This window comes from Pleurodeles waltl, chromosome 3_1 (genome assembly GCF_031143425.1).
Source record: "Pleurodeles waltl isolate 20211129_DDA chromosome 3_1, aPleWal1.hap1.20221129, whole genome shotgun sequence".
In the NCBI taxonomy this organism is placed as follows: Eukaryota; Metazoa; Chordata; class Amphibia; order Caudata; family Salamandridae; genus Pleurodeles; species Pleurodeles waltl.
The window spans coordinates 961498091-961570179 of record NC_090440.1 but is presented as its reverse complement, the minus strand read 5'-3'; the positions used below and the strand labels follow the sequence as shown (position 1 = coordinate 961570179).

General features: G+C 44.8%; 1 protein-coding gene across 1 annotated transcript; it reads left to right on the top strand.

Moving 5' to 3' along the window:
- The first annotated feature begins 21722 nt into the window (after window positions 1-21722).
- On the top strand, window positions 21723-53035 carry C3_1H1orf232 (chromosome 3_1 C1orf232 homolog). The gene is made up of 4 exons (XM_069221315.1): window positions 21723-22754; window positions 36312-36395; window positions 41222-41319; window positions 52156-53035. Exons 1-4 carry the CDS (start codon window positions 22671-22673, stop codon window positions 52442-52444), a joined length of 555 nt encoding a protein of 184 aa, XP_069077416.1. The 5' UTR covers window positions 21723-22670; the 3' UTR covers window positions 52445-53035.
- The last annotated feature ends 19054 nt before the right edge of the window (window positions 53036-72089 follow it).

Below are 72089 nucleotides of genomic sequence, written 5' to 3'. Positions count from 1 at the left end.
ATATGAGTCTGCAAAGAAGGGGTAAATCCTAATTTCCTCTCACTTGCCATGGTGAATTTCCTTACTGTTCAGGCTTTGGGTCAGCTGGCAACCAGGGAACTATACTAACCTTGGACTTTTCTAAAACCTAGAGACGCAAGTGAATATATGATAGTGTTGCTTGCATGGATCTATCTGTTTTCTTACCTGGAATACCCTGCTAACATCAAACTTTGGCTAAAATCACTCATTTTCCCCGTTTCTGAGGTGCAACGGTCTGATATCTGCAGAGATCCACAAAAGTCCTACCAACTTTCACTCCCACACCTCTCCCAATAAAAATGGTACCCCATCCCTGAAAGCTGGGAAGATGGTGATCTTAGTACACAAAACCTTCTTTGATAACAATTTTAGAAAAAAGAACATATGCTTTCTTGCACTGCACTTTCCCCCCCCAATTAAAAAAAATAATTAAAAAACAAAATCTTGTCTGGAAAACTTGTCTTGAAAAAATTTATGAAGGTGTGAGTGCCTCAAACATCAAAAAGAATGCTCAGCACTTTTGGTGGATGTTGGGTTGTTTTGGGGGTGCGTAAGGGGCCAACAGCTATTGTGTTAATCCAGGCTTTGAACCTTTGGGGGGAATTAAGCTGACAAGGTGTCCCTTGATAGGTTAAGGGCAACTTGGTCACAGGCTACAACTCGTGTACTTGGAGAGTGAGAGAGTATTAGCTGATTCATGAACTGGAAGACCAATGGGTGAGTGTCCTGACAGTCAAGGTAATCTTTGACGTGTTTGCAGATTTCATTCATCCATATGAACATTTTTTGTGTTATATCGCCCTATTGATCACTTGCAGCCTGTAAACGTCAGTCTCCGACGAAAAGTCGCTGTTCTTTGGCTCCTTGTTCTCTGATATATAGGATATGTTATGGACCTCAGGCCAACGGGAACCAGTGCACTCTCGGGCACAGACCACCTGCCTGACAGAGGCATCCCTCAGCACATACCTGCCAAGTGCCTCTCACCGAGACTCGTGTGACACTTTCACCCAGTCCTGGCTTTTTAACCAAAAGCATGATGCATGCTGGAATTTTTCAGCCAGTACTTATAATGCTAATGCAAAACCACATTCCTCAGGCTGCAGTGTTCTTTCGTATAATAAGTGAAGACTGACTGACTGTGTGGTACATGGCAGGAGGCCACTTGGCAACGATGACTGCGCTGCTGTTACCTTTCATAGTGATAATATATATTTCATAGTGTGAACTCACTCAAGTCCCAAAAACAGCGCATAACAGATTTTATCTTTATCCAGCTCAACAGTACTTATTTTATCAATTCCAGCTGGTGAAAGTCTAAGGGCCCAGTAGCGCAACATAAGCCCCCGCAGAGCCCGTGCTCCATGGGCCCCCCTCTGCAAAAGCAGTAGGTGGTGGGCTGGAGAGGGGTGCCCCTTCCATGTACTTTGCAGGTGGGGCCCCCAAGTTTTGTTACGCCACTGCAAGGGCCTGATTTAGTTAGATATTGGTGGATGAGTTACTCAGTCACAACGGTGAGAGATATCCTGTTCGCCGAATTCTAAATCCTGTAGGGAATAATAGGATTTAGATTGTGGCGGATGGGATAGCCATCACCATTGTGATGGAGTAACCCATACGCCAATATCTAAATCAGGCTCTAAGTCACTTCCTACTCAGCGCGAATCTGGGGCCTATCGATTAACCACATTGTGCTGCAACAAGTGATTCGAAGTTGTGCTCTACCTTACGTGTCTGCAAGTGAGTGGGTAGATTTGAGCAGCCCAAACACACTGAAATGACTCATTGCAATTTAGAAGAATAATCTAGGATATTTTCTAAAGCATTTATTTCTGTTTTTATTAGGGTTGTTCCAAGCTCTTGCAACTTCGGCCATGATTTAATGTGACCAGTAGCTAGGCACAACTTTTGGCAAACATTTGTTTTTGGGCTAAGTACCTTAGATGCATCAGAAATCAAAGATGACAGCAGGGGAGGTGAGGCACTGGAACGAAAGTGATTCGTTGGGTTCCTTACTGCCAGGGGAGGTGATGCATTGGTTCCTTACTGTCGCAAGGAGGTGATGCATCAGTTCCTTACAGTCAGGGGAGGTGATGCGTCGGTTTCTGGACATGCAGCCTCGGTTCCTTACTGTGGTGCGGTGTTGATGAAGAAACTGGGGCCCAGGGACAATGCGTCAAAAATCCACATACGCTGTGTTGGTATACAGTGGGAAAGCAGGTGCTGTGTTGATTCTGTAGCAGCAGTGCATAGTTTTACAGCAGCGCTGTGAGTCGGTGCGTGGATTTTTTCCTTAAGATCACCAGAACTCACTTCCAAGGGCCCAATGCACTAGATGTGGCACCACTTGGCAAGTGAGGACTCTCAGCAACAGAGCCCTGGGTCTGGCAGGTGAAGTCTTTGATGGCTTTGAGACCTCTTAACAGGGGACAAGCTCAACTCAAGCCCTTTGAGAACCTTTGAAGCAGGATGTAGAAAGCAAAGTCCAGTCCTTTTACTCCCAGAACATAAACAGCAAGCAGCGGGCCAACACAACAAAGCAATAGGCAGAGTGGCAGTCCCCTTTACAGCATCCAGTTCTTCTTCCTCAGTCCGGAAGTGCTCTACCTATGTGGTGTCATAGGTCTAGTACTTATACTTATTTCTATCTTTGAAGTAGGCAAACTTCAAGGAGAAGTCTTTGAAGTACACAAGGCCCTGCCTTTCCCTGCCCTGGTCCTAGACACACTCAAGGGGGTTGAAGACTGTTTTGTGTGAGGACAGGCACAGTCCTATTCAGGTGCAAGTGTCAGCTGCTCCCACCACTCTAGCACAGGAGGACCCATCAGCCTGGTGATAGGCCATCAGGAAATGCAGGATACACCTCAGCTCCCTTTGTGTGACCGTCTAGAGTGAATGCACAAACAACCCAACTGTCATCCTGACCTAGATGTGTATTTGGCAGACAGACAGAGGCAGAAAGAATGGTTAAGCAAGAAAATGGCCACTTTCTAAAAGTGGCATTTTCAAACTTACAATTCAAAAGCCAACTTCACCAAAAGATGCATTTTTAAATTGTGAGTTCAGAGACCCAAAACTTTATATCTCTATCTGCTCCCAATGGGAAATTACACTTAAAAGATATTTCAAGGCAATCGCCTTGTTACATTATGGGAGAGGTAGGTCTTGCAATAGTAAAAAACAAAATTAGTAGTATTTCACTAACAGGGCATTTAAAACACACTAGTACATGTCCCACCTTTTAAATACACTGCACTCTGCCCATGGGGCTGCCCTGGGCCTACCTTATGCATGGCGTACAGGTAATAAAAGGGAAGGTTTGAGCCTGGCAAGTGGGTGCACGTGCCAGGTCGACATGACAGTTTAAAACTGCACACACAGACACTTCAATGGCTGCCCTGAGACATGTTTGCAGGGCTATTCATGTGGGTGGCACAATCACTGCTGTAGTCCCACAAGTAGCCCTTGATTTACAGGTCCTAGGGACACCTTATGCACTATACTAGGGACTTACTAGTAAATCAAATATGCCAATCATGGATAAAACAATCACCAATACAATTTAGACAGAGAGCATATGCACTTTTAGCACTGGTTAGTAGTGGTAAATGTCCCAGAAATCTAAAGCCAACAAAAAAGGTAAAAATAATAGGAGAAAGAAGGCAAAAAGTTTGGGGATAATCATGAAAAAGGGCCAGGTCCAACAAAATGATAACAGGTTCCATGTAAAAAAAAGTATACACCTGTGATTTTGTGTGTCGTATTTGCACCTACTAATATTTTAATTTATTTTTCATTTATAAAATGCAAATAATCAACTAAAGGTATCTTGGTGCAAAAACCTCCCAGAAACAAAGTGTCAGTAACCAAACAAGATTATTTAGAAAAAGCCAAGTTTTCAGGGATTTTCATGAAACACATCAAGGAAACTTGGTAAGGAATTGATAATGGTAAAGTGTTAAAATGCTATTCAGCTGCTTCAGAATATGAGCATCCCCCACTGGAGGACAGTTGAAATTTTGGTAGCACATTTTTAGAACCGAGCGTATGTCTGGAGAAATGGCACATAAAATTCTGCATCTGATCAAGACTTCTAGGTGCGGATTCCTTCCCTTAGAATTTTCCCCATGTCTCACACTGGATCTGGATATTTTTCATGATCAGTACTCCTGCACGCTGGGAGGGTTTGTCATTTGGCTCTGCGTATTGTTGTCTGTGCTGGAAGTGACATGCCCAGTGCCCATATAGGCACCATCTCAGCATGCTGACATCAGTTCTTATCTTTCTGCACCTGTCAGCGCAGATCTGGCAAACTACCCGTCACTATTTGACTGACCTTTTTTCAACCCTTTTGTGGAAGATTTTTGAAACTTTGGTCTTCATTTAAACACTGGCGGTAATTGCCGGCGATGGCCGCCAAAAGGTCGTCGCTGCGGCTAACATCCATCCACCATAATATGACCACAGCTAGATTTCCACCACAAGAAGGGTGGAAATCCGACTATGGCCATGCTGGCAGATGGTGTTAAGGTGGCGCTGCTACCACCAGCATTTTATGAAAAATAATATGGCCTGGTGGTGTTCTGCTGGTGGGCGCTGCTGGTGGTAGCAGCACCCCGTCCCATTGCCTGCCGGATGAACCCCTGGATTCAAGTAAGTCTGGTTTCCGACAGGGGTGGGGGATGAGCAGTGTTGTGGGGGTGTGTGCATGAATGTGAGTGTGAGCATGCATGCACATAAGTATGTAGTGTTGCTTGCGTGTGTGTGTGCATGTGTGAGAATGCGTGAATGAATGTTAATGTGAATGCATGTCTGCGTGTAAGTTTGGATGTGTGCGTGAATTAATGGATGCATGCGTGTATGAATGCGTGTATGCCTGAGTGATTGTGTGAATGTGTGGTGTGTGCCTGCAAGTGTGTGTGTATGGAAGGGATTGGAAGGGGGGAGCGTGGATGGAGGGGGGTGGAGGTTGTCTGGGGAGTGTTGGGGGTGTGGGGGTGTCCCCTACGAGTGACAGGGAAGGAGTTCCCTGTCATTAGTAGGGCCTACCGCCATGGTTTTTGTGGTGTTATGAACGCCACGAAAACCATGGCAGTAGGCAGGGTCATAATACCGCCAGCAGGACAGTAGCGGCCACTGGGTTTGAGATTGTTATCTCCAGCCCGGCGGCTGCTACTGCCATGGTTGTCGGTATGGTACATTGGCAGGTTGGCTTCAGCCAACCCGCCAGTGTCATAATGTGGCGGAGTGTACCGCCAGCCTGTTGGCGGTACTACTGCCACATTTACACCGTCCGCCGGGATCATAATGACCCCCTTTGTCTCTTGGTGTGGAAGGGATATCCACATGGACAGCTGGTTTTCAGCCCTGTGATGCCTGTCACTGGCAAAGTCTAGAGACGGATCCACATCTTGCCTGTCTTTAGTGCCTTGAGTGTGACAATGACTTGTACACTCCATGCCATGTACCCCAAGGCCATGAGGTAGCAGTCCCTCAAGCACCTTAATGCTCAACGTGTAATTTCATGACGGTCTCGATCCCAGTCAGGAGGAAGGACCTGGGATGAGTTGCAGAGCCACTCCAAGCACTTCTTGTTGCAGTCAAAGTCGTTCGGGTAAATCCCACCAACGGAACAAGAGGAAGAAGTTGAAGAGATCTTTTTCTTCGTCCCATCTGCCAAAGTCCTCCGATGAGACGAGGGAGCATTGGCGTTCGAGGCCTGGCTCTGCAGTTGAGCCTGCACCTGGGCTGTCTCCCCGAGTTTCCAGAAGCTTGCACCCCACGCAACTTTGTGATTTTTGATGCTATGCACCTCATATTTGGGTGGCCTTTCACAGCTGAAGCGCGCTTCAGGCCAGCAGGCTCGGGACGGCCCCCTACTGATCTTCCGCCGGCGGGTTCTCCCACGGTGCCTGTCGGGCCCCTTAGATCCATGGATACCTGCAACACTGATTAAGCCACCTTGGCCTTCCCTGGCTCCACTGTTGACATCCCTGGTGCCATCTGCCTGAGCAGTCCCCTTACTCATCCCAGACAATGATACGGAGTCGGATGGGCGTTGTCCAGTGCTGGTTCTGGTGCCGACAGGGGGGGGCGGCAGCCACCCAGGTCAGAGCTTGTGCCCCATTCCTTTGGGCTAGGACTTGGGGATGATTAGGAGGGGCCACTGGACCTTGATGAATATCAGGATACTTCCCTAGATATTGACTTTGTTTCTCCTCCTACCGTGGCTACAGAGGAAGGAGCCTGATTCGCCTTGGTGGTGAGGAGGGCGGTGAGGTCCTAGATATTCAGCTACCCACTGTGGCTGTTAAAACGTATGTCTTGACAGAGGTGCTACAGCCATGAGTCACCAGGTCTTAATCGTTTCTTTAAGCGAAGCCCTCACCGATATCCTACTTAGGGCCACGTCCAAGCCCAGCACATGAGCTCCTGTGACTAGGTTGATTGCCTGCCTTCATTGCCCCACTCCAGGGGATCCCAGTTTCCTCACCACACACCCCGCCCAGGAGAGCTTGGTGGTCCAAGCTTCTACTTCCAAAGTAAATTCTGTCACATTCCCTACCACTCTCATGGACAGGGAATCTAAGAGGATGGACACCTTGGGGAAGAAGATGTTCTCTTCCATCAGCCGGCACTGTTGTCAATGAACACTGCATGCCTTTTGGGCTGATACTCCCACTCACTCTGGGACTATGTTGCACTGGTGCTGCCTATGGTCTTTGAGGAGGCTCAACCCATTCTTGCTCAAGCGACTGCTGACGAGAGAGATGCAGCTAAGTTCGCCATGCACTCTGGGGTCGATACAACTGACTCGCTAGGTAAAGCAGTTTCAACCTCCATGGCATTATGGCACCACGCCTGGCTGAGGATAACTGTAGGAAAGTCCAGGCCTCACTCATTGACATGCCTTTTGATGACTCCCATCTCTTCGGAGGCAGAGCGGACTCAGCGCTGGAGCACTAAAAGGGCAGCAAGGATACAGCCAGGTCCTTGGGCATTTCTATGGCCCCTTTCCAGCTACTGTCTGCCTTCTGCTCCTTTTGTGGCTACGGAAGGAGTTCCAGTTGAATCTCTAACTAACCAGCCATCATGGCTAGCGGTCTTCTCAGTTCTTGCATGGCCAAGGGTGAGGCACCCACAGGCCTCATGGGTCAGGTAGCCAGGAAGTGCAGGTTCTCTTGGCCAAGGGAGCTGTAGAGAGGATTCCGGCATCAGAAGTAGGTCATGGTTATTACTCTTGCTGCCTTCTGGTCCCCCAAAAAGGACAGAGACCTTCGTCCTATCCTAGATATGCGCTTTCTTAATTTCTTCCTGAAAAAGGAGGAATTCAAAATGCTCATGCTTGCCTAACTACTGTCTGCCCTGGACCAGGGAGACTGGATGGTAGTGATGGACTTGCAGGATGCATAATTCCACATTTCCGTCCTTCCTGTCCACAGACATTACCTGCAGTTCATGGTGGGCCACGAGCACTTTAAATTTGCTGTGCTCACTTTTGGCCTTACCAGCGCCCTTCAAGTGTTCGCCAAGGTGATGGTGGTGGCAGCCCGTCTGCCGAGATCAGGACTGCCAATCGTCCTCTAACTTGATGACTGGCTGTTGAAGGTGGGCATCTCCCAATTCTGGACTACGGCAGACCTCCTGCACTCGTTGAGTTTCACTATTAACGTGTTAAAGCCACACCTGATGTCTTCTCAGATGCTCCCTTTCATCTGAGCTGTTCTGGAAGCAGTGCAGTTTTAGACTTATCCTCCAGAACCGTTGGTCCAGGATATTCAGACTATGATACCAATGTTTCAGCCTCTGTCCTGGATTTCACTGAGACTGACTTTGATGTTGCTGGGCCTCATGGCCTCCTGAATTCTGCTTGTGATACATGCCCATTAGCATATGTGGGCTCTGTAGTGGGACCTGGAGGTCCATTAGGTGCAGCATCAGGGAATCTCTCAAGTATGGTACAGAGATTGGCGTGCACTGCAAAAGATCTGCAGTGGTGGCTAACGAACTGCGATTGGGTCAGCAGCAGACCCCTCTTCCTTCCCCAACCAGATCTGACAGACAGATGCGCCACTCCTGGGCTGGGGCTGCAATCTGGGAGAGGGGGAGATCAGAGGACTCTGGTCTCTGCCAGAATCCAGACTCCACATCAACCTGTTGGAGTTCTGAGTGATCTGGCAGGCATTGAAAGCCTTTCTCCCCTCCATCAAGAGAAGGCTAGTGCAGATGTTCTCAGACAACACCACCTCCATGTGGTTCTGCAACAAACAATGCAGGGTGGGGTCATAGCACCTCTGTTAAGAGGCCCTGCAACTCTGGACAGGCTGGAATGTCGGTGTAGACAGGGCTCTTCGACCGCGTCTTGTGATTCCCTCAACTGGCACCGTTCGCGCGTCTCTCTCGACTCGTTTCCGCGTTCCCATGTTACCATGGGAACGCCACCGGACGCTTCGGGCTCGGATTTCCGGGACCCACAAAGAAAAGAAATGACGGACTTTAAGGAGGAGGAGTTTCGGGCGAAGCCGAAGGAGACGGAGGAGGAAAAGATGCTGAACGCCGAGGAGGAGGATAAGACGTTGAATGCCGAGAAGGAGATTTTCACCCCTGAAGCGACTCCGGAGACCCGCGAGGCAGTTTCTACTCGAACCGGAGACCTAATGGCCTACAAATCCCGCCACGACCCTAGAGGGTCATGGCTACACAAGGTACGGTCCTTCTTAGGACAGCGAGCTCATAAAAGAACTAAAAATGGACAGGGAAGGGGAGCCGGGGAAAAGAGGGGAGGGTCGGAGGTGGACCTGGGGAAAGGGAACACCAGGGCACATCTTGGGAGCACTCTGGGGCATAGCTCTGAGTGGTAAGAGTGAGAGCGTGCCGTAAAGTACCTGAAACCCACACCCCACGGCTGAGCACTTTCTTTTCTATCCCTTCACCTGTAAACCCCGAGAACCTTCCCTCCTTGCATGCCAACCCCTAAACAACACGCAAAGTACCCCACAACTGACTTACCTTTGGTATCCCCTGTATTTTTTTTCCCGGTACCCGAGGGAGACCAGATGAGTCAACGTCCACCAAGCCTAATGGAAGAGAAAAGACAAGACGGTTAAATGATAAAAGAAGACTCAACAAGGCATACGGACAGTGCAATACCTCTACATCCTTTGAACTGCACTATATTTAAATTAAATATAAATCACTCACCATACCTAAGGCTCCGACTCCTCTGTACCGCCAGTAGCCTATCACAGTCGGGCATTTCCCAGGTGGTTCAACACCTGGTGGGCTCTCTGAACTCCAGAGCAGACAAACTCAGCGGAATATGCCTAGTAGATCACAAGTGGCATATCCAAATTGAGGGTGGTGCAAGGTCTCTTTCAGCAGTGGGGAGAACCTTGGTTAGGTCTGTTTGCCACCGCTGAGAATGGGCAATTCATTAGTTCTGCACATTGGAGTTTCCAATCTGGCTTTTTCTCAGAGTCTTTTTTATCTTGAGCGGCGCTCCAGCGTCCCATATGCCTTTCTGCGAATTCCATTCCAGCCCTGTGTTTTCTAGAATATCAGGAGCAGTCCAGCCCAAGACATCCTGGTGGCTCTGGACTGGGCTCAGAGAGTCTGGTAGCTTGAGCTGTTGAGCATGTCCATCGGCCCTCCGATCAGGCTGCCCCTTTAGGAAGATATTCTATTGATAGATTATTTATCTGCTATCTATGCCTTTCTGAGGCTTCCAGATCAGCCCTGGCTTTTCATATCCCCTATTGTAAACAGGTTACTTAAAGATCTTCAGCACATTTTCCTCCAGCTCCCTTCGTTATGCCTCAGTGGGACCTCAATTTGGTTATTTCTTTTCTTAAATGCACTCCCTTTGAGCCACCTCATAACTGCCCTCTTAGGCTCCTCACAATCATGACGGCCTTTCTGGTGGCAATTACATCTGCCCAGAGAGTTCAGTGTGCTGCATGCACTGCCTTCTGAGCCTCAGCACATGTCTTTTTACTCAAACTGGTCCCTCGACTCTGGCATTCTTATTGCCAAAGGTAGTCACCCCGTTCCATGTAGGCCATTCCATGCCTACCTTTTACGCTCCACCTCATCCTTATAAGGAAGAGGCAAGACTCCACCTGCTGGACCCAAAATGAGAGTTGTTATATCTTGACTGCACACAACCATTCTGTGTGGACGATCATCTCTTTGTACGGTATGCCGTAGCCACAAACTGAAAGACCACACAGAAACAAACCATCTGCCGATAGATTGTGCTCTGCATTAAGATATGCTACGTGGTGACCAAGAAGCAACTCCTGGAGTGCTTGCGTGTTCATTCCACCAGAGCAAAGGCTGTGAACACTGCGTTAGCCTGTGGAGTTCCAGCCTTGGACAGCTGCCAGACTGCAATGTGGGCTTTACTGCACACATTCACCAAGCACTACTGCCTGGACAGTCAGGTCCGTATGGGTGTTTTGCCCATTCAGTCTTGCAGGACTTTCTACTCCAAATCGGGTTTGCAGGCCCACCTCCGGGGAGCTAGTGCTTAGGTATCTATTTTAAGGTGAGGAACCTGCGGCTAGAAGTCTCTATCAGATAAACAAGTTACTTAGCTTCAGTAACGCCTTATCTGGCTGAGACTATCTAGCCGCAAATTCCTTACCAGTCTTCACCACTCTTCAAACTTTTTTAGGTACAGGGCAGTTCTTTTTTCAGAGCCCTAGTTTCACAAACGGTGGTCCTTGTTCTTTGTATTTCCGCAATCCTGGTGTGAAAGCCGCAAAAAGAATCTGACACTAGTGCTTAGGTGACACCTAAATAGGCACCTCACATGCCACTTTCGGTGCAGACAGTGCCACGCGGAGGTGAACGAATCCACCTACCGGCTCCCAGGGGTACTGCTCATGAAAAAGGAGACTCTAAATATGGTGCACTGCAATTTTCCAGTCTAGCTGCAATAAAAGTGTTTAAAATGTTGACCTATGTGAAAAGGTAAATAGGTACATAATATGCTTCTGTTACAACAGAAAAGTCCTGTGGATAGTGATGAGCGTACACCCCTACCCTGAGTGCCCCAACTGATATCTGGATCCCTAGTACTGATTGGTTCATGAGCGAACTTAGACCAATCATGTCTGCCATGACCTACACTTGTCTCAGAGTAATATGGTCTGCTCAGACCAGGAAGGATGCACCAAGCTCTACCCTCAAAAAGTTAGAGGGCTACTACCCTTACATGGAGTTAAGTGACATGAGCACTGTGGTGCAGGTTACCTGTTATTGTGTTCAGTTGAATGAGCAAAATGAACAGGCCTTTTTCTGTGTCACTGGAGTGGGGCTTACTGGCCAACCCACATAAAGTATTGTGGCTGTGTACCTAACTCACCGTTGGCCTGCATGGAACACATGAAGCGCCGGGCAGCACATGATACTTCCCTTTGTATGCTGGGTTCCATATGTGGGCCTGTGGATGCTACTGGGCTTGGAGAGACTGGTGAGGTGAGGACTGCAACCCCCAGATAGGAATTGTGAATTGTTGAGATGGCTAGAATCTGCAGGGGTGAAGAATATAGCGTGGAGGAGGAGAGGTGGAAGTCAAAGGCTCTGCACCGGGAGCTCTGCATTGACAAGCGTCAGAGCAATAGTATTGAACAGACTACTTGTGTTGAGTATTGAGGATGCTCTGTTTAGCATCTGTGATAAATAAATACTGCTTTTTATGCTAAAGATCAGTTTTGGACTGGGCAGTCATCTTAGGTCATTGGGAGTAGTTTGAGTTATGAGTTGTCTCATATCTTGCAACTACCTCCCCCTGAAGAGCCATTTGACTGCTTGACCTGCGCTATCGCTGAGAGCCAGGTGCCGAAGGGATAGTACTTGACCTAGTTGCTTAGGACCCAAAGTAGTTTGGGCCCTGGAACATCAGGAGTAAAACCTCCACAGTTGGGCCCAGTAATTACTGCTTGCCCTGTGGCCCTATGTAAAGGGATTCTGACAGCTTCAATGTATGCACCTGATACAGAATTAACCTGTTTTTGTAGCGTAAGATTAGTATCAAGCTTAACCCCTAGATGTTTTACACATTTTACTGGTGTTTATTTCTGAGGTAATTAGGCCAAAAAGGCAGACCCATATCACAGAAGCTCCAAACAGAACTAGTATGTCCATTTTACTACCATTCAACTTTAAATTATTTCTCTGCATCCAAGCACTGTGATTTTTAAAACAGTCATGCATAAGAGGTACTTTTGAATAGGACTTCCATTGATTTAAAAAAAATATTCAGTGTCATCTATGTACATTAATACACATGGACCAAAAGACTGAATGAAGAACGCAAGAGACATCTTGTGGTATACAAAAAATGTAAAGTTGACAGCACCAACGGTTGAGAGACCCCACAAAATAAAAAAATCCTGTTGTGTAAAAATGATGTAAAAACATCTGTTGGACAAGAAAGGGTTGGCTTCTAGTATGTGAGTTTTAGATGATGGTTGATGAATACTGGTAGAGGTAATGCAAAGTTTATTAAAAGAGCCTAGGAAACCAGCGTAGCTTCTGTGTTTGCCAGTTTAGTGTCCCTTAACAGCTGACTACGTTTACCTGATTGCAGCCTGAGTGACTCCCAGGGACCAGTAGAAAGAGAGGGTTGGACAGCCTGCAAGTGGATTTTCAGAGATGATAGAGGGTCCTGCAGCAGCTCCTCTACCAGCTTTCTGAGCCAGCCCATTCCACTGCATGCAATATATAATGTTGAAGATGGGAGGACCTCTGAGTAGGACACTTTCCCGCCTTCTCAATAGCACACACCATCAGATTCCTAAGTAGCAGCCTCTTCCCTTATGGCGCCAGTAATCTTCATCGTCTTTCACAAATCAGTAAACAACCCAATTGCCCTTTCAGTGTTTTCTGCTGCAATCTTTTTTGCAACTCTTCAATCTGGTCACAACTGCCAACAGCCCTTCCATGTGCACATCCATCAAATTTGACTGCCCACCATAAAAAGCAGAGGAGTTTCTACAGTTCTTCACCCCAAAGTTCAATCGCTTCTATGTCATGACGTCCAACCTCCCCCTACCCGGTGTGCAAATCCAAAGAAGCTTGGCAACTAACTAATACCATTACAGAGGAAGATTTACTCACAATTATCATGAAAACCAAACCCTCAAACCACTTTGTAGACCCAATCCCAGGTGACACTGCCAAAGACCTTTATACTCTCATACTTAATTACTGGACACAACTGGTGAATCTCTTTCAGCCAAGAAATATTTCTTGATTGCCTCAGAATTGAAGAAGTCACCCGTGCCCTTAAAAAATCCCTCTGTAGATACTAATGCCTTAAAAACTATTGCCCAATGTCCAAGCAGCCTTTCCTCGTAAAAATAATTGAAAGATCTGTAGCACAGCAGCTCACAAGGACTTCCTAGAAGTATACCAATCTAGATTCAATTATGGTTACAACACAGAAACCGCACTACTACACATTGTCAATGATGCTCTTCGAATCCTAGACTCAGACAACTCCTGCTTCCTGATTCTTCTCCTTCTACTATCAACCTTCAACATAGTCAATCACCACACAGTCCTAAACATATTCAGAACTCAAATGAGCATTGATGTTGTGGTTCTTGAATGGTTTGCTTACTTTCTCATGAGCAGGTCGCAGAGAATAAAAATTGATGACTATCTCTTTACACTGATGGTTAAACAAGGGGTCCCCCAGGGGACTATCCTTACCCCAACACTATGAAACCTATATGTCAAGCCACTTGGAGTCGTGGTTAGGAAAGCAGAGATCTTCTATCATTAAAATGCAGATGACACAACTACATCTAAAGGTCTCCTCCTAAAGCAACATCTCAAACTTTGTCTTCACCCTAAGCTCTGGTCACAACTGGATAACCTCTTAGCCCTTTAAACGTAACCGTTCTAAAACTGAATTTCTCCTTATGTCCCCTGCGAAATCAACACTTGTGTTGTAATCCCAGATGGATACACACAAAATCCATAAAGGAAAACCCACTATTGTTGAAAGATGCCAAATCTCTAGGAGTCATCCTAGATGAAAGGCTCAACCTACATTCTCAAATCAGCACCATGGCCAGAAACGTGTTCTATCAACTATTTCTTCTGTGCAAAATCCTCTGTTACATGCCAGAGCAAGGTCTAAAATCTCTTGCTAATGCGTGCTAGTGCTCTCCAGAATAGACTATTGTAACTCTCTCGACTGGTCTTCCCATAACCCATCTCAGCACCCTGAAATCGATCCTACACTCAGCAGTACAGTTCGTCTATGGGGCCAAAAGGAATGGCCACACTACTCCTTTACTGGTCTCTCTCCAGTGGTTACCAACTGAAACAGGGACTAGTTACAGGACTGCTTGCATCACCCTTAAAGCTCTGCTCATATAAACTCCCCATTACCTGGCAAATAAACACAAGCTATCAGGAGGCTCCAGGCCATGGTGACACAACGAAGCAATGCTGCTACAACCCCCTTCTTTTAAGAAGGAACAACTCATGGTTCAATTTTTCTCAGGTAGCACAACTAGAATTTGGAACTCATTACCTCCAAATCTGCGCACAACCACCTTATTGGTGAAAATCAAAAAGGACCTGCAAGCCCTTTTCCTCCAACAATATTTTAGCTAAGACATTGCAATTAATCATGGCACAGACATCAACACTACCACACTCTTACCAGGTGCTTACAACCCTTTCACTGCTGTATATACCTCTTGTACCTTTTGTTTTTCTGTAATGATCTACCAAATTGTGGTTCTCAGCCGTTCTATCTATTTTTGGCAGTATTCAGTAACTTTAAACCATCTGCAATTTCCATATAACGAATTATTTCCACTGTAGAGCGCTCCAGCACCTTTGGGTAATGTCAGGACTATATAAATAAATAAACAGCTGAGAGGCTGCAGAGCGCAGCCTCTGACAGTCTACAAAGGGACCCGTCCTTGGCCAGGTTAGTCTGTTGTGCATGACCCAGCGGGAATTTTGTACAGGACGTTCCGCCTTTCCTATCATGAGGCAGCTCCTGAGTGCTAGGGAGCGGCTAAAAGTGCTGCGTGCAAAGAAGTGAGCTTCACTGGTCCTCAATCTGCAGTATGCGGGGCTTTCTCCTCATTCCACACACGCACTGCTCCTCAGCAAAGAAGAGAGGGAGGCAAGAGAATGCCCATCTCCCTTACTCTATCACGCAGCTTTTAAAGGACCTGCCTTGGAATTAATAAAGTCCTGCCTTTCTCACCTCTGTGGTCATTCCTTGAGTGCCAAGAAGTGGGTTAAAACTAGGGCCACTGGAATTTTGCAGTGTTTATTGCATAGTTAAAAAAAATGCCGCATTAGCCGCATAATCAATCTGCAGATTTTAACAAACAAAATAGTTTCTAGCTCACATTGTTCAAAGGTTACAAAATATGCAATGACACCTGTTGCCGCGCAGTAGAAGGTTGAGGGGGTCACCTTCCTCTTTTTTATTGCTATTTTTGGGTGCTATACTGGGATTAATTAGGTGTAACCAAAACACAGTGTTAATAAGTGTAAACATGACAAAACAATGAAGTAATACTATCGCAAAATGTACTACATTATATGCCGTTTCTTGCTGCATAATTTACTCAAACTTGTCACATAATTTGGCCATCCCTTGCCGCATAATTCCAGTGGCAATTCACTGGTCCTGAAGCCAGAACTGCAGCGGTACTGTCTTCTACACTTAAGCCTCATCTCTAGGAAGGAGCCATGAGAGCAACAGAATACCCTCTTCCTCGTTACCCGCCTCGTAGCGCATCAGCCAGAGAACAACAAAGGAGCAGCCGCGTGCCCGTGGCATCCTATTACAGGCCAGGCACCTGAATTAATAATGCAGAGCTGGGGGAGGAGAAATGTACACACCGTACACATACAAATCGGTCTCCTTTCAATGCTCTCTAATTTCTCTATCGTGACCAGCAAGCAGCACTGAGAGTTTTACCTCATTTTATGGAAAATATGTATGTAGCGCAGACTGGGCTGTAGAGGGCAGTGGAGATCTTTACACTGAAAACCGAAAACGTGACCTGCACTTATCGCAGAGGACATGGGGGCCCTGTAAGATCTGTCTGTAGGTGAAATGATGGAATGGCGTGGAACTAAACGGAATAGGTGCAGGGAATCTAAATTAGATACCTACATAACTTAAAATACAGAGTTCGGGTCACACAATTAAGATCAAATATGTCAAGGGAAGTTCACCGCCACTGGACTTGATTTCTCATGCTACCTGCAAAGGAGACACTCTTACGCCGTGTGCCCTGCGAAAGTGCTAACAGGCATCAGTGTTCCTAATATAGTCTGTCTGATGAAGACTGGTTTATCCATTGCTGTCTTTGTACCGCATACTGTGGCCAAAACCAAAAACATGCAATTCTGATTCTTTGGATAAAGGATCACACTCTCAATTTGATTATAGACAAAAGACATCCACAGCTTGGCCCCAGCAAAAGGAGCATCCCCAGACAGCCGCCCCAACCTAGAATACATGCAAATATGCCTGTTTCTCAGCCTCCCTTTGCATCAAGTACTGGAGGGATGGTGGGGTGGGAGGGTGTTCTAGATGCATCTTAGATCACGTTTCCATATACTTTCTGGAGTTACACACTTATGCGACATGTCCAGATAATGCAGACGGGACTCAGTATACCAGCCCAATGCAGGCGGTGCGTGGTGATTTGAGAGCCTTGAAAATGTACTTTTAGGCAGTCTCGTGCAGATTTCATCATAAAAGTATATGTCTGACACAGCACTGCTCAAATGTCGTTTAAGGCTCATACCATACTCAGCTATGCCACTGCAGTTCCGTGCCCAGCAGGAGTGATCTTAGAAGCTTGCGTTCTTCTGCCGCAGCCTGCATGCCCCCATAGTCCTGCTTCTTACAAAGCAGCTGCAACTGGTTTTCCTGCTCCCCAGCCAGTGTATTTGGGATGGAGTAAGTAACTCCCAAAATGAGGGTGGGATTGTAAGGGTCAGCCTGTCGTTCTTGACAGCATTCAGCAGCAGAAAGAGCTGACTGGCTCCAGTTTTTCACTCACTAGCTGTAATTTGCATTTGGCAAAGTAAGGTGGAACCATAATCATTACATTAGATTTAGAAGAATGAATGACCAATCTGAATGACCAGTCGCTTCTCCGTGCAGCAGTTCTGATTACAGCCAGTGAGGCATGCAGTGCATCTTCTCTCTGGGCTAACAGGGTTGCATATGTGAACAGCAGAGCAGTTACCGGTTAATGGCTCGCCATGCACACCATGGGTGTGACGCAAAAGATATTCTGTCTGGGAGATCTTTAAGAAATATTTTGAAAAAAGGTGAGACCTTCTGCGGTGGCATAAGTTCTTTGGATGAGCGGTTAAGGACGAAGTAATGTGGGTTGGAAATTTCAGTGAAATCATTCTATATGGCGATACCTACCCCTGATAATAAAGAAGTTACGTACTGTGTAATAGAGGCCATATATATTTCAAAACAAAATGAGTCATAGCTAAGCATGTTTACAATTCTCTACCCACTTCCTGCTCCAAGTATTTCACAACCAAAGCAGTTAGACACTACTGTGGCAGTAGCATTTGTCCCCGGCACTGAACTGGAATTTCTGATAGTCTGGCACTGCTAAATAGCCAGTGTAGGAAAACAGGCATTTTACAAGGTTCCTCTCACTTTGTGCCCCCATTTCGACTACTAGCTGCTGGTTTTTGACTATGACAGTGCACTGTAGCTTGCTAATCAGGCCCCAGTGCCTGTGCTCTCTCCCTAAAATTGATATGTGTGAATTGGTATCCCCAATTGGCATGGACTTCAACCCCCTTATAAGTCCCAAGTATATGTACCAGTGGTACCCAGGGCATGGGAGATAAGGGGTCACTAGGACCTGAAGCACTATTTGTGCCACCCTGAGTTACCCAAGTAAACCAATGACAGCAGGCCTGCCATTGCAGACTGCAGGAGGACTGCAAACTTCTCTAATTCAACTTTGCGCTCACCATGTGTGGCAGGGTCAAAACATTGCTTTTAATATATGTCAGTGATCCCTAACATAGGCTTCCTGAGCCCAGGAGGCAGGGTGCATTATATCGAGAGTGTGGACATAAAAGTGCAAACATATGTCCCTATAGTGGTCTTTTCCATTAAAGACTACTATAAGTGATCAACAGGAAATAGGCTAAAATGCAATGGCACCTGGGCATCCTGAGGTCACCAACTCCGTTATGGTCCAGCTGAATTATGTCATGTTTGGTACCAAACAACTTGTCTCATTAAACCTTACTCGAGTCCAAAGTCAGATTTATTGTGACGTGCACCCAGGAAGCTACTTTAGAGGTTGCCCACCTTGTTGCCCCAGCATTTCATGTGCCCATGTTAATGGCCTGCAGCTGCTGCCACAAGACAGGGTTTTGACCCCCTGCAGGGAAGCGTGAACACTCCCAGGAATCAGAAACAAAGGCCTGCCTGGGCAGGAGGTGTCACCTCCCTTCCTGGCAGGATGGTTAGTGAAGTGGCACATTAAGGTGGAAGCTTCAAAGGGCACACTGCCTCTGATGTGCAAATAGTGAGCCCTCCAAAGGAGGACAAAGCTGTCCCACTACCCCCCAGGCACATTTGCACCCAAGCAGGTCACGTACACCCCCAGAAGGCTAGTCACACCTTTAGGGTGGGCTGCATGGTCTTCGTAGCCGTGGATGGGTTTTGCCATTTTGAGTTCTGGGTAGAAAAGGTGACACAAGCCCCCATATGGGTGGATTAGCCGCTGGGCTAGTAGTTCATCCACACTTCTAATACCCCTAAATCTAGGATTTAAGTGGCACCCCTGACACCTGAACCTCAAATCGGATTTGACTTCCATCCAAGGACAAAAAAGAGTCTCGAGCCTGCGACTTCAGGAACAGCACAAAGAAAAACAGCAAAACTCTGCACCTGTGGCAGCCACCATGCAGCTGTACGACTGCGACTCTTCCTTGACCAGAGACTGGTTCCAAAGTCGAGAATAATTTCTCTAAGCATCAAAAGCAACTCCAGAACTCCTTAGGACTAGAGGAGTTAGTTCCCCTCAGGCCGTAGGAACCAGCATGCTCCCGGAAACAAAGAGCCACTGGCCATCGAGCCAGCCATGGGGGTCTCCCAAAAGTAAATGGTCTAGTTCATCGTGGGAAATGTAGTTCTGACCTCCAGAAAATTTGAGGATGCTACTGTTTTCCCCAGGACACCAGGATGTCAAAGTTACAACACACTGAGTTTGCCTCTTACAAGGTTTCTGGTGGCCAGCAAGGCTATCACCACCTATGTTCGATGCTGCACCCTGAGGGAACCACACAACACCTTCAACCACCCACCTCAGTGGCTCCGTTGTTGAGTTTTTGCATCTGTTTCCTCTCCAGCCCCATCTAAGTGGTAAAGGCACCCATTGCTCCTGCGATCAGGACCAAGGACAGCCAGACCACTCTTCACCCAGGCTGAACAAGTTAGGTAAAGTTGGACTGCCTGGTGAACCTTAGTCCAGGGACCTCAACCTGCAAATGACCAAGTGAGACAAATGTGTTTTTCTAGTGACTGCATCTCCCATTTTCAGCATCAAAGATAGCCAGGACAACTCTGCACCCATGCACTACGAGCCAGGTAAAACTGTACTGACTGCTAAACCTTGGTCCTGTGACCCACATCATCTTAACCCCCCCCCCCCATTGTTTCCACTTGATTCGACCTGCAAGTGGATGATTGCCACTAGCTGTTTTCTTCATTTGTCACAACTGCAAAATTTGACTGCTGACTACTGCACTGATTTAGTTTTCCTTTGAAAATCCATAACTCTGCTTACATGTATTGCTTCACTTCATTTTGGTGTCTAAAATTATATAATATAAGCTCTATTTTTATAAATTGGTGTTGAATTTCTTTAAATTACTTATCGTCCTTGTTTGTACTCTGAACTGCTTAACACATCTTCCTCTAGTATGCCTGACTGCTCTATGTCCCACTACCAGGACTGACCAAGGGGTATTGCGTATCAAAAGGACCCAGTTTGGGGCATTGTGAGAATATTGCATTGTGAGACCCAACCAGCCTCACTGTATAATACTAAACTTTCCAGCAGCCACCTTGAAAGGGCAAGTGTGGGTGTTTTCTTTTCGGTCCCATCACGGCCCACAGGAACAAAAAAATAGTGGCCACATATTGACCTTTTCACGCTGTCCCATTTGACAGTACCAGACTGTCCGAAATTCTAGTGCAACGCTGTGTGTTCCATGCCCAGCTGTTTGTCATTGACTCTCAAATATAAGCCCTAATGTTTGGATAAACCCTGTTGTTTTCAGTGGAAGCCGACAGTAGATTCCAAGGCTCCCTGCCTGGATTTTTGACAAAACCTGATGAAGCACAACAAGACTTCTCTGGGTCATGATCCATTTCAGGATACATCTTGTGAGTGAGATGATACTTGCTGCCCCCCCCCCCCCCCCCCTCATGGGTCCACCCCAGAAGGCCCTGTTAGACTATATGCATTCAGAGGCCCATGTGCAACTCCCTAGATAAACCTCAGCTAAAGAGGAGCAGCCTGGATTCCTAATTGACATGAGAAATACGCTTCTGATCTGTAGGTGTTGATTCACAAAAAATCCAGGTGTAGGGAAAACTACATCACATATTTGGTAACCAAGAATGCTATTATTGGGGTTCAAACCAAGATAGTGGCCAATAATATATTCTCTAGGAAGAGCGGGAGAAGGTGAAACGGTGGAAAAACAGGGTTTTCGGCTCTCTCTTCCCTTTCTGTTCATGCTGCTGAATTCATGACTCCTGAGACAAAAGGTAGACAGGGCAGTGAAAGTGTTGCCAAAGGTCAAATAAGGCTACCACAAGCTACCCCTAGTTACAGTGCTTAATATGTAAAACGTTAGTGCAGAAGTGCAAAATATTTCTTAAGAGTCTTGCACCAGCCCTGACAAATGTTGGAGACTGCCTAGTCCTGATTCCTCTTTGCGTCTCTTTATTCCACTACACTGTACTTTCTCTCTATCTCACTAGTGCAGGTTTTTTTTATCCCTTCTTTTTTAGTTTGTTACTGTTTTCTCATATTTTTATTCCTCATTTTTTCTCCCTCTCTGCCTATGTCTGTCTTGCTGTTGGTCGAAGTCTGATGATGAAGACTAAGTCCAGGTGCCCAAAATTGAGTGACACCTCGCACCACCTGCAGCAACCAGCACAAGTTAAGCACTGCCTCAATGTATTCAATGCCTTGCTGTCACTCCCAAGTCATACTTTCAATTAACCTAGGAGAAAATAGGGACAGGGAGTTTATTTGAGCTACAGGAAGGCAGCTAGACTGCCAATTAACTCACCAGGCTATGCAGGCAAAACGGCAACCTCCCCTGCCATGACAGTGGACACGGGTGCCCCAGAGACATACTGCAAGGCAAGCATCATCTATGAGGCCAGGGGCTTGGATGCCCTCTAAGGGTGATGTACATTCCCGCCTAGAGACACACACAGCTAGTAAACATTGTCAGCAGCGTACACCTGATACCTGGGACGCCAGTCTGGTTGAGCGCTCTGTGGGTGTGCCCTGGATCTTGTTACCTGCAGCTCAGTTCGGGGGGTGCTCCTTAATCTTTAATGAAGTCACTGGATCCATGTGGGCAGGTGGAGCGTGCAGGACACCCAAGCCTCTCTGTCTGTTCCTTTCTGGCAGTCAGCAGCAGTGGTTCATGAGGAAGCAGTGGACCTTCCAGGACAGAGAGGGGAAAGTGGCGTGGATGTGGACCTGCTGTTACCCCTAAAACAAGACTGATGAAGCTCAACTACACTTCATGCAAAAAGCAAACCAACCACTGGGACTCTGCGCGCGAGACCATAAGAAGCATAAAAATTTAAGAGGACTGGCTCACCGCCACAGCAGACTGCTCAGACTTACCGACCCCACAACAGGCAGTATTGACTGGCTCACCTCCACAACAGAGAGTGCTGAGTGTCGCCGTCCAAACCTACAACTTGGTATACAGATTGCCTGATTTTGACAACGTAGCGCTGGTTGACCTTCGCAGCAGAGGGTAAACACCAACTGTTCTCCACCACAAACTTTAAAGCCCAGCTGAACTCGTCAAAAGAGTGTAAAGATCAGCAGACTACTCCCACAACAAATTGTAATGTATAGCTGATCTCCACATAGGGCTTCAACAACTTGGGCGCTACATTTGTTTTGTCCATCTTCAGCGCATGGGCACTAATGGTGGGGCACTAATGGTGGCGTGCCCTATGGTGGAATCATCTGAAATCACCACACATGGATGAAAGAGCTGACTAGAAGGACAAATATCCCTGTTGACTACGGCAACAAGCAGATTTGCCACCTGCATAGCATGTTCAAGATCTCCAGCTTGTGACTGTCTTATACGACGTTTCAAGGCATGGCTTGTGAATGAGTAATCACCCTTGCTTGTGAACCTGCCTTGTGTGATTGTCCAAGACTTCCTGCTTCGACCTAGTGTTTCTTCCCGTGGATTTGCAAGGCTTGCAGATTGTGAGTCAGCTGTCTGTGGATGTGTACAGACTCCTACCTGTGACATTGCTGCTTCTCCCTCAGGGACGTGGATGTTTATTGGTGGAAGGTGGTTTCCACTGAGGAGCAGCCATGAGTCAAGCATTCTGGAAAGTTTACAAAGCCAAAGTGCTCCAGACCTTTGGCAGTGAGCAGGAAGAGGAATTACACGAAGAGGTAATGGGAGAGGGAAACCATTGGGGTGGTCTCTGGTTGTTAAATGTTTCTAAAATGTAGATGGGTAGGTGGAAGTTGCCTAAACGCAGGGGTCTCTGGGATTTGTGTAAACTGTGGTTGGGTTTGTGGGTGTTTAAAGGAATTTAAGCTGTGGGTGGGTCTGTGGGAGTGTCCAAGCTCGAGAATGGATCTTTCAGATATGTCAAAACCCTGAAATAATTCTGGCAGCCAGACACTGAATAGAATTTGAAATCTGAAACCTGACTAAGATGTGGTGGGTCTGTGGGAGTTGGTTTAGCTTTGGGTGAGTCTGTGGCCGTTGTGAGTTATCAAGAAATGACACTGTCTGTGGAAAGGCCTAAACTTTAAGATGGATCTACGATGGTGGAACTGTGTAAAGATCAAAGAGTGGTTCTGATCCTTTTCAAAGTTTCTTAGCTCTGGCGTGGGTCTTTGGGGACTCCCTGAAGCTTGAAATGGGTCCCTAAGTGTTAGAGGTTTCTAAATTGTGTGGTTATGTTGGTGGTGAATGTTAAAACTCTTTGGTGGGTCTCTGGATCCCTAATTACTTAAGTCATAGGTTGTGTGATTCTTTATTGGTGTTTTCTAAGCCCCGGGTGGGAATCTGTGGAGGGTTCTGAGGTCTGGAATGGGTTATTCTTGAGAGCTGTGTAAACCAAAGTATGCATCTGTGGTGTTTCTCTATGGACAAGTGTTGTTCTGTGGGCCGCCCTTAACCTCAGAGTTGTATCCGTGGGTGTTAGCAGAACCCAGAGGTGGTTACATTGAGGAGTCCAAGTCATGTGATCAGTCAGTAAGGTGTTTCTAGCCACTGGAGATGGTCTGTGGTCACAGCTCTGCAGTGTGTCTGTGGTTTAAGAGGTACGAAAGCTATTGGGAGGGTCCAAGTGCTGTTTGTCCCTTTAAAGGCATCTCAACTCTTTGGTGTGTCTGTGGTAGATGCTGGTCTCTGGAGAGAGTCTGTGACTTTGGAGAAATATAAACTAATGGAGGGGGTCTAAAATATGGATGGGTTCCTCCACCTGGAGTTATCTTATATTTAGGGGGAAGTTGCATTGTCAAAGTTTGGGTTGGGTCAGTGGGTTTGAAGATATGTAGGCTATTTAAAAGGTGTATCACTTCAGAAGGTATTTAAACTGGGGTTGGTTGGTGGCTACCACCTACGTTTTCTACAGCAAAGCTTAAAATATACAACCTTGTGATGAATCTGTAAGCAGTTGGCATTTATTGTCCATGCTCCCACCCTTGATGTTGTAGTAAGTAGTGTAAGACGTCAGTGTTTGCTCTCATGACTTTCGTCATTTAAGGTTTTAACCCTGTGTCTGAATGTCCTCCAAAGTGCATTCAGTACTGCAACAGAGGAGATGTAGAATTTCTAGCGCGAGAGAGGTTTGGAGAAAGGACGAGCACGCAGAAGTATGTTAGCTTTTTGGACTGAGAAGTTGAAGCAAGAATATAAATATGAAAGAAATAATACACTATGCCATGAAAGTGGTTTGTGCACAAAGTTAGCCAAGCTTCAAAAGTTGAAAAGGGAAATTTCATGTCAGGAGAATGGCAGGCTATTCACCCCTTTAATAAGAAGAAGAGAATTCAAATACACAAACAAATTCGAATTTCTACAAAAAAGTATGTTTAGTATTTACAATTCTGTTAGATTTTCCCGCCAAAAATCGTTTTCATCTAGCTCATTTGTTACTTTTTCTAAGCATGTTCTTTATTGTTGTGACCTGCCTCCTACGTCTGAAACAGGAAGTAACATTAGAGGTGGCCAGTAGGGGCATTCTAAAACCCCATCACAGTAGCGTTTGCACAAAGTAAAAAAGCTGCTTTTTCTTATTGGTGGAAAACAAATTTATGCAGACTGTTACTGTTACAGTGCAGCTTTGCGGATGTCATATAATTAAATATACACTGAAATAGTCCTCTTTAAATCATATACTTTAATCTATTTCTGAAATTAGTAACTCACAATTTATATTCATAGACGGCCAACTTGATTTCAGATGTTTCGCTCATGATTTCAGATGTTTCGCTCATGATTTCTTGAATTCTCAGTAGGAGGTTTTGGGCGTTTTTGCGAGATCTATCCTTTCTTCCCAGAGACGACCCTTCAAGTAAAATTGGACAAATAAATAGCTCAAAAGCAGATTCCTAAAACCTAAAAGTTATTCGTCATAATCAGCATAAGAAAATCATTGCTCGACATCTAAATAAAGCAAATACTATTGGTACAAGGACCAAAAGTCTTGTAAGGCAACCTGTTAATTGTTATCATGTTTATGATCATATAAAGTGCTTTTTTTAAATTTAATTAGATTATTCAGTTTCAACGCATACACTTGAATGATGAATGTGCCAGAAGGACAGTCATGTTGAACAGTCAGATTTGCAGAATCATTATTGCTTTGTTGTTGAAACTGAGTTAAAGCGAGGTTACATTGGTAAAATTTAGAATGTTGCATTTTGTAGTAGCATTTAGGGAAATTAATTGAAAAATGTGAAAACTTTTCCTCAGAGGTTAAAATGTATATAACTTAGAGGATCCGATGAGTGCTATGAGGCGGGCTTGGCCAGCCAGTTTGCGTACGGAGACAGGAGCGGTAGAAAACGCATCTCAGACTATGTCTTATGTTATATTCAATGCTAAATTTGCGCCTGTGGTTGCAGGTGGGGTGCACCAGCACTAATTTTTGTGAACTAGCACTTAATTTTCCTCAGCAGACTTTGACCTAGAGCAAGAGAGGGAAACACACACAGGTGGGGGAAGAATGAAGAAGAGAAGGAAAAAAAAACCATGACAAAGGGAGAAAGCAGGAACCTACAAGGATGAGAAGAAGGTACAGCAGGCCCTTTCAGAACAATACTAATCTCCTTGATATGTTCACTTACTATCAACTTCGAGCTGCAATTTGTGCATTATATGGCACATTTCCCGATGCCCCGCTTACGTTCCAGGTAGTCCAGACAATGCTGATTAATCCATCCCCTCGTAGGTTGATAACACTGCTTTACGCAGAAATGCAGACCACAGCAGCAATATGCACTCCGAAGAGTAAGATGGCGTGGGACTCAGATATAACACCAGCTCTCAAAAATTAACAATAGTGATATTGCTGTGCGCAAGCACGCATGCTCTCTCCCAACTACAGGTTCTGCCTTATCCATTTCAAATAAATACACCGGCTATACTACACCCCGTGTGCTTACTCCGCATGGGCCTGGTTGCTGATGTGTACTGCCCACATTGCTCCTATCACACTGCAAATTTTCTACATCTTGCTTGGAATTGCCTAAAAATCTTTGATTACTGGACCAAACTATTTTCCAGAATTCAAGACATTACGGGACACTGACTTAAGCACGCCTCTGTGGTGGCACTGTTGGGATATGTTAAAGATGTTCCCAACGAATGTCACCAACTAATTTTGATTCTTTTATTGCAAGCTAAGCGCAGAGTGGCGATGCGATGGGGCACACATCCTGTGCCGCTTGTAGCAGATTGGCGAGCTGATGCAGCACACTTCATGTTGTACTCTGTTGTATTTGCTGTAACAGGAAATTAAAAAAAATATATATATATTTATTATCATCATCACATCTGGACACCACTACCCTTAACAAGTATAGGGTCCCCTGCAAATGTCTTTAGGAGGTGCTAGAATCCTTCAAAATGCATCTAGAGTCCTTTGGGTTGATTCTAATAGTAGGCAGATCCCCTAAAACTCAGAAATGTATTAACAGCCACACTCCGTCTATATTTCCAATTTTAGCTGCTCCTGACAAGACTGCTTACTTTCATCAATCCTCTACACAATGTTACTGCAACCGTACTTAAGGCAATCCTAATGACAACTCTTTCCAGTTTCTAATTTGGATATTCCTTCCTCTTTAGTGGTATACTCCAATTTCATTCTTCACACACACACATTAACACTAACCTTGGATATTATTGAGCAAATGGCAGAAGAATTAGTCAAGTTGTCGAGGTATAAACTCAATGCCAGCAAAACAAAAATCTTGTTACCAGAGGGAACAGAAGAAGAAAACCCTAAGGCACTCGATCCATGATCTCTAAGAGCTGTGGTGCCTTCAGAGTAGAACTTTCACTTAAACCTAATTCAAACTTACTACAGCTAACCAAAGTACAACTAGAACAATGACACCAATATGCCAATCTCTCTAGTATGCCATATTATTCTAATCAAAGTCAACGTTCTTCCTAAAATTCTGTATTTACTTTAATCATTTCTCCGCTATATACTAGGCATTTATTTTAAGAAATTAGACTCTATTATGTCTAGGATCATTTGGGAAGGTATTCCCAAATTAGAATTAGATTCATTTAAAACCCATATGCTGAATCCTTGGCAAGAGAGTGAATTTCAATTACACTGTAATTCGTTTTTTTTTAAAACGAATGTTTACAGATTAGAAACTTTTAAAACTAGATTTATTCCCACCATACACCAATAAAGTTATTTTTTAGCCTAATATCCTATAATAACTCTCCATCTATCACTGATCTAAATGTTTGCTCGATTGAAACCACGCCAGATGGTAGGATACAGTAGGCTGAGAAATGGTCTACCTGGCTAGCTGAGCAATTACACACAATCAAATCATTATTATACTTATCAAAATTACAAAAATAATTTTGCCATCTAGACTACAAAGTAAATTTACGGCTTACATTTCACTGGGGAGACTAACCAAATGCACAACCAAAGTAAATCTTGCCCTCACAGCTGCTGATACAATTCAAATGTTAACCTCCCTAGCCTGAGTGCATTTTGGAACACCATTCTTCAAAAATTAAATGAATCACATCTAGGAGAGGGTTGTAATTCGGAACCACATATGCCATTACCATGCATGCTTTTACAATGAAAATTTGTTTGTAAAGTCATATGAGGGGTAAAAATGTAAGAGTGGTAAGTATAAGACACACACACACATGTACATACACACATACATACTCACACACAGATGCATATGTATGTGTGTGTGTGTGTTACCACCCAAAACCCCATACCCAACCTAAACCCTAAAAATACCCTTCCCTCCCCAAAACCCACACCCGCCTTAAACCCTAAAAATGCCTTTGCCACCCAAAAACCCACACCCAACGTATACCCAAAAAATGCCCTTGCCGCCCCTAAACCCATACCCACTCTAAACACTCAAAACTCCTTCCCTGCCAAAAATCCATACCCACCCTAAAATTAAAAAATGCCCTTGCCGCCCCTAAAACCACACGCACCCTAAATCTTAAAACTGTACTTGCACTCAAAAAATCACACCTACCCTAAAACCTAAAAATGACCTTGCCACCCAAAAACCGATAGACACCCTAAAACCTAAAAATACATTTGCCAATGAAAAACCCATACACACCATAAACCATAACAGTACCTTTGCCACCCAAATACCCATAACCGCCCTAAATCCTTAAAACGACCTTTCCCTATATATATATATATATATATATATATATATATATATATATATATATATATATATATATACACATTTTAAAAAAGGTAACAGGGATGTTATAGTTAGGCTTGAACGTACAAAACCATAGAAATTCACCTGTTATTGTTAGAGTTATCTCAAGTAACTATACCTCATGCCCTAAGGTGACTATAACTCGTGCCCCCTCCATACACCGTTTTTGCGTCAAAATGTTACATTTGTATTATCAGTGGTGTTATCAAAGGTGTCATGAGTGCCACAATTTGTGGGGTAGTTAGCAGTGCATGGCGAGGGTGTGAGTTCTAGTTACCTTATGGCACGACCTGGATCTGGGGGGTGGCGGTCCCCACGGCCATGATTGGCTCAAGGAGGAGGGCTATGAGGCCTCCCCCCTCTTATTTGCACAGCCCAGCCCTGGGGAGGTGGTGGTCCCCAGGGCCTTATACGGCTCGTGGTGCACATGGCCCCCCTTGCTTCTGTAAAATAGAAATTGGCCCCAGGGAGATGGTGGTCCCCAGGACTTCTTAAAGCCATAGGAGGGGGGTCCATGTGCCCCCACTCCTTTTTTTTAAATGGCCTTGTGGAGGTTGTGATCCCTGTGTCCTGAGGTTAGGGCTCCATGACCACTCCCCCATATTTTTGTGTGTGTAGCCCTGGGAAGGAGGAGGTCCCTGGGGTTTGGGGGAGGGGGAGAGGGGGTGTCCACGTGACCCCCTGGCATATTGTACAGGTTAGCCCCGGGAGGGTGGTTGTCCCGGGGGCACTGCTAAGCCTTAGGGGGGGGGCCCATGTGCCCCCTCCAATTTATTCATATTTACGCATGGCCCTGGCCCACCCAGGTGCTAAGATAATTTGAGCGCGGGAAACGTCACTTGGTGTTTTTTTTCAGCAGATCCTCTACGGATTTTGCTGAAAATTTAAAAAATAGCTTTTTTGCCCTGGCAGTGCCACAGGGGGATGCCAGCACCAAGACTAGTGAGTTATGCTATTCCTACCCTGCTCGCTTTTCTTTTTGTTTTATGTTTTCTTCTGGGACTCAACTGAAACTGAGTCCCAAAATGGCTACCAACCTTTCCTCGTTGAAGTGTTGGAAGCCAATTAGATCTCAGCATGAAATCGCGGAGATTCACGGAGCCACTGCGTCCCTAGATATGCAAATGTGGAATTCCTTTAATTTCTTGAAAACTAATCAACGGTTTTACACCAAATAACAAAACGTTCACTTTCTGAACGAAGAGCCACCTTTCTGCCAAATTTGGTGTAATTCCATCCAGCCGTTCAGGCTGTAGTCATGTCTAAAATATCTGTGGGAATTTACATGAAAAACACACTTTTTTGCCCCCCCCCTTTTCCTCGGCCCCCGCTTGACAGATCAGCTTGAAACTTTCCATGTACAACGAAACTCTAGAGGAAACTTTGTTGGAAAATTTCCGGAAGGTTCATCAAACAGTGCAAAAGATGTAGCCATGTCAAAAAACTTTTTTTCTATGGAAACTAGGTCCTAACTATAACTACCTACTGGATTATGCCAGTAGGTGAAATTGATATATAACTAAAGGTAAGTATGCAGAACCCTCAGAAACCAAAAGAGCTGCGTGCAGGTCAGAACTTCACACAGGGGTTGTCCCTTTCAGGAGCAAGAGCCCTCACACACCGCAAGGGGTGTCATGATTCATTATAGGGCAGCTCCATGTTGAGCTGGCACTGCTATGCCTAATGGGCCCTACTGGGGGCCTCTTTGCCAGAGATCTTTTCTGGTTACCGATGTGAATGGTGAGGTGCAGTAGAGGTGTGGTGTTATGAGAGAGACTAGTTTGGTGCAGGAAAGGTAAATGAAAAATGACTAGGGGAGATCTAAAATCAGTTTATTGTGTAGGAGCCCCTGTCATGATTGAAAACAACAGAGCAAATCATTAATTGGTGCAATCATCCTTCTGACTCAGGTGTAAGAACAGAATAAGGTCGACATGTTTCTTGCCTAGTTAATGTCCACATGGATCATGGCAAATCCTCAGGACCAGAAACCCAACCTACTCTCAGGGGAGTTGTGTTTAATGGATATTCTTATGTAATCCACCCCTTGCAAAATAAGTGTGTAGTATCTACCTGTTCTTTAAGTAACTGACCTGCAAAGAAGCACAGAAACAATCAAATGAGGAAATTCTCTCACAGAAAGCAGAACAACACAGTTGTGACATACAGCAAAGAAACCCTCATGCAGTATATATATCCACCCCAAAGAGAATACCAGCACAGTGGAGTGCACTTCAAATCTGAATGCATTGGTGACTATATATACATATAAATATACATATATATATATATATATATATATATATATATATATATATATATATACACACACAAACACTTAATACCTGCAAAATACTTATATTTACCTATAAATCTTTTGCAACAAATATGCCTTTACCATTCATGCCTTTACAGCGAAAATTGTTGTTAAGGCTTGGGTGGTAAAGGCATATTCATTGTAAAATCCTGTGTGGTAAAGACACATGCATGGTAATGGCATGCAGGATTCTGGCCACGTTGTAATTGCTGTTTCCCCTAGGGGAGGCCAAATTAGACCACAATATCATATTACTTGACACTAATGAAAAATATTGGGTTTCATATGTATTGTCCATTGCCCTACTCAGTACTCAATACAAAAGAATGGGAGAGTAACAGCAGGTATTTTTCAGAAATGTTGAAATGAAGTAAACGAAGCACTTGAAATATAACTCCAAACATCAATGCTTAGCGGGAGTCTATGGAGATTCAACCGGCGATGAGCCACCAGGCTGCTTATCTCCATATATAAATCATTCATACCCTCTCTTCCTTACTCGGCGAAATGGCAAACTCGAAACATAACTATCTGAGCAGTCACTGCTTTCCTCATCTCTTGGCTTATTGCTAACTGCATAAACCTATTAATAGGACACGCCTCTTTTATATCTGTCGATTTTGCAATTCTGCTGTAAATACAAATAAAAAAATAAAGTCATTGCCACAAAGAATCCTTATTAGAGGAGGCCTGACACTGTTTTCCATAGAGGCATCTGGTGGTAAACATGAAATAGGAGAGTACCCGCAGAGTGAAACCATCCTACGTTATGTTTGCATATTTGTTAGTAGTATAGCCTTGTAATGTAAAGGGGTGATTTATGCAGAGGGCTGTGCCTGACTGTAATATTGCTGCTTCTGAAAGGTATAGGGAGGACTGTTCCTGGCTGTGCATGCTGGAGGAAAGATGTTCCTGGCTGAATGAGAGTTGATAAAGGGTGGTGGGATGCATGCTATATGGATGTGGAGGTCTGGGGGAGGGTGTGATCGCTAGAGGGCTGTGCCTAGCTGAGGAATGTGAGTGACTGACTGTCAGAGGGCTGTAATATGCTAAGAGAGAACTTCACCTGGCTTTGTCTGGGGTGTCCTTTATTAACAGAAACTTTGACCGGTGACAACATGGCTGTGCTTTGCTTTATGGGGCCAGTTGCTGGCTATAAGTGTTCTCTATGTGGCTTTGGAAGAGCAGTGGCTAGTTGGCGAAGGTCAGCCTAAGTATGGCAGGGCAGTAGCTGGCTGTGGCAGTGCTCTGACCTTATGAGAGTATGCTGCACCATACCGTGGGTGTGAAGAATGCTAAATAACAGCTCCTCTGTTCTCACGGGGGTTTAAGCTTTAGAAAAGGATGCCAGTAATTTGTCTGGTTGAGCAAGAAGTCGTATAAAAATCTTGCTCTATTTTTAATATTTTTTGATCTGTGCAAAATCCTGCTCTTATCTAAGCTTAAAGAGTTCAGTAAAAATAAAATAAAAATATTAAGGAAATGTCGGAATCAAAGAAGATTTGTTTCTTCATAGAAGATGAGACAATCTCAGAAGAAAGGAATGACCATAGCACCAGGAAAGAAGAACGCAATACCTGGTGGTGATTGAATGACAAGTCATTAAGAATGAGCTGCAATCATCTGAGTAGCCTAAAGTCTGCACAGACAAACTAATAGAAACTGGTGTGATCTCTCGGTCTAGCTAATAAACGATTCACAATTGCATGCCCCAAAGACATGGTAACTTAAGTAAAGACACTCCAAGAAAACCAAATAATAAACATATTCTGATGTTTCCTGGAGAAATAAATTAATAAAAAAACAACGGGTGGCTTCAGCAGATCCCATGAAATGGGATTATGGCATGTTCTTAGTTGTCCATCGTTTTTCCTCCAAGAAAGGCCTTCAAAGACAACCGAGAGAATGTTCTGCTTTTGAGTAGTAACTGTGCTAATGAGACTGAGGTGGAAGAAATGCAAATCTAATTGTAAACAATAGGAACTCTTTATTCCCCCGTTTCACCAGTTATTGTTTTTGGCTGTTTATGTGTAACCTTGGTATATGATGATTTACATCCAGCCTTCATTTTCAAGGAGGACTCTCTGCTGCACGAATGTAGACGACTTTTGCATCTGGTCACTGGTGCTGTGAGATCCACTTGATACTTACCATGTTTTATCATTTGATTTAGATCACTGTGGGAAGTAGGGCACTTTTGCAAGTATTGCATACTTTGCGTCCATTCCGGTAGGGCCTTGACAGAGGAGCCTATGCGAGAACAGAGATGGAAGGCAGGGGTGAGAGTGACTGGCAGTGAGTGGCTCTTAGGAGAACGTGGGAGGCAGTGGACCAGAGGAACGAGCTGGAATTTGTGGGGCAGGACAAAGAGAAGCACGTAATGGGGCAGGACAGAGGAAAGAGGGGCAGGTAGAGAGGCGGAATAGAGAAAAGTGTGACAGGTAATAGGGTAATACAAAAGAAAAGGCAGCAGTCAGTGGGGTGGGACAGAGGAGAGTGTGACAGATAGTGGGCGGTGCTTACGAGAGAGTGTCAGTCAGTGAGTTGGGAGAGAGGAAGTAGTGCAAGGTAATCGGGCAGGACAGAGAAGAGAGTGACAACTAGTGGACAAGACAGTGGTGAGAGTGACAGCTAGGGGGCAGGATAGAGGAGGCTGTAGCAGAAGAGATAATGCAGGTTGAGTATTGAAAGACTAGATGATCTCTAGAGAGAGATGGGGCAGAGCAGGATAAAGGTTATTGGAATTGGGTGAGAAGACAGCTCTGGCACAGGAACGCTGTACAAGAGACACGGAGAGTGAGCTAAGTTCAGACTTTACTAAGGAGAAGATAGGGCAGAGAAGGCAGTGGCAGCTGGTGGAGGTGGACAGGAAAGAAAGACAAAAGCTTTGTCTTTTTTGGCGACGATCAGGTCATACTCCTCAAACTGGACCCATTAAAAGTGGACAAGCAGGGTCTTCGTTCCTTTTCTGCAAGGAGGACAAATATTTGGCTTAAGCGTTGGCAAGGTCAACAGCACACAAGCAGAGAAGGCATCATGTGAAATCCGATTCTCCCCATAAACGAATGGTCCAATATGTGTGCACTTCTAGGTGGAGTTTGCGCGGCATCTCACAAGACTTTTTAAACCCGAGACACATGCTTGGTAGAAAAGAAAATAATCACAATTGCATAATGCATAATTTTGAGAAATTTCTAGAATTTCATGTGACAAAAAATTCAGGAATTTCTGGAATTTTGAGGGCGTAATTAACATTTCGCCCAAGTTTAATGTCTGTGGACATTGACATGATCTCTACTTTGTGGGGAAATTTTGGGAGGTTTGGTGAAGTTAGATGTATCATTCTTCTGGATGGTGAGAGTAAATCAATTAAGATTGACTGCAGCATATGGTGTCTGCCTTTGAGAGCTCATCTATACTATAAGGACTGCGATGAGTCAGAAGTGAAGTAATGAATGTCACTGGTACATACAGTTTCCAGCAGATGACTCTTGGCATTATAGGTGTGAATTCATGCCTCTGGGGCATCACTTGGAGAGATTTATGTGGTTTTCTTGCTCATTGTTGCCTTGCCTTACATAGTGGTTGACAATTTGAACAATCTGTTTCCGAAGGTGTGTTTCAAATAGCTGGAGGCACAGCGGTGAAAGGGCCGAAGGCTAAAGGTTTACAACATTGGAGCCATCTGAGACCCCATAGGCAAAAACCTATGGTTACACCACTACTGAATGAAGCAGGGGAACCTCAGGTTCAGTGGAGTGGGGCATCAACCACTTTTTCGGGGAAAATCCAGTTTCTGCCAAACCACAAATGATCTGCTATCTCACTGATGTCACAATGCAACAGTACGTATATACTGTCTCTAATATTTGTATGATGTCAGCAACACTCATCTAGTGTTATCAACACTTAAAAGAGATCACCAGGCAGCTTCATCAACGTAGAATATAACACCAACACAATTTCACTATCACACTTTGTCACCAACAGACTGAGAATTTCAGCAGCACATGGTTAATATGGCAGACACCCAGAAGATGTTGATGATGGTGATGGGATGTACACGTGGATCTTGTTCATACCAGTCCATGATGTCATACAGATGGTGTTGCTCCAATGTTTGCGCAATGTCACAAATCCATGCACTGTGTCAAAAAGAGATATCGAATGTCACCGATGTAAGAGTACACCACAAGCACAGGCAATGCCACCAACAGGCGGATATTGTTACCACCAAATAAACAGTGTCCCTAACACAAAAAAATATATATGAATAAAATATGAAAGAAAGCTAAAGTTGGATGGGGCAAAACAATCTTTAATACAATGTAAGTGAGCATCAGTTGTATGAATAGAAGATTCTAAACCTGGTTAGAATATTGACTCATTGTAATATTGATGGCTCAATTTAAGACAATTAAGAGGCTAATTGCCAATAAAGGCTGGGAAAGATCTTCTCCAACATTCCAATATTTGACTTTGTTTCTTCTGTTTTAATTTATAACATTCTACCCCCAGTGTGTGAAATTTTTTAATAGCCTTATACCTTTTCTGCTTTGGGGTATTGTGTGGTTAAAGGCCTTACCCCCATTGTAGGCCTTCACCTATGGCTTGGGTCTATAACTCAGGTTCAGAGCCTTTAACAACTGGTATTATCCTCAGCCACTGGCTTAATTATTCACTGCTAGTTTTTACAACACTGTTAAATGAAAGTTGTTTCCCTCTTTTGGTGTGTCATAAAGGAGTTCAAGGCTACTCTAAAGGGCTCTCAGATTGTCCGTCAGTGCAGTTCTACCTTTCTGCTCCATAAAGGGAAGATAGAACAGCTTTGGGTGGGAAGAGGGAGGCATGGCACCGAAAATAGTAGGTGTGGGTGGCAAGAGGTAAGGGATTTGTTTTTCTACTTTTGAGGGAGGAAGAGAGACCATGTCATGTGTGGCCCCCCATTACTCCTCTGCCACAGCATAGCAGTCGAAGACAGGAATGGATGATACTGCTGGCATACATAACAAAATATTATAGCCAGGCAAAAAGTAAATAACAGATGTTTTGCACCTCAGGTTTCTGACATCATCTACAACTCATTCTCCATTTCTGAGGGCTAGTTGATTTCACTCAGAACCCCTCACTGACAAAATCCCCATTATACATTGCTATCCAGAAATAATTCTATATGTTGACATGGAGAAGCAGCTGAAGGTGCACTGGAACTAGAAGATGTAATATGTTGAATGAAACCAGTGTTTTCTTTAGCCCACTGGATTGAGCGATCGGCATCTCATTAATATCTCTGGATGTTTTGGATAAGTTGAAAAGGCAAAAATAAGCTGAACATGCAATGGCCCTTCTGTCATGCCTTCTAGTCATCTTAGCTGGCTTTGAACTGGTCTTTGCCTTTAAGCAATTCTGCCTCTTGTAGCCACCAGACTCTGGTTCCAAAGATAAGCAGGTGCCATGCCACCCATTTGTTGGATGTTTGCTTTTGATTGTGAAGGTGATTCAGGTAATTTGATGTGCATAAGACATTATGGTCTGTGCCCGCTGAGACGTTTCAATGCCTTCATGAGTTTAAGATACGCACAGCGCTGTTTGGTTGGGCCTGCGGCCGTAATCCTGTGGGACTTGATTGTATGATAGGTATTTCTGGCTGTGACACCTTCTGGTCCCTGGACTTTAAAGTTGTGACATGCCTGGTATTCTTGTTTCAGAGAGATCAGCCAGAATTGATTGAATCAGGCTCCCCGCCTCCTATGGATGAAGGGATGCAGTCAGTGTCACAACTAGCACAGAAGGTAAGAATCATCCATTGCCGTCGCGCTAGTAATCCACACATTGCCCCGGTCTGTAAGTGTTAGATTGACCTTTTCTTCCAAATAAATGTTACACCAATTACCCCCTCTCCATGTTGGTGCTTCACAAGTTGCTGCTCTTCCCTCAGATATTACGTCCATTCCTAACTGTAGGTGGTACCCACACTGCCCTTCTCTGGCAGGGGGTACCTAGATTGACCCACCTTTCTACAGGTGTAACAGAGTGCTCACCCTTTCTCTAGTTGTTACCCAGATTACACCCACCTTCTTGTAGGTCTTAAATTCCCTATGAAAGTTACACACTTTGCAGATGTTACTCAGATTGTTCACTCACCATTGGTTCTACTCCAATTACTGTCCTTTCGCCTATAGGTTTTACATCATCCCTCCTCTCTATAATTGTTACATTGCCTTCTCCTTTCTGTCGGTGTTCCACACATTGCCCCTCACCCTGTGTTAGTTAGATTGCTCCTCCTTTTTGTAAATGTTACTCACATTTCCCTCTCCTCTGCTGGTGTTGCTCACAATGTAGCAGTCACATTGATTTTTCTCTGTATGAATGAATTAATTACTTACCCATAATCCTTATTACTCCTAATACCCTGTTCCTCGTCCCAGTACTTACACATATGAGATGTTCCACCTTTGCTCAGACCCACGTGCCTTAGCCATAACCAATCAAAAGATTTTTGCACAAAGCCACCCGCCTCCTTCCCTCTCCAATCACCCTTTACCAGATCTGTTGATAAAAAGGCATGGAGCTCAGAAGACATTCACTACATCCCCAAGCCCAAGAAACAAAGGGAACAGGTTGTGATCCGGGAAGGAAGATGAAAGTTGAGATGTAAGTATTGGTACGAGATACAGGGTTTTTGGAGTCATGAGGATTACCGGTAAGTAATTAATTCATTACCTCCTCAAACTGATTTCTCGTCCCAATACTTACTCATATGAGGATATACCAAAGCAAGCTCAGAACATCCTGATCCCCACAAAACAAATGCCATAAACTCTGGATACTGCAGAAAAATATTTATTGCAAACCAGAAGGCATCATACAGGAGACAAAGGTGATCAACGATTAACAGTAGCCAAAACTTGAGACCCAAAGGACAAGGATTCTCTAACATCCAACCTGTAATGGGAGACAAAGGTAGAGCGAGTAGCCCAAATAGCAGCCTGACAAATGTCCAACAAAGAAACCCCTGAGCCTCCACCCAGGAAGCAGCCATGTAGCATGTAGAACGACCCTGCACACCACCCGGGAAACAGACATTCTGAGAGGCATAAGCCAAGGAAATCAAAGAGCAAATCCAGTGACTCAAATTGGGCGTAGAAGCTTTCAGGCCATGACAAAATACACCAAAGTTCACAAAGAGGGCCCCACATTGACAAAAACCCCTGGTGCGAGAGAGCTACATGGACACAGCCTGCAACACACCCAAACTGTGTAAGACAACCTCCTCAGGAGTAGCAGGACCTGGAAATAAAGAAGGCAGCGCTGTCTCCTGGTGACAGTGAAAGGAGGAGACAACTTTGGGAAGGAAGTTCAGACCCAAAAAAATAACCAAACAGTCAGTAAAAAACCTGTAAATAGGGAGGCCGGATTTACAAAGACCCCAACTCACCTAATCTCCGGGGTAAAGTGATGGCCACCAGAAAAAAAGGTTTCAAGGAAAGAAACTTCAAACCCACAGTGTCCAAGGACTCAAGTGGAGGAGACTGAAGGGCCCTAAGAAGCAGAGGAAAGACCCAAGGAGGTACGACAGGATGAACCTGAGGCTTCAGTAAATAAAAACTCTTAAGGAGATAGGGACCCAAAGGAATGAGCTCAGGCAAACCAAAACGTGAGCGAATAGCCAGAATGGCTGCCCATGAGATTCTCAATGTAAAAGCAGCCAAACCCTTCTGAACCCATCCTGAAGGAATTGAAGGGCCGAAGAGGCACGACAAGATGCGGGATCTGAAGACTTACCACTAGACCACTGAACAAATGAAGACCAATGATGAGTGTTAGCCTTTCTGGTGCAACATTTCTGAGAGTTCTTAATGGCAACTACCACAAGAGCAGAAAGACCATGCAACATCAACCCCCCCCCTCTCAAAAGCCAACCCGTCAGACACATCCGGCGGCAAGTGGATGGGGGAGGAATGGGCATCCAAAGAAGACAAGGGTGGAATGGGAGAATCCACTGTGGCGCAGCCAATATCAGACACAAAAGAGGAAACCAACCTATCCAAGGCCAAAAGGGTGCCACCAGAATAACAGAAACTGACTGTCTCTGTAGCCTGGCCAATATCAGGGGAAGAAGATGGATTGGAGGAAAGGCATACAGAAGCAGCTGTGGCTAAGGGTGGGACAGAGCATTGATCCCTCAACAACCCTGTTCCAGGGACCTGAAAAAAAATCGGGGAAGGAGGGAATTGGCTGCAGATGCAAACAGGTTGACCTGAGGAGTGCCGGACCGGTGGCAAATCTGGGCGAAAATCTCTGGGGCCAGACAGAATTCTAGGGAAGAATGAAAAACTTGTCTGAGTCTGTCTGCCCCAACATTGTCTCTCCCCTGAATATAAGTAGCTGTTAGGGAGAGAAGGAGAGACTTTGCCCAACTCCCCACCTGAAATGCAAGAGAGGCCAGTGCTGGAGAACCCGGCCCGGACTGCCTGTTGATATTGGACTTGGCTACAGTGTTGTCTGTCTGCACCACCTGGCCCGTCAGCAAGGGAGAAAAATGTAGCAGAGCCAGCAAGACCGCCTTCAATTCCCTCCTATTAAAGGAGAGCCTGCCCTCCTGAGGAGACTACCATCCCTGAACAGAAAGGAGCCCAGAGTAGCCCCCCAACCTAGCATGCTTGCATCCATGGTAACTACCTTGGGAGGGGTCAGTGCCAGAGTAAAGCCCTTGGCCAAATAAGGGGATCGAGCCACCACTGCAGCAAGTGCCAGATGCTTCTGGAGACAGGCACCAGAAAGTCCAGCGAATGTAGACAAAGCACCCAATGCGTCAGCAGATGACGAATCAGAGGGCCCAAGTGCAGCTGAGCCCACAGGACGGCAAAGATGCAGGATGCCTGAAAGACAATGAAAAAATGTAAACCAAAATGCCAACCAGGAGACAAAACCAGGGAACAGCAAAGGCAACCCACCATGTGACCCTGAAGACGTAGCCAGTCTCGAGCAGGCACCAGATCTCTTCTGCCCACATCCAGGAGGAGATCGGGTAACCTCTGCGCGCAGTCCAGAGGAAGGCTGAGCAAACCCTTTGTTGTCTGGAAATGGGCCTGATGAATTGCAGATTCTGTGTAGGAGTCAGGTGCGACTTCTCTCAGTTGATAAGCTGGCCAAAGGCATCCAGAGTCTTGCACATCAGCACAATCTGAGAGTGGAGGATAGATAGCACTGGATGATGGAGAAGCTCATCACCCTGGGACCATGAAGATATGCCACCAGAGGGGCCCTCACCTAGGTGAACACTCTGGGAGAGGTAGCCAGACCAAAGGGTAGGACCCGAAACTGCCAGTGGGCACCACCCACACAAAAGCGAAGGAACCGCTGATGGGACAGAGTAATGGGAATGTGGAGGTAAGAATCCCTCAAGTCCAAGGAGAATGAGGGTAATGATGCACTATAGAGTGTCCATCTTGAAGTGAGGTTTCCTCAAAAACAGCGACGTGCAACCCGACCGCTGGATACACACAATTTGTGGGAAGATTAAAAAAGCAGCCGCCGAACTACCACGTGCGCTAACAGAAAGAAGAGCACAGTGGAAAAAAGAATGCAAAGGCAAATTCAGCCACATCCCCGGAGTCCCAGACGAGGAGGACACGCGACACTCAGGGCACAAAAGAGGTAAGCCCAAACATCCCAAGGCCATGCAACGAAAATGCCCCACCCCAGGAAGGCCCAGCCAACCCAAGAATAGCCAGGGAGAGAACCGCAACCCTAGGCACAGTGGCCAGCACAGCACCCAAGCAGGGAAGCAAAAGAGAAAGTAAAACAGTCAACTCTAAGAGACCCGGCCGCCCAGGGCTTATCTGTGACTGGAACAGCATTAGGAGCAGAAGTAAAGAACAAGATGTCTTCTGGGCTCCATGCCCTCTTACAACCAGATCTGGTAAAGGGTGATTAGCGATGAGGGAATACTTTGCACAAAAATCTTTTGGTTGGTTATGGCTAGGGCACGTTGGTCTGAGCAGACGTGGAACACCTCATATGTGTAAGTATTGGGATGAGAAATAGGGTTGAGGAGGTAATGTTACTCACATTGTCCTTTCCTCTGTAGAGGTTTTCATTATTCTTACTCAAACCCTTGCACTTTCAGAGACAAGTGCTTGACGAGGGTTTAGAAGCATGCTTATATTTTTCTTGGTAGATATTTTTTAAATGACCTTTTTTTGTGCCATCTACATTTCTTGGTCGTATTTTAGTACCTTGTAGTTTCCCGTTCTGTTCAGACATAACCGTTCCCTTTCTGTAGTATACATGTTATTTGCATTCTCGTTTTCGCTCCACAAGTATGTCTCCCATTGCCCTTTAATTGCCACTCTGCCTGCTCCTTCCTGTGGGCGTTAATTCCCCGCCTTCTCTATAAGTGTTACTCATATTATCCTTTCCTCCACATTGTCATTGCACACATTGTTCCTTTTTGTCCATGGGCTATACTCATGCCCTTTATTCACATCGACCTTTTCCATTTGTGTGACTGACTGTTTTTGCTTTCTGTAGTCGTGATGCAGATTAGCTGCATTGCGTTTTCACACGCCTGCCTTTGCTCTGTCTCTAAAAATCACCTTTCTCCTGTCCACAGGTGCAGGGCGCTGGAGCCAAGGGATGGAGGACTATGGCCTCCCTATTCAACAAGGAGGACGAACACAAGCTGCTGACTCCGGACCCCGTTCCTGACCAGTGAGCACCCGCTAATATCCGCCTTACTCTGTCCGATCATGGCGGGGATGGCATAGGCTGTCTGCTGTTGTCCTGCACACGTCGCATTTCCAGCACCCTGTCCCTCTCCTACCACCTTCCTCTAGTTCCCAGTAGATGCATCAAGCAATAGAAGAGACCTACAAACTGGGATCAAGGGAAGGTCAAGAGACCAGACTGTAGAGTCCTAACCACTGGGACACCTGGAGGCTGGAGAGTAGGCTGCGGAACTGGCAATTGAGGGAGTGCAGAAAGCGCTTGAGTGACCTACAAGTAGGAGTGGGTAGACCTAGAGCAGACACAAGGAGGCCCAGCCTACAAGCTGGGATGTGGTGGTGGGTTGTAGGTTTAGAGATCTGCACCCTTGGAAGATGAGAGGAATATGCATGGTCGATGCGAGGCCTACAAATTGGGAATAGGCAGACTTAAAAGGGGGTTGTGAGGGTTTAGTGGAAACGATGAACGTCTATAAACAGATCAGAGCAGAACGGCATCTTTTCAGGTTCTGTTAGATTGAAAGAACTCAGCAGAAAGAAGTGATTGCAATTTCGGCTGTCCTCAAGGCCTACTTATCCACATGGAAAGTAGTCAGGCCACTGAGGAGAGAAAAACAGAAGAAAAAGGGAATGGGTGGGTATGTAGGAACTTCAGGGTAACGAACAGAGCTGTAATTAAATAATGTATGAAAGTATGTTAACAGAATGCTTCCAACCACAGTTGTAGTTTGTATCAGTAAGCACTTCTAAGAAGCAGTAGATAAACCTACATTCTCCCTAAGTAGCACTGACAGCATGGAGGGGTTCCCTTGGATATTAGGTCTTACTTCTGGATTGTCCTACGGTAATTCTGACACTGCAACTGCCAGCCCTACTTTCAGGGTTCATGGAGGTGTTTGTAAACATGGCTCTAAAACCTCTTGTTTGTTCTGATACTAAAATACTGATTCGGAGAAACTTAGTAACAAAGATGAAAGAACATGTGGTTAGATGTGAATTAAATGGGAGTCAGACTACCTGCACGGTATGCAACACTTCCATGCATCAAAGTGCAGAATTCAAGGTTCCTAATTATGCTACCTTTGACCCAAAATTGTACAGTTTCCACTCGCCCATAAAATGCCATGTTGGCACAGTCGCCATCTTAGTTTGGAGCTCTGCTTTGAGCATCGCACTGCTGAAGAGTACAATGACCCAAGACTTCCAGGGAACCCAAAACTACCATAAACTGCCATGTATGGCCCACCATCAGCTAAACCAACCCTGTGGAACCATACTCTTTCTGTCACTGGCTAACCATTCTGGTCCACAAATTATCAGGGTCGGGTATTATTATAATAAAAACACCTGGAAGGGGTAACGGGAAATGGAGCTGGCCCAAAAACTGGCATTGCAGCTTTCATGCAGTGACCACACTAGTTTTGGAACACCTTTAGGAAAAGCTTTGCTGATCCTCCAAAATAGGATAACAAAATCCAAAGAGATCTGGAGGGCTCAACAACCAGGATAAAGCAGGTGGTCATGGAGGAGACTGGAAGAGGCCTACAAACTATGATTGATGGGGATTAAAAGTGGTTGTGAAGACGTTTAGAAACAGCCACTGAAGACATTTAGAGAGGACTGTGAGTCTGGGAACTCAGTGGATTAGCTCAGCACCAAGGAAAATAAAAAGCATTGTGACAAAGTTGGAGACAGGATACTACTGCCAGTTCATTGGTGACACTCCAGTGTAGGAACAGTGAAGGTGCTGTCTGCTGGAACTTCGAACCCCAACCTACCGACCTCCCCAGCCATTTCAACCCCTCAGACGAAGAACAAGACCACATGCCCACCTCCTGGGACCAGCTCACCACTCAACACATCACAGATATTGTGAGCTTCATCCACTCAAGAGCATCCATGGACCCATACCCCTACCACATTTTCACCCTGGGGAGGAAGACAACCAGCAGCCAAGCTCACCTCCATCCTCAACACATCAATCACTTCGGTCATCTTTGCTGAGGAATGGAAGCATGCAGAAGTCAAGCCCCTACTCAAAAAACCATCCGCAGACCCCTGCGAACTCAAGAACTACCCCCCCCCCCATCTTTCTGCTACCCTTCTCCACTTAGGTCCTTGAAAAAGCCATCAACCGCCAACTCACAGAGCACCTTGAGAACCACAATACTAGACACCTCCCAGTCAGGATTTTGCCCAAGCCACCCCACTGAACCTGCCTTGCTGGCTGCCATTGGTGACATCAGAGCACTCCTGAATCAAGGAAAACAGCTGCACTGATCTGTGTGATCCTTCAGTGGCATTAGACACAGTATCTCACAACATCCTGATCAAAAGACTACACCACATCGGAATCAGGGAAGACACCCTCAAGTGAATTGCCTCACAGGGAGAACCCAGAGAATAAACTTCCTGCCTTTTACCTTGGAACCAAAGAACATCCTCTGTGGTATCCCTCAAGGCTCACATCTCAGCCCCACCTTGGTCAACACCCACATGACCCCATTGGCCAACATCAGTAGATCTGATGAACTTAACATAATTTCCTATGCTGACAGCAACCAACTAATCCTCTCACTATCTGAAGACCCCAACACAATGCTAACAAACTTCCACAAGTGCAGGATGAACATCACTGACTGGATGAGAACTAATTGCTTATAATGCAACACACACAAGATGGAAATACTAATCTTCGGAAACACCTCCCCATGGAACAATGCTTGGTGGCCCCCCGAAGTAGGAACTCCACCAACACCAACCAGCGACTCCTGCAATCTTGGCATCATCCTGGATTTTAGACTCACCATGAGAAAACAGATCAACGCAGTATCCTCATCCTGCTTCCTCACGCTCTGCATGCTCCACAAGATTAAGTGGCTCCCCGTCAACTCCAGATGCACAGTCAGTCAAGCCCTGATCCCTAGCCGACCGGACTACAGCAACACACTCTATGAATGTATCACTGCACATCTCCTCCAGAGACTACAAGCTATACAGAACTCGGCAGCCAGAATCATCCTCCACCTCCCCAAGCGGACCCACATTACCCCCGCCTCAGAAAGCTCCACTGGCTCCCTGTGCAGAAGAGATGCCACTTCAAGATTTTGATCCACGCCTACAAAGCCCTCCACAAACAAGGACCTGAGTACATCAACCACCGACTGAATTTTCACCTTCCATCCAGATACCTGCATTCTGCCTCCCGCTCCCTAGTCCACACCCCCTGTTTAGATCGCAGCAACAGCGGAGGACGATCCTTCTCCTACCTTGCTGCAAAATCTTGGAACAACCTCCCACTCCACCTACGGACCTCACCCTCCCTGTTGGAATTCAGAAGATGACTTGGCTGTTCGAGTGAGCCCCAACAATAACAGATATTAGTGACTGGCAACCCTCATGGGTGATTAGCCAAGCTTTACAAATCCAGCTGGAATGTAATGGAATGCTGTAGAGGACTATATGCGCCTCCTCAAATATGTGGATCTTGAACAGAGTTACTGATGTTGGACAAGTGTGTATGAGCTATCAAGTTCCCTCTTAACCTTTCACTCTTTGTGCCAGTGTTGTGCTTCTTTATGAACCATGTGTGGCTAGACCTAGTGACAGTGGTCCCGAATAAGTGCATCTTCACAGTTTGGGACTGAATCATACCTGCAGTTTAGAGCAGGGCCTGTGTCAGGTTTTGTGACTTCTTTGGGTAGCTTTGTTGAAGGGTTTCCTGTTTCAGAGTTTTTGTTTACTGGGTCCCTGGAGATTTTTTTTTCAAGCATTTGCTTGAAGTCCTGCAGTACAACCTGATGGTCTAAACAGATACAAGATAATCACTCTTTCCTTCATTGGCATTGCTTACTTTGAGCTCTTAGTTGCAGGTTAGGCCCACTGGAACTTATTTGTCAAACAAAGTTGAATCCAGAGCAAGCTAGAGAATAATACAAAAGAAGGAAGAAGACAGAAAAGCAGTGGTAACAGAAAAAAGCAGGGGTGAAGAAGAGCCTGCAAGAGTGAGATAAGGAGGCAGGGTGTGTCTGGTGGTGGATTACAGAGGCAGTCTTATGAGCAAAACTTTGGTCCCCTGCACATATTGGTATGGTATGGTATGGCATGTAGTATGGATATTTGTAGAATGCATTATTACCCAGGAAGGTATGCTGGTGCTGAGCAGGTGTGCGTCTAGCCACACATAGGGCCTAGTGGGATTCCCCGAAAAGCCAGGTCTTCAAATTCTTGCACAATTCAAGGAGTGAAGAGGGGGGTCTTATTTGTAGCGGCAGGTCGTTCCATGCTTTAAGAGAGATGTAGGAGAAGGCTCAACTGCCAGAATTGGCTTTCCTTATGCGTGGGATTTGTGCAAGTGGGAGTCCTGACAGAGGAGGTGTCTGGAAGTTTTGTGAAAGAAGATGAGGATTGTTGCGGTATGCTGGGTCACTGTTATATGGTGCCTTGAAAGTGTGGGTGGGGAGGTTGAGTTATGCTGATCTGTGAAGGGGAAGCCAGTGAAGCTCCTTCAGGTGTGGTGTGATGTGAGTGCGGGGCAGAAGCGCAACAGTGATTCTGGCCGAGTTCTGAATGGTTTTCTGGTGAGTCTTTGTTGATCTGGCATAGATGGTTTTGTAGTCCATCTTGCTTATGACCAGGGTATGTATGATGCTTTTCCAGGTGCTGATTGGGGGGCCATTTGAAAATCTTATTCAGCATCTTGAGTGTATAAGAGCATGAGACACTGACATGACTTGGGCGGTCCTGTTGAGTTTGCTGTTGATGACGATCCTGAAGTTCTTTGCCTGGGTGGTAGGGTTGAGTGTTGGTTCTAGCTGTTGGCCACCACATGGAGTCCCATGGTGATCCACAGTTTCCAAAGATTACAATTTCTGTTCTGTCAGTTTTCAACTTTAGACAGTTGGTCTTCATCCAGTGGGCAATTTCAGACATGCGGGCATTTAACTTGATCCTGGTACTGTGTGCCTTGTCTGTGAGGGAGAGAATGAGTTGCATGTTATCAGCGTAAGAGAGGACATTGTTGTTGTGAGAGTGGATGATGCTGCCTAGAGGGATCTTGTTTGTGTTGCAGAGCATTGGGTTGAGGGAGGATCCTTGCAGAACTCTGCAGACAAGGTCACAGGTGTCCAAGGTGTACAGTGGCAGGCTGACGGTCTAGATCCTTCTAGTCGGAAAGGAGCAGATCCTTTGGAGTGCATGTCCCTGAATTCTTCTGGCACGGAGACGTTGGATGGGGTGGGAGATTATGGCAAACGCTGCAGAGATGTCCAGGAGGATGAGGACTGCCATGTTGCCTCCATGTCATCCATGAAACCACAGTTTCCGTTCTGTGGTTGTGTCTAAAACCAGACTGAGTGCTGTTGAGGAGTTGGTGGTCGGTGAGGTGTTCTGTTAGGTGTCTGGTGATGACTTTTTGCAAATTAAGCATGGCCTGTTGGGAAATGTTATTGAAGGATGAGTAGTCATAGAGCTGAAAAATACGTCTCTGTGTAGTGCATTCTTTCTCATTTCTATTCTGGTTCTTTAGCAGGGTATAGGCATAAACCACAATCTCTCAGTGGTTCTGTCACAAGTAATTAAGATCCTATAACAGCAGTTTGAGTCAGTGGTGCAAGGGTTCGTATCCTACTTTACCCTTGCCACATCTTGCAAAGATCCACATAGCTGTAGGCTTCCCCTTGCTGGGGACTCTCTCAGTATGCTGAGAATGAAATACAGCTGTTAACCATGTAGTGAATTCCTTGTAAAAAGATAGGATGGCCATGAGTTGGCAAACTTGTTTGCAAGAGGACAGAGGTTATTGCCCTGCTGTTATGAAATCCCTTAGTCTTTCTTCTATTTCAGGAAAAGCCTGTATCCTTAAAGGCACCACACAGTGGCAGTGGGGTGATTGTATGGAAAATTCAGTGTGAGAAATTCAGCAGCACCAGTAACGTAGCTGTGAATGTCCTACACTTAAATGCCCTAGAACCTACTCCCTTGCCTGCAATGAAGCCTTTATTTGAAGTGGCCAGAGTTGTGCTCTGTAAGCATTCAGTATCCTTTATCAGTACGCTGGCCTACATCTGCAAGTGTCAGATTTCCGAGCTATCAAAACTTTGCATTCATTTACCATCCAGCAATGGCAAGTCAGCAGTTTTTGGTTATAGATGGCAGGGGACAGGTCCCACACTACTATCAGAATCGTAAGTCATGGCAACGCCGGCATCAGCCAACTACTGCGCCGTGCTTCATCTGGAATGTGACCCTCAAATGAAGAGGTTTACCTGGAGCTTTACCAGTTCCCAAATCAAGGACAGACAGTCTTACATACCATTTGTTTATCAACTAACTTGGTGTCCAAGACCCAGCTGCCTCCATGAAGCTGTGGTGTTGTCCTTATGGCTGCAGTTCACTCAGCACTGCCCCTATGCTGTGCACGTGGCATCACATGTACTATGTAAAGCCTGTCTTTATTTGGCTATAATGACGGGCAATATTATAGATAGTTATCCAGAACACCACCCTGGGATTTGCAGGGGCCTGAAGTTTCTAAGCGACAGCTGCCTGCTGCTTTTTCCGATCCCTGTGCAATAGTGGCACTTTCAGATTCCCTCTTCCTAGGTACAGGGCCACAATCTCACTTGGGAGATCCAGGATACAGTCTGCGCCTGGGTCTTCAACACTGAGCTCTTCTTTCCTACATGGCCATCATCACTTATGGCATAACGTTTATCACAATGCAATGAAATGTCTGATTATCTAGTGGCCAAACTATGTGGTGAGTGACATAGCTAACTTTATGAAATCTCTGCTGCTTTTAATAGGATCCCAAATAAACAGCCCGCAACCAATGAGCATGCGCTGTGAACAAGAGCAAGGCTTCTCTTTCACCTCTTTCACTGTCATGCCTACTGTAGTCATCCCTGTTCTTATGACTGATCAGGTAGCATAAGCTGTTTGCACAACATCAGACAAGCATCCCTCGGACCTTGAGAGCCTATGGCTCAGTGGCTGATCCTCTGGTCCTCCTGATGTCCTTTCCAGCCATCCTTGATCAGGTCAGCGGGCCCTTAAACCCTTCTTCCAAACAGAAACTTACAGGAGGAGAACCATATGCCCCTCAAATGCAATCATGAAACACATGAAGGAGGCTGAAACAGTTTACACTGTCTCTCTCAGCCAGGATGAAGTTTTTGATGTACCTTATAGCGTATTAATACACTGTTCTGTATATCCATTGGTCAGTGGGTGGAAACAGACCTGGATGAGAGGAAGTCACCAATGTACATTTAAATGGGCAATAATCTGCAGACTCAGACTGCTGGCCACTGCCAGACAGTACTTGATCATGAAGTGCTCTGAGTATGCAGCACTTAACATTCTTAGCCAATTGCAAGCAGAGTGGTAGCACAAAACTATCGCCTTACAGTTTCAGAGTCCGATAGATCAAGTCCCACCTTGTGAACAGATGCTTCAGCAGTGGGTCATGACACCAGGAAAGCCGTGGTGTGACGTGCCTTTAGGTTGATACATACTGCAGTCATGATTTCTTAAAGCCCTTAAAACTGCTTGACAGTTAAGAAGACTGAGAATTTACTTTTGCATAGAACAGTCGTGCATTTCTTAAAAAATAACAAAAAACGATATTATTGTTTACTGAACACAAACAAATACACTCCTACGATATAACGAGACATTGTGAACTCTAAAATCAAGTACAAATGTAATCATGTTTGAAAGATTCAAGCCTGTGCTCAGTCACTCTTACGTTTTCCTTCAAATCGCTCAGTTTACAACCATAAAAGGGCGCTGCTTTCACAATCCAATTACTGTGAGGCAGATGTCTATTCCTCGAAGTCACCCAGCACAACGCTATTTTTAACCAATCTTGCAGATCTCCCATTAATCCTTGGTCCTAACTTGGGCCATACGTTTTATTTCTCTGCAAGTCAGAAGAAGGGCCGAGGCTTTTCACTTGGTCTATTGCAAGTAGAAGAGGCAATTTAGTATTTTATAGCTAGCTTCCCCGGCAGAGATCCAGAATGCATTCCTGTAAATCCTAAATGATTTCTTCTCTCATTTGGGCCTTTTCGAAATTTCTGTTATGTCTGCGTAATATTCGCCATTTTATGTATTTCACAATAAGCATATGTGCAGTTGCGGCTCGCAGCGCGCGGAAGGGGCGGGGTGGCACGCTGGGGGACGGTGTCCAATGGGAATAAAAATGAAATACAAAATAAAATACTGACTGCCGCCGCACTGCTCCATCCGATTCTCCTCAGCAGGCACAGGCTCCCAGTCTGCCCTGCAGCCAATTCTGACACTCCTCAGAGCAGCGTTAGGATTGGCTGGGAGCGCCCAGCCAGGGTACTCCCAGGCAGACTGTGAGCCTGGGCATGCTCTCTCCAGCCCGGAAACTGTGTTGCTGGGCTGGAGAGAGCCTACTGCACATGTGTTTGGCCAACCTGAGATGGTCTGCCAGACATACATGAGTCCACCGTAATGGAGGAGCAGCTCCTTCATATGCGACATTCCTGAAATTATACAATTATGCTGCAAGAGCATGGGAAGAATGGAGCAATCAGGACACAAGTGGCTGTTGCTCACGACCCCTGTATTTTTTTTAGATAATTATTTTTGCACAAAAGGCCTCCATGCATCCAAAAAAGGCTTTCAGGACCGATTTCTACAAGGTCATGCAAAACCACTTTGCGTGGCTTTTCATGGCTTTCTAGATATGGAGTAGTGTAAAGCAGAGCAAGTCACTGCGTTGCCTTAGTCTGCATCAAGAAGCGGTCCATGGGCGTTGCGATGGGTGTTACATGCAACACCCATGGATTTTGACTCATTCCCAGATTTACAAGGATTTGTAAACCAGGAAATGTGTCACAAACCTACGCCTCTGCAGGGGTGGCGTAACAAGGAGAACAAACTTTATTTCTCCTCTTTTTTTTCCTGTATGTTCTGCATTCTGCAGCACACATAGAAGGAGAAAAACACCTCCATTGATTGTTGTTGTGCAGGAAGGTGTGCTTTGGCGCAAGGCAGCCAATTGTGCACCAGCGTAATGAAAAGGACAGGAATGCACCGTATACCATAAATACAGCTCATTCCTGCCCTTTCCTTTTGATGCAAGGCAGCACAGAAAAGTGACTTGCTGCACTGCCCTGCATCAAAAATTAGTAAATAAGCGCATATGCTTTTTTCAAGCCCAGACACCTGTCTGTACAGAGAGACAACATGGACACAAATTATGCACATAAAAGATGGGCCTTATTTACAGAGCCTTATAAGCCATACACTGATGTTTATGGCAGAAAGTGGTTCCATCTATGCCATATGTCAGTACACAAAATCATACCTGTCAGGCATGAATGCTTTTACTATTGCACACTTCTCTGACTATACTGCGTAGAATTACACAGTTCAGTAGTAAACCCCATGCAAGGGGTTCCGAGTGGGCGAATTCAGTCACGACTTCCTTTGTAAGATTCTGAACCTCCACAAAATGGTGCGTTTGTTGCCTTTTACAAATCTATGCAACCCTTTCCCACGCTAGAAACAGTCAGACTTAAATAACTCTTTACCAGTATCTTTTTACCAGAGTTAGAAAAAGAATGGATCACCCATATGAATTATTTCTTTTAAACAAGAGACGATTAGACAAATAAAGCTATCTTTAAGCCAGACCAAAAAATGTGCATGTGTACATTTGGGCTGCACTTTCATAGTGTGTCACAGTACGCTATTTATAATTTCACATTGAGGAAATAGTAGCAATTCAACAAAATCACATGACTTAGAGTCTGTAAATCTGAGACTGGTGCAGCTTTCAGATGTACTACTGCTGCGTTTTGTGAATTAGGGAAAAAACATAAATCTGTCTCCATGTAGAATAGTTACAAATGAGTTTCTGGAGGAGCTGTGACGTTTCTGGACTGGCTGCAAAATATGCTTGGTTCTGTTTTGTGATGGTATGTCCTGTCTTTCCTTTTCAGCTTGTGTTCTGGGTGCTTCTCTGCATCAGCCCCCAAAGGGTTGGCTCAGAGCAATATTTGGTCTCCATGTCTCGGCCTCACCATTTACATAGTACCGTGGTAAAATGTTTCCAAGCATATGAGAGCCCTGTCTCTGTGTTTATATTTATATTTTCATTGTAAGATTTTTTGGGAAAGTCAGCCCTTTTGCTTCATAAGAAGATGATTTTGTAACTTGGTATTTTGTTTCGGGAAAGCATCTTTTTTATGGAAGCTCTCATTCGAGAAGGAAAAGGAGCAATGTCCCAATTTAAACTAGTTGTCCCTCCTGCATCAAGCAACAAATGTACGCTTTATAGTGAACACTAAAAACAACTCCTTGGCTTTATTGCATTAGCATATCCTCAGCCGCATTCTCCATTTAAACAAACAGGTGAATTAAAGCATGCAAAATTCCAATAAATATTACAAATATCGTTTTGATTGCATGCTCTTTTGAGAGACCTTTGGGATGAAGGGGCTGCGTTTCCCCGGATCTTCTTGGCAGAAACATGTTACATTTAAGTACTTCATCCTTTTGAATGTTGATGTCTCTGTCTCACAGTTCTGCCTTGTGGTGTATTCTGTTACTTTGTGTGTGCTTGCATGATGCTACACTACCAGTAAACAGAGCAACAGAAAATGATGACTCTTCTTTGGACTACTTCATGGCCTTTGCCTCGTACCTTTTAAATCTCCATTATCTCTTTCTGTTCCTGCCCTCACCTTACTTTTTCCTCTTTCACCACAAGCCTGTGAAGCCAGTGTTACTGTCTCAGTAGCATCTCAGTCTTTGATAATCCAAATGTTTTGCCTTATTTCAGCCCCCTCGCACCCAAACCCGAAGAACCTCCCAAAGAGAAGAAGCTTGGATTGTGGGACGTCTTTGCAACCAAGTGGCAGCAAACATCCATCAACAGGGATGACACTCAGTCAGAGTACAGCGAGCATGTGGCTGAGAACAGCAGCATCTCAGAAGAGCCTGTCAACGAAGACCCCTACTCAAGCAATGGAAATGAAACCCCTGAGCCCGCAGAGATGCCCTTTAAGTGGGGGTTCCTGACCAGCAAACTAGCAGAGCTGAAGAGCAAAAACGCTCCAAAAAGCAACTAGGAGAGATGCAGATTTGTGTTTCCCCTTCTTGGATCTCCTCTCTGAGTGAGAGATCCTTTGTTGGGCATAGATCTCCTGTCCTTAGGTAGAAGATGACTGGTCAGTGAGTTTTGATCTTTTCTGTGACCATCCCTTTTTGAAGGTAGTTGGATGAAAGACACCTAAAACTAGGTGCACTGTTGTTGTAGTCCTTGAGTGTTCATCCTAACAGTGTGTGTGGCCCATTATTCTTGAGAGTGAAGGCCCCATGGCCCCTCTATTCCTCGGTGGGAGAGCCACCACCTTCCCAGAGGATTAGACGGCGCTGTATAAGGGATCCGACCCCCAAGTTTCTGATCATAAAACCCAGTTTTTCTTCTTTTGAGAGTCATCCCCGTACATAGAGGTGACTGCGGTCCTCAGTGTGTTTTGCCCCTTTATCTCAAAGTTGAAATTTTGAACTGAAATGACAAGATACTTACATATGGGATGATGTGTGTTACATTAGCATTTCAGACTGCACAATTCCAAGGAATGAGGTTTCGATAGAGATGTAGTGCTGGCCACAGCGAATAATTCTGTACGCTGTACATTGTAAATAAAGAGGTGATTACTGTGTTCTCCGACTTTAAATCTATTCACGCACATTCAATACCCAAACAAAGATCCACAGCCTGAGACATTTACTTGCATTACGACTGTTTAAAGCACTTACCATTTTGCCTCACATCACTGCTGCGAGTCTCGGTGCTTGTCTGTTGTTTGTACTTTCAGACACTCTTTCCCTTGACTGCTGCAAAGCATCTCGTTGGAATATCTTGATTCCTGTCAGTATCAGTGGTGGTTCTGTGTGCCATGGTCAGGCTGTCCCTCAAAGGCACATGCTGCCCAGTCTACCAAGATTTTCCATTATGGTCTCAGATTTGTTCCTGCCTCCTTACACTAAAGAGTCAGCTTGAGTGTCAATTTTCTTTGTTTTTTTACCTTGCTCTCTTACTCTTTCCTAAGTCGATGGGTGCTTCTTGCCTTTTGTGTTGGATGGTGATTGTTTACTTTATGTGTTGTATTTGGCAATCAGTTGTACTATCATCATAGCTGGTTGTCTTTCCTTGAATGATAGTTGTCTGTCTTTCGCCCTCACTGGTGCTACAGTCTGTCACTTAACTGTCGTGCCTGACTGTGCCCGGCTCCCCATAGTAGGTAGTCTCTAGCTTATCTCATGGCTGGCTAGCTCTGGTCATAAGCTATTTGTTGCTATCTCATATCTTCTGTCTTTAGCTGGTGGTTACTGGATTTTTATGTCAAATTACGTCAAATATGTCTGTGCTTTGCCATATGTCTTGGTTAGCTCCATGTTACCCTTTGTCTCATGTTTGGCGGTCTCTTGAACTTCATGGTGTTACAATATCTTTTTTTTCTGAGCGGCATATTGCTTTCTTGTTCAACATGTAATAGGGGCCTTGTAACTTGCTCGTTGTGCTAGTCTGTCTTTTGCCCAGTTTGGTGACTACCATGCTGTGACTCTGTGTTGCTGCACAAGCTCTTTTACCTTCTTTGTCACAGTAGTCTCTCACTGGTTTTGTCATAGCTGGCTACCTCGAGCCATCTGAGACAAAGAAGGCTGTTTTTTCATCTTTGTCAAATCTGGATCTCTCTTGCCATTCATTGACTGACTGCCTAATGCCCTTTCTTGTGGGTAACTCAATGATACGCGTTGTGTCATGGCTTTCTGGTGGTTGTCTTGTGTTGTGGTTGACCGTGCATCTGAGATTTTGGGTAAAGCTGTGAAAAAACCTAGGTTTCCAGATTCTCCAATCAGAAACTCGGGACACACACTGGTTATGTACTGTTACTTGCCTACAGTGTCATGGCTCGCTGTCTCTTTGCTCAGTCCTTACTGGCCATGTCTTGCTGTATGGCCAGTGCCTAATTTGTGCCTGTGGTTTTAGATAATGAGCATTTTTGGCGACCAGAACTTATTTTTCATCATCAGACTATGACCCAGCACAACAGAGAGAACGGTAAGAAAGGTAGAAAGAAGGAGTAATAGAAACAAATGAAAATAGTGACAAAGTGAGAAAGTAGGGATGAAAAAGAATCTGCATGTGGGAGATAAAGAGACAGGGATGCTGTGGGGTGGCAGAAAGAGACATGAGGTGCAATAAAGCTAGGAAACCTTAGTTTTAGTCAGACTGGGTATTCGGTAACATCAGCACCCGGAAGAACTAGCGGACTCCTAAAAAAAACGCCTATAAGCCAAGCCTTACTCAGATGCAATTTAGATGGCAATGGAGACACGGGAAAAGAGGAGCCGTGCGACTTAGAAAGCTCTTTGATGGATTGGATTTATATGTTGACAAATCTGTTTCTCTTTAATAATCAAATGGCACAAAGGTGCAAATGGATGTTTAAGACCTATCAGAGACATAGCCATTGACATCATTTTGGGGTCGCCAGGGATTGCAGCGGCGACCCCTAACTTGCCCCTTGCTACCCCTGTCACTGCTTTTGCATCCCCTGACCTCAGAGATGGCAAAGTCAGTGACAAGAACACAGGGGTGGCTCTGCATAGATTTGTTTCCACCCATTTTTCTTTATACTGATAGTGAAAAATATTCTATCATTCACTAATAGTGTAATTAAAAAGAGTCATTTTTTTGCACGGGAACACCTACCTTGCATCTCATTAAGGCAAGGTAGGTTTCCACTTCCAAAAAATGACTTTAACTCCATAAATTTGGTGCTAGACGGGTCTAGCACCAAAGTATAAACATGGAGTTAGTTTTGCACTGAATTAGAGTAAAAAAAATGACGCTAATTCAGTGCAAACAGAGTATAAATATGCCCCTTAGCGTAAAAAAATGATGCTAATCTGGTCAGAATCATTTATTTTGACTCAAAACTGCCTAACATCATTTTTTTTAAGCTAGCCTACCCTTTGCACCGGCTTGCACCATTCCATAAATATGGTGCCCAGCTGGTGCTAAAAAATGGTGCAAGCCGGTGCAAAACGTTTTGGGGCAAAACTGCCTTAGTGCAGTTTTGCACCAAAAAGTATAAATAAGGCCCAAATTTTGTAAGTTTGCGCCGATTTTGCGCCAAAAAGCAGCGTAAGTTTGCGCCGATTTTGCGTCAAAAAGCAGCGCAAATGCGGCGCTAAAAAAGTATAAATATGGGCCTGTGTGTTTCCCTCACTTAATACCCCTACCAAGCTTCATTCCTCGCCCTTTTCACTGCCCCTTAAGCCCCTCTCATACGCCCTGCATTACGCATTTTAATATTATATTCCAGCGTGATTGTTGTGAAAATCTGAAACTCAGACCTCCCTCCAATCTCATTGGCCAAGATAAGCCTCTGCAGAAAAGTAGTGATACTTCAGTCAGTGGGTAATGATTACGATTAAAAGTGGCACTTCACACAGAGCGTATTGTGTAGTGTTGAGACTTCTGCCTCAAGATAATGAATTACATTACTTCTCATCAATTTACTTTCGGCTGGGGGTAGGGTGACGATTAACAGTCACAATTCTTTGCTAGTAGTATAATTGTCCAGACCTAAGACAAGGTATAGTCCTGACCTAAAGAACAAAGGGGGTTATTCTAACTTTGGAGGAGGTGTTAATCCGTCCCAAAAGTGACGGAAAAGTGACGGATTTACCACCAGCCGTATTACGAGTCCATTATATCCTATGGAACTCGTAATACGGTTGGTGGTATATCCGTCACTTTACCGTCACTTTTGGGACGGATTAACACTCCTCCAAAGTTAGAATAACCCCCAATGTGTCCTCCTACAAGTCTTCTCACTCCACATCTTGTTAATATTGGACTACTGACAGACTTTAGACTTTTTTGAAACCTTGTTGCTTAGATCTCCAGTTTGTATGTTTTCTCTACCACATTTCTGTAGTGGGCCCTTTAGTGTGGTGTTCTTAAAATAAATATTGTTGTTTCTGCTGAAAATGACCTTGTCATTGTAGTTTGATCCTGTAAAATAGTTTCTTTTAATTCCTTACCCTGCATATTGAGACTTAAAGGAAACAGTTTATTTCACTCAGATAGACAGGAAAGTGAGGTATGGTTGCCTGCCTTCCTGGGAATTTTGGGTTGTTTTGAAACATATAGTGCACTTTTTCCCTCCAGATGTATGTTATTGATTTTCAACCGAAGAGCTATGATAAAGGCTGTGCCATATTACACGCACCTTTTCATTACAACAGCCCTCCCAGCCCTATACCCAGGAGTAATTTAGGCATCAATAATACGCTGTTGCACACTGTTCATACAGCATTACAGGTACTAGGGCGTGGATCTGAGAACCAGCGCATCACAACAAAACAAACAGAAGTTCTAAATAGCCTCCAAACTCAGCGATCATATCAACCTAGGGCGTTTCAAAATTGCCGTCATTTAAGTTCTAGAGGACCAGTCCCCACACTTTTTCAAATGTATTACTATGCCCACTTAAGCTTGCTGTAAGGAGTTCCATTGTTATAGTCCATAATTTGATCAACCATTCATTCAGAGATAGACTGGCCTCTGTTTTCCACTTGAGCAACCAATTCATTGTCTTGTAATGTCATATTGCTTATTATATTCCAATCTGATCTTGTCATATATGATAATTTAAGAAGTTTCACACCCAACATCGCCACTGCTGGATCGTTAGAAATGGGATACCCCAGAATTCCTTTAATTCGTCTTAGAATGGCCTTCCAGAAAGTTTGTATAACCGGGCATGACCACCAGATATACATTAAATTGCCTTTCTTCCCACATGCACAACGACACCTCCCATCATTTCTTTAAACTTTTCCCTGACCTTTTGCGGGACAATATGGCAAGGCAACTTTTTTTGCTCATTGTTTAAACGTTCTGGACGTTAGGGCAAACCTTAGGTATAGCTTCAAACATTTCTTCTATTCATACACAAATTTGTCAGCCCCAGGATTGTTGCCACCTCATATGCAGCCATTTGTGAGCATGAGCTAAGGAGATGAGCATTTTGTATGTTCATGATCACCTCCTTGGTCTTAACATGTTTAGTGAACAGGGATTCAAAAGCTGTCGTATCTCTGCATGCTGCAGGTCGGTGTTCGTCCAGTGTCTCAATTGGTAAAAATGCGTTCTCTCTGTTTCTCCCAGGTGATATTCCTTATTGCAAGCCTTGAACATCTGATGAAAAATATCCCTCAGCATCCTACAACCCCTTTTTCTCCTAGCCCCTAGAGTGGTCTTCTTTACTCCAGGAGAGAAACCAGAGTTTGAAAAGAGAGAGGAAGGTGAATGGGGAGGGCGAGGGGGGAACTCATAATAGTCTCTAGTCTATCCACTCTGTTCCATGCCTCAGGGGTAGATGTCAGAGTGATGGAGAGATATCCTACTTGAGGACGTGTTGTTATTGACAAGCCATGCGACATCCCATGGGGCTCTGCCTAGGATCGCTGCTTCCATACGTATCCAGTGCGTCTGAGATCCGAATAGGGGACGTTCAAAAAGACTCTGGAGTTGGGCTGATTAACCACTTATACCCAGTTCAGGTATTGTGAGGTCCACAGATTCCTTAGCTGCTTTCATAATATTCCTAACCTTTCCAGGCCTCCTGCCTGCCCAAATAAACGCATCAGTTGCATTGTGTAGCTGCCATAGGTCTTTAGGAAGGAATGCTATGGGAAGCTTTTGAAATAAATACAGTAATCTGGGCAGAATATTCATTTTAATGGTGGTGTTCTATACAAACAGAAAACGACAAAGGACTTTAACACTGAAGATTAGTTCCCTTAGTGGCAAACAGTCTGGGATAGTTGCTTGTATAGCATCAAGATCAGTTGTTACATGGTAAACAGTCTAGGGTAATTATTTTTTGTAGCGTCAACCACGATGGAGTAATATAAATGCCTAGGTGGTTAGACCTGTTTTTGGCCTATTGGGGGCACGAAATACTATAAACCTGCTCCCTGCTTGTTCGATTGAGGCATTCACTCAGCAACTCTTACTTCCCTTGAATGATTTTGAAGCCGGAAATCGCACTATCTTTCTCTACTGAGGACATTGCAGCACTGATAGATTGCTCAGGATTTATTAACGTAAGTAAATCATTGTTCACAAATAAGTGTATTTTTTGCTGGTCCTCTCCAAAAGGCATTCCCCTCTATTTCTTGTGTGTATTTAAGTTTAGCAGCCAAATGGTGCAATAGTTATTGCAAAATTAAGGGAGGAGAAAGACTGCACCGCTGTTTCTTACCCACCTATGGCCTAACCAGGGATGACTTCATACCATCAGTAAGCAGTTTGGCCATGTGGAACTGGTAGTTAGGCAACAGATGTGTTTATGTTCTAGCCTAAGCCTATTTTTTCTAGGATTTATTTCTTTTCCATAATTTTACTAAAATTATGGGCCAGATTTATCAAAGTTTTGTGCCGCCCTTGCACCACACAAGGTAACGCAAGGGGGACGCAAAACCTAGATAACATTTTCCAAGACACACAAGGCTACCTTGTGTGACCCTGAGTGGCTTGGCAAATCTGGAGTAACACAAGTTGCTGTCTTGCATTACTCTACATTCTGCAGCACACTTATAAAGAGAAATATGTTTCTAAGGATTGTTTTGTGCAGGAATTTGTCCCTTCCTGGTCAAAAAATCCTGCCTGTAATGCAGGGACCCTTGCTCCATGGCTCAAGGGTGCCTGTGTTGGTACTAGGTTGCTGATTGTGCGCCATTCCACGCAGAGGAAAGGAATGTGCCATATCTTGATCAATATGGCACATTCCTGCCCTCTCCCTTTCACGCAACACAGAAAGATGTCTTGCTGGGTTGTGCTGCTTGAAAGAATGATAAATCTGCCACCAAATGTTGAATTTACTTATTTGTAGAAGCTTTTAACCAGCTATTTTCATCCATTGATCTATTATAGTGTCATTCACATTTTTTCTGTCCACTACACAGCATGGGGAAATGGGTCATCCCATTTCAGCCATTGGCAAACTTCACTGTGAATGACAGCATTATTCCCTTTCACTGAGAGCACATCCACAAAACTAAGTAGTTCCCTTCAGTATCAGGGACTACTATGGTAGAGTGTGCTTTTTGAGATCCCAATTTACTTGTATTTATTTTTTGGACATGGGCCTGGTAGCTTCCCCAACACAATAATGTTTTGCAAAAACCATGACAAAACAAAAACGACTGGCAGCCAATGTAGTGCATTGGCTTTGCAAATGTTTGCTTTCAATGCCAAGAGGTCATGCCAAATCCAGCTTCCTACTTTCTTGCTTGTCTTTTAAGTCTCTTTCTACATTTTTACTTTTTTCAACTTTTAAACTATTAGGAACAGTGCATTGAACATATGTCACTTGTTCTAACTCTGTGTTTTGTTGGCAGCAGACTCCTGAGTGCCAGTTGTATTTTGCCTGTGCTTACCATGTGCAGCCTCTGTCTGTTATATTCAGCAGTATCTTTCACTGGCTACGAATAAGGACACACAAGCCTGACATCATTTCTGTGCTTGGGACGATTTATGGAATGCTGATGAGTACAAAGCCGGCTTATGTCACTCATGCAATCTGGAAGTTTGACGGATGTCAAGCCAATGCATTTCCAGTTCTGGCCGTTATTGTTTTTTTACAAAACAACATTGCTTTCTTTTTACCTAAGCCCAATATGGTTGTTGGTATGCCAGAAATCAGATTATCAGAATGTATTATTGTAAGAAATTTGGGTATTGGTTAAGGGGCCTAGGTACACGCCTCAGTTAAAAACCACAATCTTTATCAGGGTGAATCCTCAAAGTCACTAAATTAACCTGAGTTCCACCCCTGGTAGCTTTTGCACATAGCAGACAGGCTTAACGTAGAGGCAATGAAGTATTTATACAGTACTAAACAGTAATAAAGTTGAACAGCAAAAGCAATAAAATACAAAAATGAATTAGAAAAAGATAGTCAACTTTAATAAACAAAATTACATCAGAATGACAAATATCCAATAAAGGGGACCAGAGATGTTAATTATTAAAGTTTTAGGGAGAATTAGTGCCAAGAACCACAAAGTGCCAATGATCATCAATTATCATGATAGAGCAGGCAAAAAACGCTGACCATGTGGAATGCAAGTCATACACTAACCCGGTTTGCCCTGGTCGTAGAATTTACCTTCTAAGTCCTTTAAGTCCCAATCCACCACAGGAGTACACTTCTAAAGCCTCATGCCCCCAAACCTCTGGGGAGGCATTTAAAGACACATGGAGTGGCAGGCAGACTATAGTCTAGTTCCAGTTGCCACTGATCAACTGGGCAGTTGCAGGAAAGACATGTTGAAGCTTGTTGTATTGATGTAGCATGAACAGGAGGTCAGCCTTATGACCCTTGGAGTCCACTTCTTTGTCCTGGGTACAGGAGATAGATCAGGTTCGGTCATCCTTGGCTCCTCTCAGGTTTCAGAAAGCAGGTTCAGTTATCTTCTGATCTTTCTCATGTCCAAGTATGTTCTGAAGTGAAGATGCTGCATTTATGCCTGGAACAAGCTTGTGGGTGGGAATGACCCCTGGGGATGCCATGACCAATGGGAAGAGGATCCTGGGGCTAACCCTACCCACTTTTGGCCTTTTCAAGATGGCTGAAGTCTTCTGCCACACTAAACTTGGATTCCGATGGCTGAGGTTGTGTGTGGTAATATAAGTGTGCACCCACATCTTCCACTAAAATCAAGTTTTAGGTAGTCCCTGTTCCTCCAGCAATATAAGAATCAGAAGTCTGCTAGCATGAAAGCTAAGTTAATCAGCAACTAGAAAGTGGATACATAAGAATTGCTTTGGCATCTTGCTTCCCTCCTTGGAAGTGCACCCCAGATGTCATATGAAAAACCCCAGCTGACCTTTGAAGCAGGTCTCAACACTACAGCAGAATATGACAATGTGATGTCAACAAGAGGCCCACTGTGTTGGAGGTCGATCTGGCTAAAAAAGAAGGGTTCTGGGCAGGGTATTATCTACATCATCTTGATAAAAAGGTAGGCCTCTGAAGTTAATCAAGGTTTTGAGCCAAGCACACAGGCCTTTCTGTCAAGGGCACAACATCACTTCCCCACACCCTAGGCCATTTGTTGCTGTCCTGCAAGCATGCTCACATCTCAGTCATACCCACTGACATCCTAATTACTGGCTAGCAAAAGAGAGTGAGCAAAATGCAGATTTAGCTTTCAGGGATGCTGGGCAAGGCAAAGGCAACTTTCTAAAAGTAATCTTTCCAACAAATGTATTACAAACCTTAATTCACCAGTGAATTGGGCTTGCAAGACTATTAAAAAAAATCCAAATAATAAATGTTTAGTTGTTTACTAGACAGAGATAACATTTATGAAATGGAATATTTTATCCTAGTGCTTTCCTATGGAACAGCCAAACCTGCAACAGTGAAAATAGATTTGAGGGGTGTTCACTTTAACATGTTTAAATATTACACTTTTACATATCCTGCTTTCAAATACCATGCACCCTGCCTAATGGGCAATAATGCCTACTTAGTGGTGACTTATAAGTACTTTAAAGGAAGGTGTATGCCGTCAAAATGGGTTATTTTTACAAGCAGAATTTGCAGTTAAAATCTGCACAGCCAGTTTACTGGTAACAAGCCTGCAATCATGTTTATATTGCCACTGTAGTGGATAGCACAAAAGGTGCCGCAGTCCACTTTGTGGCATTTAACTTACAGGCTCTCACTACACCTGGCTACCATATACTAGTAATGTATATCTAAGTTAAATATGCCAGTCAGTTGTATAACAATTTCATCATGCTGAAAGGAGTAGCAAATGCACTTTACAACTACTTAGCAAGGGTAAAGTGCAGAGTTCTATAGCCAGCAAAAATAATGTTTAAAAAAGGCAAAAAGTCTGGGGTGACCGTCTAGAAAGGACAAATTTCCCAAAATTGCTTTATTACATGAAAGCACTGGAGTGGAAACTCTGTGACCAGTTGACATGGATCATGACGATGGTTTTATACATGTATTTGTTTTATTTGTTTATTAAAGCGTGGACAACGTGGAAAAGCTATTTTCTTGCCAAACTAGGTTATCTCTTTATTCACAAGATGTCACTTCTCGCTGCCCTTAGGATTCAGAAATAATGTTTCCTTGCAATACTTGCCTCCAGCATTTAAGACAAGATCACACTGCTAGTGAGCAGTGCAGCCACAGTAAGCTAGACCCACACTGAGACCAAAGCATAACAGAAGCCCCAGCATCCCTTGTGGTGAGGGCAGCAACTGTTCAGGGGTTATTCATCCCTTTGCATGCCCCATTCAGTCCAAAGCAAATGAATAGCTGTGAGATAGGGGAGAATAATGCCCCCCTTCATATGTAGAACTAGAATTAGTAGATACACAGACGTGCAGTGAGGCAGCCCTCTAGTGAGCCTGAAGGTCTGAAGTCAAGTGATGCAGCTCGAAACTGAGTCATATTCATTTTGATCAGCAGTGATCTTGCCTTTCAGGGATTAAATTAGAAGTTTTCTTTAGTCGGCTTGATTATTATTACAACTGTGGGACAGAAGAGATTTTAGTAAAAACTCGACAGCTCTAAACCAGATCTCTTTTTCCGGGTGGCACGAGGTTTCAAGAGACCTGCAGGAAGAGTCCAGAACTCCTAACACAGAAACCCCTTTGCCTACCTGCCCTGCACAGCAGACTCGAAGTCCAGGCTAGCACAGGAGTGCTGCTGCATCTGCCCACACCCTTCCCCTCCCCCAGGCACCTGTCTTCTGCCTCACCTGAGCCCTGACACTAAGACTCCCAGATCAGCTTCCAGGGGAATCTGCTGAGAGATGTGAGACGGGAGGCTCTATTACAGCCCATCCTCCCACACCCAGATCCGCTTGCACCCATTAATAATTAAGGGGGCGCCAGAGATGCTTATTGAAAAAAAGGTTTCATTTAGATGGGAGTTGTCTTTCTGACATATAACGGAAACTTCTTAAATGTGAAGTCAGCGTGCTCTTGCATACCATTCAAAACAGTTTATTATCCCATTGTAAGAGATCGCAAATATAGAACTACCACATGCAGGCCTTGTTTTTTGTTCACATTTGGTACTTTAATTTTTGCTCGTTCAATTATAAAAGTAGGACTCCAGGCAACAAAACCCACATTAAAAAAATTGCTGAGCTTCCCACGTCCTACATGTGATTGGGATAACTTGATATCAAAGACCTCTCAGTTTTCCTATTTTCATGAATGAGTAGCTCGTGCAGTCTACGAATGCTGGAACTTGGCATCCTAGTTTTAGATGTTAAGAAGGAATTTAAATCCCAGACTATTACGGAAAAAAACAGGACTGGATGAGCTACTCCCGCATGGAACCTCTGCGCATCACTGTCACAGTCTTTATTCAGTAACTGTAACGTTGCATTTATTTTCTCACATTACAGGATGCAAAGGATTTGCCTTTTAGCGAATTTTAAACTATTGAGCGTTAGCTATCTGTAGGCATCCCTGCTGTTTCCAATATGTAACATACTGAGAGCGGGACTGGGGCTATCCCTCGCTCGAGCCTGAGTGGATTTGTTGTCTATCTCAATTGTATCCCTTTGATTCAGTAGCTTTCCTCCTTTTATCCTGTTTGTCTCACCTGAGGGCATTTCAGTCCAATGGATAGTGTGTTTCCTTCCACAGAATATTGGAAAAGGTCTCTTTATTTTCTATCGTTTACTCCATGGGGGTGCATGTCTTTCCATGCTCTCATCCTAATTTGTCCTCACTCTCTGTGTTATTTTTTTGAAACTGTATTTATTACACCGAGCAAGAAAATGCAGGGGCTTATAGTCTGCCCAGTTGGCTGTATCGTCATTCTCATTTTCTTGCTTCTTGGTCAATGGATTTCATTGTCCCAGCTTGTCGATCTTGTGTTTGTCTCTTCCCTAGAGCACTGCTTATTTTATCATCTCGCTGACTGACTTCTATCCTTCCAGTGTTCCCTTTTAGCGAACTACTTTTTCCTCTTGTATAAGCACTCCATGAAAATGCATGTGTTTTCCAGTACTCTGCCTCAAGTGCTTCTCTCAGTCATATATCATCCTGTGCTTCATGTTGCTGTCTCTGTCATGTTTCAAACTCTCTCTCATGTCTTTCGCCTCCAGCTCAACCCCTTGCTTTCACCACAGGCTTTGATGCACTCCTTCTCATACTTTGTGCCACCCCTATTACTGTTCTCCTTCTTGTGCTGCTTTTTCCCTACCTGCTCACAACCCATTGCTTTCCCCCAACCCGCTCCTCCTTTGCACCTTAAGCTGTCTGTCTTTTTTTTAATATATTTTTTTGTAGGTGGGGGAGGGACCAGGCAGCAAGTTGCTTCTGGTCACTCCTCCTGAAAAGCACGAGCTCATTCTCTCTAATTTAGCAGTCCATCTCAGATCAGTAAAAAAACAAAGCGGATGTGTCATTTTGTAGACATGCTTGTATAGTGACACACCTGCGCATGCTTACTAAATTATGCCACTGCTGCATTATCATGCCATTGTTTTTGCTTTTTTCTTGTGAGCATGCTGCACAGTATCTTGCCAATACTGTGCACCATTGCCAAAAATCATTGGCAAAGCCAACAGATCCTGAATTCTTTGCCAGTGCTTATTAGATTATTTTTACCAGGGCCTGGAAAATGCAAACTTCTTCCAGGCCACATGCATCCCTTTTTAGTTCTAATTTGCTGTTAAAAATATTTGCCACATATAATCACACGTGTACACCTGCGTCCAGAGGAATCTGTGCACATGCATCAATGCACATCAGCAGCCATGATGGAATGAGTTTTCTTTAACAGAAAACCCACTGCAAGATTTTATGCCATTTGTGCACATGCGACCTGAAAGCATGGATTCTCATGCATGTGCTTGAAAAAAAGCATTGACAAATCAATAGCACAGCCTTTTAAAGCTGAGACCAGTTGGCTTTGCTAATGCTTGTGCTACACTGAAAAGGTGGATTGTACTTTGCAAAGAGGTTTTCAGTCAGTTTATCATTAGAGAGAGTATTTCGCAGCAGCCTTTGTGAATGGTGGCAGGAAACATTGTTTTTTTGGGGCAATCATATCAAATGGAGCATTAGGTGAGAAAGGAAACGGCTCATTGCACGGACACCTATTTTAGAGTTTTTAGTGTGAAAAAGGTTGCTTTATTGAAGACGCATGCACATTTCAAACAACCATAAGCCTTTGCCTTACAAACTATGAATCTCACTATACATGACATTACACTACCTACGAAAATTAACCCCACCCCTAAACATTACATCCCCAATAACCTACATCTATCGCCTGCTCTGCTGCACCATTTCAATAGTGATCTTTAACGTCCCCTACCCTTAACCTCCATCTAATAACATCTAACTATCTAAAATCCTACAACATCACCCTAACTTTCCTTCCGCCTCATCAAGGTGTCCTTCCTCAACTTTTTTCCTGATTTGCCTATGACAACAACAGTCAATCAATCAATCAGTATTTGTAAAGCGCAGCTCTTTGCTGCAGTGTAGGTGAAACATCGTTCTCCGGCGGTGGTTTTGCAGATGCAAGGGATGGTGGGCAGGGCCATTTGGGCAGAGTGGAGGGATCTGGCGGGGGATGGAAGGAGACGCAGTGTTTCAGGTAGGCTGGTCCTGCGTTGTGTATGGCCTTGTACGTGTGGGTGAGAAGCTTGAAGGTGATTCGCTTCTCGACTGGTAGCCAGTGGTGGGTCCTCAGGTGTTGGGAAATGTGTTTTTTGGCAAGGGAGGTCCAGAACGAGTCTGGCAGTGGCGTTCTGGATGAGTTGATGTTCCTAGTTGAGGTGTCGGCGTAGAGGGCGTTGCCGTAGTCGAGCTTGCTCGTGACTAAGGCATGGGTAACTGTCCTGCGACAGTCTGCTGGAATCCATTTGAAGATCTTCTGGAGTTTACGGAGTATGTGCCAGCAGGAGGAGGTGACAGAGTAACTTCCGAAGATCTTCCGGAGTTTGCGGAGTGTGTGCCAGCAGGAGGAGTCGACAGAGTAACTTCATCTGGAAAAAAACAGGCCAACTGCCAGCACTCTCTTCAAATGAAAACAATTATACACAACAAGGAACCCCACCCTGCACACCTGTGTCCACGTATAGCAGTCAAAAGCACTTTAACCTAGCCGGTACCCAAACTAAATAGGTCTGGTACAAAAGAATAAAAGAGAGGGAGTGTGGGTGGGTTGCAAAGTTATGCCTGTCTGCCTGTTTTACCCTGAAACATTTTAGATCTCTTCCAAAAGGGGAGGTGGGCAGCAAGTTAAGAGGTTGACAGACTAAACAGTTTTCACAAAAGGAGTAAAATTATATTTTTTCTTAAAGATGACCACCTTACATGATGCATTTCAGAAAAGCAGTTAAATGTGCTCACAAAAATAGCTAAACCACTCCTGGTAAAAATAAAAATAAAAAAAACAGCCTCACACTGAAGGGTGCTACTACTAGAAGTACCTAATAGGGGCTTTGTTGGTTGGATCAGACAGCCTACAATACTCTTAAGGGAAAACAAGCATTGACAAAGCCAATAGGCCTCGCCTATGAAAAAAGCTATTGGCTTTTCCAATGTGTTTTAGCCATTTTGTACAGTGTGGCTGCTGTTCAGAATGAGTAAAAGGTAGTGGGGTACAGGAGAGTGTCATGAAGTGTCATAGAGTAGAATGGGAGAGAGTGAAGTTGAGTATTGTAGAGTGGAGTGGCAGACAGTGTCGTGTATTGGAGTGGCATAGTGTGAGTAACGTAGAGTGCCATACACTGAAGTGGCATAGAGTAGAGTGGACTGGCGTAGAGTGCATTAGTCTAGAGTGTTGTAGAGTATAGTGGTGTAGAGTATAGTGGTGTAGAGTGTAGTGGCACTGAATTCAGCAGCATTGTAGAATGCTGTGGCGTAGATTAGAGTGGTGCGCAGCAGGGTGCAATGACGCAGAGTAGAGTAGTGAAAAGTTGAGTGGCATAGAGTTGAGTGGCACAGAATGCAGTGGCGTAGAGTGCAGAGTAGAGTCAAGTGGCATAAGCATGTGTTGTGTATGTTGCGTACCACCCCTGCCAATGTCTGGAGGAAGAAGAAGGAAAGAGGGGAAAGGACATCTCCCGGCTCTTTGCGGACCTCCGGGCCCCCGGTCCCTCTGGACTCCTGAGACCCTCTTGCCCCCACGGTCCATTGCTGAGAGACACCAGAAGCTGCTCGTTTAGAAGCCCGGACCCCCGAGCCTTCGATCCCCAGAGCCCTGGATGCAACAACCTGTCTGCTGGCCTGAAGACATGGTTGGCAGATCAGGTCGACGGGCCAATGGGCTGACAGTTGGCAGGTCAACTGATAAGACTGTGCGAGGGGAGGTGCTGCCAATTTGACATTGCCTTTCCACCATTGTCTCTGCTCTTCATTAAAGATTCCTCTCAAACCCATCTCAGAGACATTTTGCTATTTACTGTGCTCATTATTCAGTTTAGCATGCAGCGTGCTCGTGCCCCCTGTGTCGTGCATTTTGCAGGACACCTTCCTTCTGGGGTGGAGGGGGGTGAGGCGGTGCTAGAGGAGCTGCCAAGAGCCTTTGGAAAATTGATTGAGTGCCTGTTGAGTCCCCTTGAAGGACCAGTCGAGCTGCAAGTAAAGCTGCAAGTAAGGCTGCAAGGAATAAAAAAAGATTTCATAAAACCAAACAAATACAAGAGACATTAAACAATCGGACTAGTTCACAATTAACTCATACTCAGCCCAGAATTTACAACAATTTAAAACACACATACATACAAGTGGACCCACCAGATTCAGTGACCAGAATCCCACCACAAGTACCTCCCAAGCGCCTGTAACCACCAGTCATGTGCCAACTAAGTGCTTGGCAAATGATGTAAAGTTGTGCCATCTGGCCACAGCTCGACTGCTATGAGGTCAGGGAACACAAGGACCAGCACACAAGCTATCCAAAAGAAAGAGGAAGGCCCCCTTACCAGAGACACCATTTGCAAAAAGCACCAAGTGAAAGATGCGGCAAAGACCCATGGTAAGGACAGCCCCCTTCTAGCAGAGGAAGCATTCAGTAAAAAATACCTGGGGTAAGATGGATGATGAACTACCTTGGCCCTCTGGTCATAGAGGGCTGGGGACAACGGAAGAAGGCCCCAAGCGTTTATAGTACTCAAAGATGTCTTATTAATTTCTGTTGATGGACGAGGAGGAAGAGCGGCACCCACCTTACTTCTCTGGCCCCAGGCCTGTTCATGGGCTCGAATTCCATGAGGGAGGTTTTATGGACCCCAGTGGTCATAGTCTCTAATGCCTCAAATAGATACCAATTCCAACTCTTTTTCAACCTGGCGTAAGACCATCGCAAGGGCCCATGGTGGCATCACAGCATATGGGACTGGAGGTCCCCTCCCATTGGTGTTATGGCCAAAGGAGATAACGAAAGCTGCAGCTCAAACTTTAACATAATTTGTAACTTATTGCCAGACTTTATGCACAATTGAATGTTTTTGTAAGAGGGATGGCTAAGAGTCAGTCTGAGAACCCTCAGGTGAATGAGAGTGTCCTCACCCCAAGCAGAGCAAACTCGCCGGGCGACCCAAAAGCAGACAACCCAAGAGCAAAGATACCACCATGGCCCTCAGCAGATGCTGTACTAAATACGGTGCAAGCCACAGTGGAGGCATTAAATCACCACGCTAATAAGATGGAGATACAAGTCGATCTGCTTAACAACCTTACTATTTTTGTGTCAGGAATAAATGGAAAGATAATGATTTTACAGTGTGTTTGTGCAAAGAAGAGGTTGACAAACTGGTGCAACTACATGATCTCGTGCAGGAAATAAGGAATGCATGAAATGAATTAAAAACAAGCAAGAAGCAACCACCCAACATAGTGTTTGAGAGCAGAAGAAACGGTTCCAGCTACTGGGAGGGTCACACACCGGAGATGGAGCAGCATGCGGTATCAACCAGTCCAGCCATTCAATAGGAAATCAGGAAGGCATACAAGCCAATGCAAGTAAGCACAGGGGTACTGAGTATCCCAAGGATTCAAGCCACCAGGAGGCCAGGCAAGGCTCTATGATCACCCAGCTCCCATTATCCATCATTCAGGCACCTCCCCATATGATGAAGCGGGAAAGAATGCGTTCAAAGAAAGGCAGAAACCCGGCCAAATCGGGTGAGAATGATCACAGGGCAAGCCTAAAAAGGAACTTACGATGGAGGTTGTGGACCCACATCGATAAGCTCCATGCAAGCTGAAGTGGACATAGAACACCACGATTCTAATGAGAGCCAGGACAACGGGCTGGACCCACAGTTTGGAATGGGTGAAGTGGACCAGTATGAGATCAGGGATGAAGCTAGCAGCAATCCTTGGGGATGCCAGTTGCCAGTCGGGCCTTGTCCCAGTACACATCGCATACCAGGGAAGGCAGTCTGGCATTATTGACTTGCCCAGAGGCCAGGAAAGTCAGGGGGCAAAGAGAAGAGAAGACGGCACTTAATACAACGCTACCCTGTGCTCAAGAGGATAATAGCATTGGGATGCTAAGGGAGGAGAGCATAGGACCCCACACAGGCAATGTGCTGGTCTGCAGCCAGAGCAGTAGCCAGTGTAAAAGCCACTCACAGGAGAAGCTGGCACAGCAAATAATGCCATTCCATGTCCAATGGAGCTACATCGAAGTGTTAGAAACTCCAATGGAGAAACCTGCCCAGGAAAGCTCGGAGAGAACGTCAATGCCACCACTGAACATTCCGGTCCTAAGGCAAGCTTATAGTGAATCCCAGAGTATGGATCTAAGTGAACCCATGATATTTTACATCAAACAAATGTTCTAAAGTTAATCAAGGGCCTACCAGGCCTTGCGAGAGTGGAGTCCCAGGACATGTTTTCCATCAAATTCCTTGTGCCTCAATGCAAGCAAGTATCTTAGGGTATATTGGTTACATTTAATTCCTCACATATCCAAGTTAAAATCATGGTCTGCAAAGAGCTGTTGAAGAGTTGGAGTATAAAAATAGATCACTTTCAGGAGGATCGCTACTCCCCTTTAATCCTGGCTCAAGATCAGCTGTCTAGCAAGAGTGAGACCCACACCTCAGCCTGCCTGAAACGGAAAGCGGCGCAATAGGTACCCTCAGTTCTGAAAGGTGCAGTGGGCTGGTCATCCACTAATGGAATTTCAGGGCTGATGATCCAAACAACAAAGGCCCAAGCATAGGAAGGCCCAGAATTAAGATTAGTAACCAAAACGGATGAAATGGATAACTGGAGCTGGCTCTCATCTGCCCTATCGGTTGCACGTCACGTTGACTGCTACGTAAACTGGGGGACCGTGTGATAAAGCATGGATTTCTGAGTATTTGCACCTGGAATCTGGGAGGCCTCGTTGAGAAAATTGAAGACATCTCACTGGCAGAATATTTCAACAAATGTGATATCATAGTTATTCAAGAGGCATAAGCACAATCCAGCATTCCATTAATTGAGTTCATTGAATTTAGCAGGTTGGCATGCAAACGTATTATCTATGGAAGAGTGAAAGGTGTGCTAACGACCTATGTGAATTCCAAACTTACTGGAAAGGTCACAATGCTAGATATTAAAGATCCATGGTTACTGGCAATTCGCCTGGAAGAATGGGATAAAGCAGCAGACAACCTCTCTGGTCTTGGTTAATATTTATATTAATGTGAGAGAAAAAACAGCAATAGTGGATAAAATGATCAACCTGCTCTTGGGGTGGGAAGGTGATTCAAGGATGGCAAATCAGGTAATCACTGGCAATTTCAACCTGAACCTCTTTCAAGATACAAATGAGAACAATGATGAAGCACTATTTGTCTTGCCCTTTTTAAGCCATCCCTGATGTAGAAGACAACACAATCTTGGGAAAAAACTTGCAAGGGTCTGTGATCCAGCCAAGTTGATAATGGTTGCTTCCCAGGGGATATCCCATTATCCTGGAGAAGGTCCTCTGACAAGATGATCTTCCACTTCAACTACACCATGGTAAGTGCCAGTTTTTTTTAGCATTGTAATTCATTTTAAAATCGACCAGAGACCGGAAAGTGATCAGCACTCACAAAACATCAGGTTTAATGCTAATACAACAGTTCTGGGCTGCACCTGGATAATGCAGGCAGATGCTCACACCAAGAATCTAAAATGCCTCAAATGGAGTCTGGATAGCATTCAAGACCTGGCAATTGAGGCGGTGAGAATTTCAAAAGCAGCTTCAGCCAGTGAGCACAACCCAATAAAGGCATGGGAATGCGATTCGGAATGGCTGTCCAAGAAAGGAAAATCTGAAGCGATATAGGCCAAGCTTCTATACTCTTCAAAATGAAATGAACATAGGAAATTTTGGAAGCTAATTAATGAGCTTTACACGGGCCCCAGAGCGGCAAATAACACTAATATACGCAAGGAAAAATAGTTGAGCTTCCTAGGAGTGCACTAAAAAGAAAGCAAGGGCACTTCTTCTGCCCTGGGACTCCGTTTAGGCCTACCTGACATGGCCCATAACGAAAATAACAGCAATAGTGACTCAAACGTTTTAGAATACCCAACTGTGATGCTGGCAAAAAAGTATTTACAACCCATGTACCAACTTTGTGCCTGGCCCCAGTGAATACCATCAGCCCTCTTGAAAGAAAACATAATGACCT

What these genes read in the sequence shown, in the direction of transcription:
- C3_1H1orf232 (XM_069221315.1), top strand. Translation starts at nt 22,671, where the DNA reads ATGAGTCAAGCATTCTGGAAAGTTTACAAAGCCAAAGTGCTCCAGACC. An exon ending in TGTCACAACTAGCACAGAAG is followed by an intron (nt 36,396 to 41,221) that starts GTAAGAATCATC and finishes TCCTGTCCACAG; the next exon opens with GTGCAGGGCGCTGGAGCCAA. An exon ending in CCGGACCCCGTTCCTGACCA is followed by an intron (nt 41,320 to 52,155) that starts GTGAGCACCCGC and finishes GCCTTATTTCAG; the next exon opens with CCCCCTCGCACCCAAACCCG.